We start from the raw sequence: 72089 nt of genomic DNA, 5'->3' as shown, positions 1-72089 counted from the left end.
TCCTCTGACTCTAACAATCGTCGCAAGCAGACCAACAAAAAGGTCTGCAACTATTGCAAGCGTTCTGGCCACACCATTGAGACTTGTTACCGTCACAACAAATCTACTGCTGTTGTTGCTAATACTGAGCCTACTCCACCAATGACTTCCACCTCAACTGAGTCCCAGTTTTCCTTGATCCACTATCAACCTCTCCCCCCACTGAACTACAGGAGATCATAGCTAAGGCTGTTTGTATGACTGGTAATGCATCTCTTTCCACTACCCTATCTGTTCTACCTGGTAAGTCTCAAACTTGGCTTTTTGATTCTGCCTGCTGCAATCATATGACACCTCACTCGTCCTTATTCTCTAAACTTGATCCTGCACCACATCCTCTAAATATTCATATAGCTAATGGTTCCACCATACATGGGAATAGTCTAGGTTTTGTTTCAACCTCTAACCTTTCTATTCCTGGAGTCTTCCATGTACCTGACCTATCCTATAATTTGTGCTCTGTGGGACAATTAGCTGAACTAGGTTATCGCCTTATTTTTTACTATTCTGGGTGTATTGTGCAAGATCCGAGGACGGGACTGGAGCTTGGGACCGGTCCTAGAGTTAGGCGTATGTTTCCCGTGAACAATCTTCATCTTCCACCCTGTTGCTCTTGTTTCTGTTGCTGCTGCAGCTGCTGTAGTTTCTTCCTTACCTTCTCTTGCACTTTGGCATTCTCATCTTGGTCATGCACCATCTTCTCGGGTACAACAGTTAGCGTCTAGGGGTCTGTTGGGTTCTGTGTCCAAAGACAACTTTGATTGTACTTCATGTCAATTAGGAAAACAGCCAGCTTTGCCTTTTAATAACAGTGAATTCATTTCTAATAGTATTTTTGAGTTAATTCATTCTGATGTTTCGGGACCTTCTCCTGTTGCTAGTATTGGTGGATCTCGATATTTTGTTGTTTTTATTGATGATTATTCTCGTTATAGTTGGATCTTTCCTATGAAATCTCGTTCTGAAATTTTACCAATATACAGCAATTTTGCAAAAATGGTTGAAACACAATTCTCCAAACATATCAAAACTTTTCGATCTGATAATGCTCTTGAATATACTCAATATGCGTTTCAAGCTCTGTTACATTCCTATGGCACTGTACATCATCTAACTTGTCCAGGTACCTCTCAGCAAAATGGTCGAGCCGAAAGAAAACTTCGTCATATTCTTGACACTGTTCGTGCTCTTCTTCTTTCTGCCAAAGTTCCTGCCCCATTTTGGGGTGAAGCTACTCTTCATGCTGTTCATGCAATTAATCGCATTCCAAGTGCTGTCATCCATAATCAGACTCCGTATAAGCGTCTCTTTGGGTCACCTCCTGACTATCATCACCTTCGCTCATTTGGATCTGCTTGTTTCGTTCTTCTTCAACCTCATGAGCACAACAAACTTGAGCCTCGATCTAAACTTTGTTGTTTCCTTGGTTATGGAGAAACTCAAAAAGGGTATAGGTGTTATGATCCTGTCTCTCATCATCTTCGTGTTTCACGTAATATTGTCTTTTGGGAACACCGATTGTTTGTTGAACTCTCTCACTTTCGTTCTTCCTTGACTAACTCCTCTGTTTTAGAAATCTTTCCAGATGAGTCTCTTGTTCCTTCTACAAATACTTTTGATCCTCCTTTGGACTTCTCTCCAGATATTTTTTATGTTTCTCCTAGACAGGTTGAAGATGAACAGGTTGATGACGAGCTACCCCACCTTGAGCCTGGGTCCCCTGCTCCTGCTCTGCCTGAAGATCCTCCACAAGACATTCCACCTCGCCACTCAACCCGGGTAAGATCCATTCCTCCACATTTACTTGACTATTATTGTTACACTGCCCTTGCTACACTTCACGAGCCTCAAACCTATCGTGAGGCCTCTACTGACCCTTTATGGCAGATTGCAATGAAAGAGGAACTTGATGCATTAACCAAAAACCATACTTGGGATCTGGTTACTCTCCCTCCTAGACAGTCTGTGGTTGGTTGTAAGTGGATCTATAAGATTAAGACTCGCTCTGATGGATCCGTTGAGCGCTACAAGGCTCGTCTTGTTGAAAAAAGTTTTACACAGAAGTATGGGATTGATTATGAAGAGACTTTTGCTCCAGTTGCTCGTATCTCATCTGTTCATGCTCTCTTAGCTGTTGCTGCTGCTAATAAATGGGATCTTTTTCAAATGGATGTTAAAAATGATTTCTTTAATGGGGATCTGAGTGAAGAAGTCTATATGCAACCTCCTCCTGGTCTCTCTGTTGAATCAAACAAGGTTTGTCATCTTCGACGTGCACTTTATGGTCTTAAACAAGCCCCATGAGCTTGGTTTGCCAAGTTCAGCTCCACTATCTTTTGCTTAGGTTACACTACCAGTCCGTATGATTTTACATTATTTCTTTGTCATACTGATAAAGGCACTATTTTGCTTCTTCTATATGTGGATGATATGATCATAACTGGTGATGACCTTAGTGGCATTCAAGAACTCAAGGATTTTCTCAGTCAGCAGTTTGAGATGAAAGATCTTGGACATCTCAGCTATTTCTTGGGTCTTGAAATTACTCACTCCATAGATGGTCTTTATATTACTCAAGCCAAGTATGCTTCTGACCTGTTGTCTCGAGCTGGACTCACTGACAGCAAGACTGTTGACACTCCAGTTGAACTTAAAGCGCATCTGACACCCTCAGGGAGGAAACCATTGTCTAATCCTTCTCTTTACAGACGATTGGTTGGCAGCCTAGTTTATCTCACAGTTACTCATCCAGACATCTCCTATGCTGTTTATCAGGTGAGCCAGTATTTGTCTGCTTCACGATCAACTCACTATGCTGCTGTTCTGCGCATTCTTCGATACCTGAAGGGTACCCTTTTTCATGGCCTTTTCTACTCAGCTCAGTCTCCTCTTATACTCCATGCATTCTCTGATGCTGATTGGGCAGGAGATCCTACTAATCGCAGGTCCACTACAGGTTATTGCTTTCTCCTTGGTTCTTCTTTGATTTCTTGGCGAAGTAAGAAACAAACCTTTGTGGCCCGCTTTAGTACTGAAGCAGAATATCGTGCCCTTGCTGATACCACATCTAAGATCCTTTGGCTACAATGGCTTCTTAAGGATTTGAGTGTGTCCACCTCCTCTACTACTCCCCTTTATTGTGACAACCAGAGTGCCATTCATATTGCTCACAATGATGTCTTTCATGAACGGACTAAACACATCGATATTGATAGTCATTTTATACGTTATCATCTTGTCCATGGTGCTCTTAAGCTTTTCTCCGTCTCCTCCAAAGATCAACTTGCAGATATCTTCACCAAGTCACTTCCTAAGAGACGCACTCATGATTTGGTTGACAACTTCAAGTTGGTCTCACATCCACCTTGAGTTTGAGGGGGGCTGTTAACGTATATTATGTTATGGGCTTTAGGCCCAGTTAGGTTACTTGTTTAGCATACTTGTACTTGTACTACACTTTACTTGTACTGCACACATATACCTCCTATATAAAGACATTGATGTATGAAAGTTCAAAAACGTGTATAAACACCCTTGAACGTTTAGACCCCCAAATTACAACTTAACCAATTCAAGCAATATGTCAAACAACAAGTGTGCGGAAACTTAACATAAGCTATAATATGGAATTAGTTAAAAACTATCTAAGCCAAAACAAAACACAATCCACAGCAGATAATAAAAAGGCTAAGATAGAGAGGAAGGAAGATGCAAACACAAAGACAACACGCAATGTGTTATCGAAGAGGAAACTGAAGCCCTCGGCGTAAAACCTCTCCGCTGCCCTCCAAGCAGTAAACAATCCACTAGAAAATACAGTTGGGATACATGGACAGCAATAGACCCTCCAAGCCTAATCTACCCAGTGCACCTAAGCCCTCCAAGCTTCTTGCTCCAACGAGGTTGCGCCGAACCTTTTTCTTTTCTAGCTTCCCGGATTCCGCTACTAGACCGTAGCATCAACCAATGAAGATTGGTTCCTCCTAACTGCTTCCCAGAAATCCAAACAGCTGTCTCACAGTGATGATGATGGTGAGAACCAGGTTTGGTATAATGCCTCTTAAGGATTTGACAATGGAGAGGAAGAGAGTTGAGGAATTTGAAGAGACTCTAATGTATAGATTGTGGGTGAATCAATCTTGTTTTTCTTTAGGGTTTCTCTCTCAAAATTCTCTCTGGAAGCTCTCTCACAATCGTGGCTAAAAGGGGTATTTATACTGGAGTGGGAGAGGAATGTGAAACGTCAGGTTTTACAAAATAGGGGTGGCTTAAGGCTTGACCTCGCGGCTTGACTAAGTCGCGAGATCCAGTCGCGAGATAACCGTATGGCCAGTTGTCCTGTTTTGTCCTGTAGTGCTCCAGCTTGCATGACTGTTCACCTTCCAGCATGCTTGGCACGTGTGCTGCGTCTGGCGGCTTGCAGCCGCGAGTCACCCGCGAGGCCCAGCCGCGAGTCTCTGTTTTCTTGCACACTCTTGAGCAATCTTCACTCTATCTCATTCACTACCCTTACATCAAACCCACCTAAACAGGGTTACTAAATGCTGAATTACAAGCAAATTTGGCACGGAATAAAGCCAATTAGATGGTTGAATAAATTCAACCTTACAATCTCCCCCTTTGGCTATTCCGTGACAAAACCCTAAAACAGACTCTAGACTTAACATGTGAGTTGGGAACAGTTGAACAAAACTCACTCACACCTAACTCTAGAAATTATGAAGCACTTGAATCATATGAACATAATACTCCTGAAACACAACAATACACCATGATCATTGTAAGCAGAACATCATAAAATGCATATGAAACAGGCAATATGTGATCAAGCAAAGATGGAGTTAAGAAACAAACCATGGCTTGATCAACCAAGTGAACACCACAAGGTAGTGATCACAGTGCTCATTCACACTTGGAATAAACACAAGGACATACAAGTTAACAAGCACAAGGTAAGACACTTGTATGTTCAACACTCAACCAATGCATAGTACATAAGGTATATGCATCTAGGAACAATCCTATAAGGGCACAAGAGTGACAGTACATAAATCAAAATGCAAGACATTTAGATTAAAGTACTGATTTCAACATAGCATAAAGGCTGCATTAAGCAAGGTACATACCATAAAGCCTACAAACCTATGCATAAAACATTAACCCTAAAAGCTTACAAATGCATATGGGTACAAAGACAAAACATCCTGAATAACAGTTTACAAAAACACAATATATCAACTTAAAGTGAAAACTTAAACTGAAGAAGAATGTAAAGACACTCCCCCTTAGGTAATATCCTCCCCCTCTGATCATGCCTATCACTCCCCCTTTTTGTCATGGAATAGGCTATTCATCCTCTTCCAGCTTTCTCTGAATTTGATCCAATTAAGTTTGAAGAGAGGTAAACTTCATATCCCATCGAGTGCTATGATGGTGTAGAGAAGCTGTGAGTCCAGACATCTTTGTATTCAACTCGTGGACAGAGGATACAATGCGATCAAGTTTCTCATCTAGGGAGAGAGTGCTGAAATGAGAGCCACTGTGAGATGCAGAAGTTTCTGGTTTGGCTCTCTTCCGACTATGTCCAATGCTTGCATTGAATGTACACATGTTGATTGGACTTGGTTTTGAGATAGGAGATTCATCTGCCGTTGGATAAATTCCCTTGAACTTCAAGATCCGTGAAATGAGACTGCAGAAAGGAATGCATATCCGAGACTCAGTTCGAAGAACCGTTTTGCGCAGAACATGAAAGATATGAGCACAGATGTCTATTTCCACATCAGAGATTAGATCATGAAGAAACAAAGCACGTCCGAGGTTCATATACCCAGTGCTTGATAAAGGGTACAAATTGTGAAACATCACAATTGTAAGCACTCTCAGTTTTGGAGAAAGAGAGGAAACACTGATGGATTTTCCATTGGGTGAGAACTCCAAGTCTTGACCAAGACTTTCTTTGAGAAGCTCCTCATCAGGACAGAGATCATCATAAACCGGTGACTGTCGGAAAATTGGTTTGTTGATGTGAAGGATTTCTGCCAGATATGCAGGAGAGACAGAAAAGCTCTTTTTCCGAACCCAGCACTTAAGTTCATCTTCTTCCACAATTGCGTTAGCGTAAAATTCTTTTACCAAATCTTCATACGCATCATCCAGATCAGAGAGAAGGTAATTTCAATCCTTGTGAGCAAACCATTTCGGAATGTCAGTGTCATGAAGTGAGGACTGATCCAAAGTTCTTTCTAGTAATGGTGTGGCATGTAGAAAGTGATTCTCATAAGACTGATAGGCTACATATGATCTAAACTTGTTGGGATTGAATCTCTTTGATGAAGAGCGAGTCCCTTTTGTTTGAGGTGGGTAATCATCAACATCAATTATGGGTTCCTTCCCTTTGGAACTACCTCCTTTCACAGCAGCTTTCTTGAATGGTGACATGACTAGTCTATATTATGAACAAGGGAAATGGTAGAACACAATCCAACAAACTTTATTAGCAGTGGGTTAGTGGAAATTTAGGGATAATGAAGAAACCCTAATAGCTGGATGAAAATGACCAGAAAATAGCAATGAGGGACACAAATGGCCCAAACTGAACTACACAGTAAAGGAGGTCAAAATAAAACCACACAATCAGCTGAAAAAGGACCCACATTCAACAACACATCAACAGGATACCACACAGGATCATTTTGAAACAACACATCAACAGCAGATCAGACAAGATGATAAACCAAAAAATAGCAAACCCTAACTAAGCATATGATGAAGAACAAAACCAACAATTTAAAAATAGCTCAAAACAGAAACAAGAACTTTCATAAGCTAAGCATGGACAAAGAGTAATAGCAGAGTTAAAAACCCATCTCAAAATCACAATCAAATGCGAATAATCCATAGGGAAAACCATAACAACAAGTAGAATAGAGTTCAAGACAGAAAAAACATACCTGTTACTCGATGATTTTAAGCTGAAAAGAGGCAAAAATGGAGATCGAAAATGGAGGCACGGTGTGAATGGGTAAGAGCAGATGAGAAAGACAATGAACAGTCACAAAAAGATTGAGGGAAAAAAAAAAAGTTTAAAAACTGCCCCTGTATTTCCAAAACACGCGATTTTCACGACTGAAACGAGTCGCCAAAAAGTCGCCAGATCAAGCCGCCAAAACACTCAAGGACAAAAATTTGAAAAAAATTTTCTAAGTGTTTTTCACGACTGGAAGGTCTACCCGTGAGTGAGTCGCGAGCTGAGTCGCGAAAATCTCTGAGTAAACCTCGCGACTGGACCTTCCACTCGCGAACAAGTCGCCAAAAATGACCCGCGAAGATGCGACTGAGGCACGCGACTTGACATACCCGCAACTAAACCGCCAAAACAGGGCAAAACTGGATTTTTGAAATTTTCAGATTTTTCAAACAAAATACTTTCCAAAAACACCTAAAACACTCAAAAATCTTTTTGTGCTTGAATTAACAAAGATTGAGCATGTGAAAACACATTTCATCAAGTACAATCACACAAATGAATATGGCATTTATTGAACATAAACTTGTGTGTTGTATGTGGATATCAACAATGAGATAGTCCTTAGTCTAATGTGAAGTTTCAATGATCAATTCAACCAAGACATACACAATTAGCACTAGATCATGTGACCCATCTCAATTATAGAAATATATATACATAACCTCCCACAAAACTTGATAACATAACTTGGAGCTTTACATTTGACTCCACTTTTAATCATAACATTTGATCTTTTTGATCTTTTGAGGCAATCACCTCTCATTGTGAGAGTAATATTTTACATTTCACTTTAATGAACAAGCCTTTGGCCTTTTGAATAAACATTTTCTTTAATATAAAGTCGCTTACCCTTTTTCCTAGCCAAATACTAGAATGTGCGACAGGCTTTTGCAGCTCAATATCTCTTTTCATTTGGAGATTTACATTTGGTGAGCTCTTTTTAGCAAAACAAAAATAAAGAATGGGAAGATATATAGACACAAGTCTATGCATGTCTCAAGATCAACAAAATCATTCACTAATCATTCATGACAAGTTTGAAGATCTATTTACAACAATCACATAGATTTAAAGATTTCTCCCACAGAGATATGAGTGCAAAGAAACAAGCAATGCTCGAAAATACACAAAGCCATTAGCACAAAGGTACAAGGAAAAATAAGTTTTGAGACAAAAACTCAACAATGTCAATCAAGCTTTTTGATTTTCTAATTTTTATGTGATTTTTGGATTTTTGACATAAAAGAAGAAAATGATTGAACAAACATAGAAAGAAGCAACGGTATTCACAAATGGACAAACAAACAATAAACATGTTGCACAGAGAGCTAACAAAGAAGTGTGTGCCCCAACACAAACAAACTTATCATATTGTAAATATGTGAAGCACACAACACACAAGAGAGTCAAGAAATTGTACCAACACCAATGGTCTTACGGAGTGATTCAAACCGTGGACCATCAAGAGGCTTGGTGAAGATGTCCGCCTTTTGATTGTCAGTGTGTATGAACTCAAGACACACAACTCTTTCCTCTACCAAATCCCGAATGAAATGGTAACGTATCTCTATGTGTTTAGATTTTGAATGTTGGACAGGATTCTTGGAAAGATTGATGGCACTGGTGTTGTCACAGAAGACACACATCGTTTCTTGAGGAATTCCATAGTCATGAAGTAATTTCTTCATCCAAAGAAGCTGAGTGCAGCAACTTCCAGCAGCGATGTATTCTGCTTCAGCAGTAGATAGAGACACGGAATTCTGCTTCTTGCTCATCCACGAGACAAGATTGTTACCAAGGTAGAAACAGCCACCTAAAGTACTTTTCCGATCGTCTACACTGCCAATCCAGTCAGCATCTGAATACCCAGCAAGACAAGCATTTGAGTCTTTTGAATACCACAGACCATAGTTTGAAGTACCATTCACATATCGAATGATTCGCTTAGCAGCAGTCAGGTGAGATTCCTTCGGATTAGCTTGGTACCTGGCACAAACGCCAACACTAAAAGCAATGTCTGGTCTACTGGCTGTAAGATAGAGCAAACTCCCTATGATGCTCCTATACAATGTAGGACTTACTTCGACTCCAGACGAATCAACATTCAGTTTAATGGATGAGTTCATGGGAGCGGAGGCATGTTTTTTGGAGTCTAGTCCAAACTTCTTGACAATGTTTCTGGCATACTTCTCTTGAGATACAAAGATACCCTCCTTCTGTTGTTTGACTTGAAGACCCAAGAAAAATGTGGGTTCCCCCACCATACTCATCTCAAACTCCTTCTTTATCTCCTCAGAAAATTCAGTAGCACGATCTTCGATGGTTGCCCCAAACACTATGTCATCAACATAGACTTGTGCCATAAGGAGATAATCTTCATCATTTTTGACAAACAGAGTTCGGTCGGCATACCCTCTTTTGAAACCTCTATCTAGAAGATAATGTGTAAGACGATCGTACCAGGCTCTAGGCGCTTGTTTTAAGCCATAAAGGGCTTTCTTCAATCTTAATACATGATCTGGAAAATGAGGATCCTCAAATCCTTTTGGTTGCTCAACAAATACTTCTTCATTTAGATATCCATTCAGAAATGCGCACTTTACATCCATTTGATAGAGTTTGAAATTCAAAGTGCATGCAATGGACATGAGGATTCGAATGGATTCGAGTCTTGCCACAGGAGCGAAAGATTCATCAAAATCTACTCCTTCTACTTGAGTGTATCCTTGAGCTACTAACCGAGATTTGTTTCGAATTTTCTCTCCATCTTCATCAGTTTTGTTTTTAAAAATCCATTTTGTGCCTATAACATGAACGTTCTCAGGCCTTGGAGCAAGTTCCCACACATCATTCCTCACAAACTGATTCAGCTCTTCATGCATTGACTCAACCCAATTCTCATCTTGAAGAGCCTCTTCAACCCTTTTTGGTTCAAACTGTGCAAGATAGCAGTGATATGTTACATGATTGGCTAGCAGAATGTTTCCTTTCCTGAGGCGAAGACCGTCATCAAGAGATCCTATGATGTTGCTTTCCGGATGGTTCTTGATAACTCTTGAAGATGGCCTTTTTGATGTGGAAACTTCATCACTTCGAGAGATAGGAGGATGAACTTCCGGAGGAGTAAGAGGACTTGATGTTCTAGACATCGATCTCGTTTCCATTCTTGGGTTGATGGGAGTCGATTCTACTTCTGGTATAGGTTCTTCACCTTCTATATCCAAAGCTTCTACCTCAACATCGGGCTCTTTGGTGCTCGGCCCTTCGACATCATCAATCATCTCCACCTTAGATAAGGCATCATCAATCTTGACATTTATGGACTCCATCACAGTCTTTGTTCTCTTGTTAAACACTCTATACGCTCGACTCATAGTAGAGTACCCAAGAAAAATACCCTCATCACTTCTCGCATCAAACTTCCCAAGATTCTCCCGATCATTTAGGATATAGCATTTACTTCCAAACACCCGGAAATACTTCACTCTAGGCTTCTTCCCATTCCATATCTCATAGGCGGTCTTCTTTGTACCAACTCGGAAAAAAATCCTATTGCCAATGTGACACGAGGTGTTGACAGCTTCTCCCCAAAATTTTTGAGGTATTTGCTTGTTAAGCAACATGACTCTTGCCATCTCCTGAATCACACGATTTTTTCTCTCTACCACTCCATTTTGTTGTGGAGTTTTGGGAGCTGAAAATTCTCTTTTGATTCCATTCTTCTCACAGAAGGACTCGAATCTTGCATTCTCAAATTCCCTTCCATGATCACTTCTAATTTTGGCAATAGGGACCCCTTTTTCGTTTTGTAGTTTCTTGCACAAAATCTCCAACCTCTCACATGCTTCTGATTTTTCTCTAAGGAATTCAACCCAAGTGTATCTTGAGTAGTCATCCACAATGACCATAATGTATCTCTTCCCCCCTAGGCTTTCAGTTCTCGTAGGCCCCATTAGATCAACATGAAGTAACTCCAAGCACCGAGAAGTGGCAATCACATTCACCTTGTGATGACTTGCCTTAGTTTGCTTCCCCATTTGACACGCACCACAAACGGTCTTCTTCACTTTTCCAAACTTAGGAAGTCCCTCGACTGCTTCAAGTTTGGAGACTTTTGCTACTTGTTTGAAGTTGGCATGCCCAAATCTGTGATGCCACAGCTCCAACATATCCACACGAGCACTTCTACATGATATGGGTGCCGTGGGAACTATTCCATAACAGTTATCTGTAGTCCAATTTCCCTCCAAAACCCGAATCCCCTCTTCATTGATGATCAAGCATCCCTTCTTAGAGAATTGTACCAAGAAATCATCATCACAAATTTGAGTGATGCTCAGCAGATTCGCCTTCAGCCCTTTTATGTACAGCACATCTTTCAACAGCGGCAAACCAGGTATCTCAATGGTTCCTTTGCCTAGGACTTGAGCATGACTTCCATCACCAAAGGTCACATTCACCAACCTTTTCTTTGAGTGTCTTAAACAGTGACTTATCCCCTGTCATATGGCGAGAACACCCACTGTCAAGATACCACAAACATGTATTAAACACCTTCAATGAGGTATGCACAAATAGGTTCACATGTGACAAACATTCTTGAACTTCAAACACAAACTCATCATCAATTTTCATGCTTCTTTCAGATTGACTTTTCATTTTCAGATTCTCAATCATCTTACACAACATTCTATTCTTTCTTTTATATTTCTTAATCAATGATTTAGATTCAGATATGCTACTGTGTAAGACATGATTCTGATTTTCAAGATATTCCAGCATGTGAACAAATACTTAGCATGTTTCTTAGTTTTTAACAACTCTACGAGATCATTAGTAAAACACCTTTCAGACATATGCATAGAGTCATTTTCACAAATACTTAAGCCACAATTCAGCATGGTATTTTCCATAACAACTACCACAACACAGGGGTCTAGGATCACACTTAGGTAATAAAACCACAACAAGTGCACCCGCTCTGATACCAATTGAAAGTTCAAAAACGTGTATAAACACCCTTGAACGTTTAGACCCCCAAATTACAACTTAACCAATTCAAGCAATATGTCAAACAACAAGTGTGCGGAAACTTAACATAAACTATAATATGGAATTGGTTAAAAACTATCTAAGCCAAAACAAAACACAATCCACAGCAGATAATAAAAAGGCTAAGATAGAGAGGAAGGAAGATGCAAACACAAAGATAACACGCGATGTGTTATCGAAGAGGAAACCGAAGCCCTCGACGTAAAACCTCTCCGCCGCCCTCCAAGCAGTAAACAATCCACTAGAAAATACAGTTGGGATACATGGACAGCAATAGACCCTCCAAGCCTAATCTACCCAGTGCACCTAAGCCCTCCAAGCTTCTTGCTCCAACGAGGTTGCGTCGAACCTTTTTCTTTTCTAGCTTCCCGGATTCCGCTACTAGACCGTAGCATCAACCAATGAAGATTGGTTCCTTCCTAACTGCTTCCCAAAAATCCAAACAGCTGTCTCACAGTGATGATGATGGTGAGAACCAGGTTTGGTATAATGCCTCTCAAGAATTTGACAATGGAGAGGAAGAGAGTTGAGGAATTTGAAGAGACTCTAATGTATAGATTGTGGGTGAATCAATCTTGTTTTTCTTTAGGGTTTCTCTCTCAAAATTCTCTCTGGAAACTCTCTCACAATTGTGGGTAAAAGGGGTATTTATACTGGAGTGGGAGATGAATGTGAAACGTCAGGTTTTACAAAACAGGGGTGGCTCGCGGCTTGACCTCGCGGCTTGACTAAGTCGTGAGATCCAATCGCGAGATAACCATATGGCCAGTTGTCCTGTTTTGTCCTGTAGTGCTCCAGCTTGCATGACTGTTCACCTTCCAGCATGCTTGGCACGTGTGCTGCGTCTGGGGGCTTGCAACCGCGAGTCACCTGCGAGGCCCAGCCGCGAGTCTCTGTTTTCTTACACACTCTTGAGCAATCTTCACTCTATCTCACTCACTACCCTTACATCAAACCCACCTAAATACAGGGTTACTAAATGCTGAATTACAAGCAAATTTGGCACAGAATAAAGTCAATTAGATGGTTGAATAAATTCAACCTTACAATGTATATTCTTTTATTTACGAAATACAATACAATCATTTTGTATTTCTAACATAAGCCTTCTAAGATAGTTCCATGCAATTCATTTTTCACAAGTGTCACTTATACAAGAAGAAAAAATTTATCCAAGTTAGAATTGATATCATGGAATTTTCTTATCCTCCATCGGCTAGAGCTTTCAAGCAAGAATTAATGGGATATATGCATGAAATCTTGAACTTCCACGTGCAAACGGGTTCAAAACTTTATGTTAATATGTACCCTTTTTTTGCATACAAGGGTTCAAAGGAAATTTCTCTTGATTATGTTCCTTTTGAGCCAAATAAAGGGTTTGAAGATCCAACTACCAATCTCTTCTATGACAACATGTTATTTGCACAGATTGATTCGGTTTATTTTGCATGTTGGGTTATAATGGGATCTCTATTTGTGTCTCGGAGAATGGTTGGCCATCAAAGGGAAACGTTGATGAAGTTGGTGCTACACTTGATAATGCAGCTCAGTATAATGGCAATTTGATTAGCATGGTAGCTCAAAACAAAGTGACACCATTGAGGCCGAATTCGGATTTGGATGTGTATATTTTTGCGTTTTTTAATGAAAATATGAAGCCTAGACCCACATCTGAGAGAAATTTTGGCCTATTTCAACCTAATGGTATGCCAGTGTATTCCATTCGAGTCGTTTAAGGAATTGATAGTTCCTCTGCCATTGAAAGATATAATCAAATTGGGCTTATGTTAATCTTGTGCCTAGTGTACGTTTTTAGATCCCTGTAAAACTAAATTGTTTAACCTAATTAATTAACCAAGTGAATACTTAAGTTCATTCTTCAGATCTAGGTTAAAACAATAACAATCATATCATGTAAAGTGCAGAAAATAAAGAACACAAAGATATGATGACCCAGGAAACCAAACTAGTAAAAACCTAGGGAGGATTTAACCTAATTATCCTCAAGGTAAAAAGCAAATCCACTACAAAAGAATTGAAGTTTGTACAATAGAACTTAAACCACTAATATTCTATTGCTACCTCGAGTAGAAAACTTACTACCACGATCACTACAAGAAATTTGGGTTTAAGCGACGTTTGTAAAACGTCACTAAAAACCCAAAAAATGTTGCTATAGACACAAATGGTTTACAGTGACTTTTTTTTTTTTGCGACGTTTTGTAATAGAGCGGTCACTATAGGTCTATTGCAACATTTCGAAAGATGTCACTATATGTTACTCTTTAGTGGCGTTCAAAAACTTTTAGTGACGTTTTAAATAATATAACATTTTCGTACTTGATGTAGGAAAATACATTTAGCGACATTTATAAAACGCCGCAAATAATTACACCAATAGTGATGTTTCAAAAACTTCGCAAAAGCATTTGTCCTTTTGCTTTTTAGTGACGTTTTTAAAACGTTACAAAACCTACTCATTATTTTTCTTTTAAAATGTTAAAAATGCTATATAAACCTACTAAAAATTCAACAATAACTAACATATGCTTGCAATAAGCTTGTAATAGATCAAATAGACCTATCAACATTATTCCACAATATCAAATGTCCAATGTTAATGAGTCATGGTGCATGAAAATTTAGTAACAATATATATATATATATATATATATATATACATATAAAGAGCATTTAGTTGAGACTATTTACACATTAGTGGGTAGTGAGCTTTTAAAAAAAATTAATTTCAAGCTAACTAAACCACAAAACTAATAACAAAAAAATTTAAAATCTATACACTGTAGAAAAATTGTAGGAAAAAAAAAAAGACAAGATTTACAAACTTGTACATAAACTTACAATGATTCAGCCTTTGATGCTCAGATCTTTTTGCTCAAAAATCCAAATTTGAATAAGAGTTTTCTATACCAAACTCCAACCAAAACAAGCAAACAACAAAAATTAGCACAAAAGTTCCATGACTTATTAAAGAAAAATTAAATCAAAGCAAATTCATAAACCAAAATACAAAGACTCCATGACCCATTTAAGAAAACCAAATCAAAGCAAACCCATAAGCCAAAACACAAAGACTTACACTTTAAAGAAACTTGAACACCAAAAAAGAGGGAAAAGAGAATGGTGGTGGCAGTGGGTAGTGGCTAGAGAGGGAAGAGCTCATACATCAATGGGTCGGCAGTGGCAAGGGCGGCGACAGCAGTGGCTGACAGTGGCTAACTGTGAAGAAGTGATAAGGGTGGGGGGGGGAATATGTAAGTGGGAAGGGAAATATGTTTGAGAAAAAAAAAAAGAATGATAAGAAAGAAAAATGAATGACAAAACGTTTAAGGAAAGGAGACCAAAAAAAGGACAAAACAGTGGGAACTTTCCCACTCAGTGAAATTTTGAATGGAAAACATATAGCGACGTTTTCAAAACATCACTATATGTTTATCCAAAACGTCGCTATATGTTTCCCAAAACAAAAAGAAAAAACGGTGGGAACTTTCCCACTCAGCGAAATTTTGAATGGGAAAGGACTAAAATTTTGGGGAAACATATAGCGACATTTTTAAAACGCGCTATATGTTTATCCAAAACGTCGCTATTTGTTTCCCCAAAATTTTTTGGACTATATGTTGGATGTTCTTTAAAAACTATAGCAACGTTTTTAGAAAATGTCGCTATAAACAAAAAATACGCCACTAAAACTGTACTTTTTGTGGCGTTTTAAGAAACGCTGCTATTGTTTTGGATTACAACAACGTTTTTAGAAAAACATCGCGAAAGGATCACTCTTTAGCGGCGTTTTTTAAAAACATCACAATATACTACTTATAGTGGCGAATTTAAAAACGTCGCTAAAAAAAAGCCACCTAAATCCAGATTTTTTGCAGTGACCCCATGATAGCTCCGAGTCCACAAACTACTTCTTTCTTTGGCCTTTGCAAAACACAAACACCCACGTTTGTGACTTTGAGATCCCACTCAAAGATTTAGCAACACAAACTCTCCTGTTTGTGACTCCAAGACCACCTTTGAAGGTTTAGATCATCAGCACCTTTGATGACTAGAGAAGACAACTTCTACAATACCGGATCTTGAAATTCTTCAAGTAATAATACCAATAGAAAATATAAGAGAGCTTTTTAGGTACAAAACACTAAATACAAAAGAGGCACACTCTTCTCTCTCTTAAAAGCCTTATAAAAACGTACTTAGAGTTTCCTTTATATACTGGGAGAAGTAGATCTGAAACCCTAATTCTTAATGGGCTTAAATTGCTGTTTAGGTCGACTTAAAATTCTACAGATACAATTTCTTGATCAGTCGAGCCTGTTCTTCAATCGATCGAGCCAGACAAATTATGAAATCTTCTTCCTGCAGCTTGTATGTTCTTGAATCTTGACTTGAATCACCTTGAACATTGTCTAATAATACCTATAGACTCTAAGATCTATATCTAGACAAGTTTGTGTTCATGATTTGCCAATTATTCTAAACATTTAGAACCTAACACCTAGCATTAATTGCGCTGCTCTAGAGTCGATTGAATTGATAAAGAACGTAGAAGGCGGAAGTACATGTATATTTAGAATCTACGGTTGATTATTTTGTTATTGAAGAATTACTGTATTCTTTGTTTTTACTTCTTTGGCACATTTTTAATATGCTACATTAGTTTGTTATTGAAGAATTAATGTATTCTTTATTTTTACAATTCTGGCACATTGTTAATATGCTATATTGTTAATAATTTCAGACCCTAGCCTCGGCATTCACTCCTAAACAGTTTTGATTTCTCTTCCAAGGCTGATCTTACTTTCGTGATCAACTTGGACTAATAAAGATGCATACATGTCACTGCACTATATAGGGATAGATGCTATGACATATTATTATATTAAACAATGAAGATGTCATATGAAACCATGCAGCTTTGTTTATTTAATAAAAAATTTACCTATTGCAGATATTGTTTGTGTCCATGCTTTGTATTTGAAAGTTCAATAAGTGTATGAAACACCTTGAATATTTAGACCCCCAATTTACAAATTACCAATTCAAGCTTAATATTAAATAATTAATGTGCGGAAAATGAACATAAGCTTAATACAGAATTGATAAACAATCTAAACCAAATAAAATCACATTCACAGCAGAAATTAAATGGAAAAGATTAAGGAAAGAGAGATGCAAACACAAGGACAACACTCGGTGTGTTATCGAAGAGGAAACCGAAGCCCTCAGTGTAAAACCTCTTCGCTGCCCTCCAAGCAGTAAACAATCCACTAAATAATGTAGTTGGGATACATGAACAGCAGAAGACCCTCCAAGCCTAATCTACTCAATGTACCTAAGCCCTCCAAGCTCCTACTCCAACGAGGTTACGCCGAACCTATTTCTTCTTTAACTTGCCGGATTCCGCTACTTGACCATAGCATCTACCAATATGAAATTGGTCCCTTCTTAACTGCTTCCCAAACACCAAAAGACCTCCTCACAGATATGGGTATGGTGAGAAAAGGTTTTGGTAATGTACCTCTCAAGGATTTGACAATGGAGAGGAAGAGAGTAGAGGAATTTGAAGAGTCTCTATATGAAGATTGTAGATGAATCAATCTTGTTTTTCTCTAGGGTTTCTCTCTCAAAATTCTCTCTGGAAGCTCACTGAATATCATGAGTATAAGGGTATATATATAGTAGGGTGAGAAGGAATGTGAAAAGTCAGTTTTTCCCAAACAGGGTGTTCTGGTGACTTAACCTAGCGATTGAGTTGAGTCGCAAGTTCAAGTCGCAAGTTCAAGCCGCGAGCTAACGGCCTGGCCAACCTGGGACTTTTGTCCTATAGTGCAACAGCTAGCGCGACTCTTCAGCTTCTAGCATGCTTGGCACGTGTGCAACTTTCTGGCGGCTTGCAAGCCGTGAGCCACCTGCGAGATCCAGACGCGAGTCCCTGCTTCTTTGCACAACCTTGAGCATTTCTTCATACTCTCTCACACACTACCCTTACATGATTCCCACCTAAATACAGGGTTACTAATTGCTAAAATACAAGCAAATTTGGCATGGAATAAAGCCAACAAGATGGTTGATAAAATTCAACCTTATAGTATTCCCACCATTCTAGGCAGAAAAATAAAGCTATTTGAAAGATATATGAGGGAGGAATCATAGAAAGATTAATTGTTGTGGCAGAAGAATTTATGATTAGGATAATCTCAATATGTTCAAAGGAGAGCTAAAAGGCTATCACTTACTAGGCTCCAAGAATCCATTTAGATTGATCAGTTGGTTTGTTGCATTAATATTCTGATTCATGTGGTAATGGAAGTTGTGATCACTTGAATTTACTTGATTCTCTAGGCAGATATTCTCTGGTGTAATGTAATATTACTTGCATCTTGTTTTGCATCAACAATACAACACTGATTTTATCATGTGTTTTGAAGTTATAAGCTACTGCTTTAAATCTTATCTAGCATGCCCCCTGACACAATTATTTGGATAATGTCCTTTCATTACATACATAGAAATCAGCATAATTGATCAACCCAAATAGGTCCAACCCTGGTCTCAACTGAAGTTTGATTAATCTACCTTCATCACGCATAAAATCTTCAGCTTGCTTTTGTGATAATTAATCATTCATGTGTAAGAAGATGTTGTAATGTTGTACACCGAGAAAGACGGAAAACTTTTAGCGAAGGATCAAAATTATACCTGAAAGTTCAAATAGTATATAAACACCCTTGAACGTTTAGACCCCCAATTTACAAATTACCAATTCAAGCTTTATATCAAACAATTAATGTGCGGAACATGAACAAAAGCTTAACACAGAATTGGTAAACAATCTATGACAATTAAAATCACATCCACAGCAGAAAACAAAAGGCAAAGATAAAGGGAAGAGAGATGCAAACACAAGGACAACACACAATGTGTAATCGAAGAGGAAACCGAAGCCCTCGGCGTAAAACCTCTCCGCCGCCCTCCAAGCGGTAAACAATCCACTAGAAAATGTAGTTGGAATACATGAACAATAATAGACCCTCCAAGCCTAATCTACCCAGTGTACCTAAGCCCTCCAAGCTTCTTGCTCCAATGAGGTTACGTCGAACCTATTTTTTTCTAACTTCCTAGATTCCGCTACTTGACCATAGCATCAACCAATGTAAATTGGTTACTTCCTAACTGCTTCCCAGAACACCAAACAGCCCTCTCACAGTAATGGATATGGTGAGAAAAGGTTTTGGTAAAATGCCTCTTAAGGGTTTAACAATGGAGAGGAAGAGAGTTGAGGAATTTGAAGAGACTCTTATGTAAAGATTGTAGATGAATCAATCTTGTTTTACTCTAGAGTTTCTCTCTCAAAATTCTCTTTGGAAGCTTTCTTTCTTTTGTGGGTATAAGGGGTATTTATACTAGGGTGAGAATGGAATGTGAAGAGTCAGGTTTTTCAAAACAGGGGTGGCTCGCCACTTGGCCTCGCGGCTTAACTGAGTCGCGAGATCCCACCGCGCGATAACAGAACGGCCAGTTGTCCTATTTTGTCCTGTAGTGATCCAGCTAGCATGACGCTTCAACTTCTGGCATGCTTGGCACGTGTGTTGCTTCTAGCGGCTTGCAGCCGCAAGTCACCCGCAAGATCCAGCCACGAGACTTTGTTTTCTTGCACACTCTTGAGCATTCAACACTATCTTACTCACTACCCTTACAACAAACCCACCTAAATACAACGTTACTAATTGCTGAAATACAAGTAAATTTGGCACGAAATAAAGCCAACAAGATGGTTGAATAAATTCAACCTTACAATCTCCCCCTTTGACTATTTCGTGACAAAACCCTAAAACAGACTCTAAAGTTAACATGTGAGTTGGAAACAGTTGAGCAAAACTCACTCACACCTAATTCTAGAAACTGTGAGGCACTTGAATCATATGAACATGAAACTCCTAAAACACAACAATACACCATGCTCATTGTATGCAGAAAACATGAAATGCATATGAAACAAGCATAAAGTGATCAAGCAAAGATGAAGTTAAGAAACAAACCATGGCTTGATCAAACAAGTAATCACTACAAGGTAGTGATCACTATAAGGTTGAATTTAATCAACCATGTGTTGGCTTTATTCCATGACAAATTTGCTTGTAATATAGCACTTAGAAACCTTGTATTTAGGTGGGAATCATGTAAGGGTAGTGTGTGAGAGAGTATGAAGAAATGCTCAAGACAGTGCAGTGAAGCAGAGACTCGCGGCTAGGACTCGCGGGTGGCTCGCGGCTTGCAAGCCGCCAAAAGTTGCTCACGTGCAGAGCATGCAAGGGAGCTAAACAGTCACGCCACCTGGAACACTACACGACAAAGATCCAAACTGGCCATTAAGTTAGCTCGCGACTTGAACTCGCAACTCAGTCAAGTCGCGAGGTCAAGTCGCCAGCCAACCCTGTTTTTGGAAAAACTGACTCTTCGTATTCCATTCTCACACCAGTATAAATACCCCTCATTCCCACAAGATATGTGTGGCTATTCAGAAAGAAAAACCCTAAGAGAGGTTTATTCAAAACACCCACCCAATTAGAGAGAGCTACTCATTCTTAGAGAGAAACCTTTGTAGTCTCTTCTCATTCCCTCTCTCATTGTCATACCTATTGAGAGGAGATTTCTATCCAAACACTACCCACACCCATTTAGAGTGTTGAGTATTTTTGGAGTTTTGGGAAGCATTGGAAGATGCCAAGGATGGCGGATGCTATGGTTTAGTAGCGGAATCCGGGAAGCTAGAAAAGAAAAAGGTTCGGCGCAACCTCGTTGGAGCAAGAAGCTTGGAGGGCTTAGGTGCATTGGGTAGATTAGGCTTGGAGGGTCTATTGTTGTTCTTGTATCCCAACTGTATTTTCTAGTGGATTGATTACCGCTTGGAGGGCGGCGGAGAGGTTTTACGCCGAGGGCTTCGGTTTCCTCTTCGATAACACATCGCGTGTTGTCTTTGTGTTTGTATCTTCCTTCCTCTCTATCTTTGCCTTTTATTTATCTACTGTGGATTTTAATCTGTTATGGCTTAGATAGTATTTAATCAATTTCGTATGATAGCATATGTTAAGTTTCCGCACACTAGTTGTTTGACATATTGCTTGAATTGATTAAGTTGTAATTTTGGGGTCTAAACGTTCAAAGGTGTTTTGTGTTTTTGAACTTTCAATTGGTATCAGAGCGGGTACACTTGTTGTGGTTTAAATACCTAAGTGTGATCCTTGACCCCTTGTGTTTATTTGCCATGGATTGTGCTTTGTATGCCTCTTTGCATGATTTGGTTGGTGATGAATGTAACATGCCACATGTTTGTGAAAATGCCTCTATGAGTGTTAATCCTCATAAGTGTGATGACATGTTATTTGAATCCATGGGTGTTGTTGACAAACTCTTGAAGAAAAATGCTAAGAAGTTTCAAAAGAATTTGAGCAAGTTATTTTGTGAAAATGATGATTTGATTGCTAAGCTCAATGAATCCAACAAATTGGTTGAGAAATATAAAAAACTTGCTGAAATTTCTCTTGAAAAGCTGAAAGAGTTTGAATGTTTGAATATGGACTTGGATGCTAAACTTGTTTTGTCTAACAAACTTGTTGATGATCTTAAATGTGAAAATGAATCTCTTAAGATGCATGCCAAGTGTTTGATTGCTGAACCCATTGATAAAATGGATGATAATATTTGTTGCAATCATGTTGTGGTACCCGATTTTGTGCCTAGTGTGTGTTCTACCTTAAAGGACAAATCGGTGTACATTCCTCCACATAAAAGAAATCAAAAGGTGGAGAGAAAGGCTGTTAAGTCAAAACCTTCGTTTAGGTCTCAACCTAAGGCTTTGGATGGATCTAAGTTTGTTCCAACTTGCCACCATTGTGGTGTGATTGGTCATATAAGACCTCATTGCTCTAAGTTTCAAGCTCTTAAGAGAATCAAAAGAAAAGAGAAACTTGAGCTTTTTGGAAGTTGTGCTAAAAAGAGTAAACTGGATTTGAGTGAAAATAGCATGTTGTTAAAGAAAATGTTTAATGCTCTTAACTCCTTGACTATGTGCATCTCCGGTTCTCATTATTCCAACCCTCGTCTCACTTCCCTTGAGACACTCATTCCAAACAATCATTTCGTTTGGATGAGGAAGGGTTCCTATGGTTGAGCTTTTGCTCTTTTGGTCCTTGATCTAATTCTTTCGATCTTTGTAGGACCCTTCATGCATTAAATGTCATATCTTCATGCATTTTGTGCATCTTGCATCTATTTATATGCATTGTTTTGTTTTTTATCTTACTTTTATATTTCAGTTTTGTGTGAGTAAAAAATCCAAAACCACATAAAAACTGAAAAATTCAAAAAGTTTGATCGTATATGTTTGAGCACATATCACATGTGAGTTTGGCCTTGTACCTTTGTACAAATGGCTTTGTGCATTTACGAGTTTAGCTTGTTATTTTTGCACTCATATCTTTGTGGGAAAAATCTTGACATCTTTATGTGATTGTTGTAAATCGATCTTCAAACTTGTCATGAATGATTTGTCAATAGTCATGTTGATTTTGATACATGCGTAGACTCGTGCTTATATCTCTTCCCACTCTTTTATTTTTATTGTTTAAAGAGCTCAATAAATGTAAATCTCAAAATGAAAAGAGATAATGAGCTGCAAAAGCCGTCGCACATACTAGTATTCGACTAGGAAAAAGGGAAAGCGACTTAAATGAAATTGTATAATGCCCAAAAAGCCAAAGGCTTGTTCATCAAATTGAAATATCACAAATTTCAGGCATCGATCTCAAAATGAGATATTTTGATTCAAAATGATCAAATGTTATGAATTGTAAAGAAGCCAAATGAAAATCTTCATCTTATGTAATCATTTTCTTGTGGGAGGTCATATATGCTCATTTCTATAATTGAGATAGACTACTTGACTTAGCACTAGTTGTGTATGACTTGATTGAATTGATCATTGAAGCTTCACTCTAGACTAAGGACTATTCCACATTTGATACACACACACAACACACATGCCTAATGTTCAATGAATGTTTTATTCATTTGTTAGATTGTACTTGTCTAAATGTGATGTGTGTGTGCTCAATCTTATATGGATTAATCCAAAAATATTTTTGATCATTTTATATGTTTTTGGAAGTGATTTTTATCACTTTTTATGTTTATGTTTAGTGCTTACTGTGTTTTTCAATGTTTAAACATGTTCTGGTTTGAAAAACAAGTGTCAGATTTTTTGGCCACTCATTTTGGCTACTTGCGTGAGCTGCCAACAAGCTGCCAGTTTTGGCTACTCGGTTTGGCGGCTTGCAAGCCGCGAGTCTAAGCCGCGAGTTCATACAGAGAGGTTTCGCGGCTCACTCGCGACTTGGCTCGCGACTCGCCAGTCGCGAGTCGCCCAGAATCAGCTTTTTAAAGAGCTTTTTCGTGGGAAACTTGTTTTAAACCTCTCCCATCCTCTCTAAAACCCCTCTTTCAATATTTTTACATCAAAATCCAACCAATTTGAATGGTTTTTCAATCCATTAACTCTCTAAGGTAATTATAAACTCTTTTCATTGATTTTGATCCTTAGATTATGTTTTGGAGAGTTTTGTGCTCTTGGTTGGGATTTTCATCATAGGGGTTGGGAAAACTTATTTTTTTTGTCAATTTTCTTCATGGGATTGGTTTCTTTTGTTGATATGCATTGGATGTTGGCCCCTTGTGGCAGAAAGAACATGTATTAAGGGTGGATTTCATGATGTTCATACATTGTTTCACATTATTGTTCATAGTGTGCATGCTAGGTGTTTGATAAAATGCCTCTTAGACATTTTCTCGCTTGTTTGGACTCCGATGAGTACCAAACTTTGGGGTTTCTCATGTTTCCTCATTAGGAACATGTTTGGTTCATTAGTTGTGTATTTTGCACACTTTGCCCCACATATGCATTTTTCATGCATTGGACATGCATTGCACTTAGCCACCTCTTGCACACACTTTTATTACCCTTGTCATGCATTGGTCTTTACCTTATTTCTTCATCCTAGCATGTCATGCTTACCTTATGCTTTGTAGCATGTTACTTTATCTTAGGTTTGAACTTCATTTTCTCATTCATCTTGCATCCCTCATGCATCTTTAGCATTGTTCATACCTTCATCTCTTGCCCTCGTTTCTTCTTGACCCTTTGTCTATTCCTGACAAAAAGGGGGAGAGTATACTCTAGAGAATGTTTCGGAGTATTTTGTCATTTCTATATGACTCTTGTGCACATCCTTAGGGGGAGAAATTTTATTTCTCATGCACATTTGTAGGGGGAGAGATATTCCATAGGGGAGATGCATATACCAAGGGGGAGAAGACATTGTGTTAACTAGAAAACCTTGTTCTGTTTGTTTTCTTGTTGGCTTTATGGTGCTTTGTGTTATGCTTTGGTGTTCTCATTGCATCATGTTTGTGCTTTGGACATGCATATATCCCTATGTTATTATGCTTCATTGAATGCATGTTCAGATGATCATTTGCTTTGCTATATGATCATTGTAGTCATTTCTATACTTGTTATATTATACTTGTCTTTTATTACTTGCTTTACCTTGAGGGTCTAATGTGTTTTGTGCAAGTGTTTCAGGGTACAAGTATATATATGTTCCAAGTGCATCACAGCTTGTCATCACTTTGAAGGGGAGAAATTTTAAGCACTTTTAATTTATATTGTTTAAGCTTATATTCAGTATTTTGTGCTTTGTACCCATGTGCTTTTGTAAGCTTTTAGGGTTAATATTTTTATGCATAATTTGTAGGTTTTATGGTATGTACCTTGCTTAATGCAGTCTTTATGCTATGTTGAAATCAGTACTTTAATCTAAATGTTCTGCATTTTGGTTTATGTACTGTCACTCTTGTGCCCTTGTAGGATTGTTCCTAAATGCATATGCCTTGTGTGATATGCATTGGTTGAGTGTTGAGCATACAAGTGTCTTGCCTTGTGCTTGTTAACTTGTATGTCCTTGTGTTCATTCCAAGTGTGAATGAGCACTGTGATCACTACCTTGTGGTGTTCACTTGGTTGATCAAGCCATGGTTTGTTTCATAACTCCATCTTTGCTTGATCACATATTGCCTGTTTCATATGCATTATATAATTTTCTGCTTACAATAATCATGGTGTATTGTTGTGTTTCAGGAGTATTATGTTCATATGATTCAAGTGCTTCACAGTTTCTAGATTTAGGTGTGAGTGAGTTTTGCCATTGTTCCCAAACTCACGTTTAAGTCTAGAGTCTGTTTTAGGGTGTTTTGTCATGGAATAGCCAAAGGGGGAGATTGTAAGGTTGAATTTAATCAACCATGTGTTGGCTTTATTCCATGACAAATTTGCTTGTAATATAGCACTTAGAAACCTTGTATTTAGGTGGGAATCATGTAAGGGTAGTGTGTGAGAGAGTGTGAAGAAATGCTCAAGACAGTGCAGTGAAGCAGAGACTCGCGGCTTGGCCTCGCGGGTGGCTCGCGGCTTGCAAGCCGCCAAAAGTTGCTCACGTGCAGAGCATGCAGGGGAGCTGAACAGTCACGCCACCTGGAGCACTACACGACAAAAATCCAGACTGGCCATTAAGTTAGCTCGCGACTTGAACTCGCGACTCAGTCAAGTCGCGAGGTCAAGTCGCCAGCCAGCCCTGTTTTTGGAAAAACTGACTCTTCGTATTCCATTCTCACACCAGTATAAATACCCCTCATTCCCACAAGATATGTGTGGCTATTCAGAAAGAAAAACCCTAAGAGAGGTTTATTCAAAACACCCACCCAATTAGAGAGAGCTACTCATTCTTAGAGAGAAACCTTTGTAGTCTCTTCTCATTCCCTCTCTCATTGTCATACCTATTGAGAGGAGATTTCTATCCAAACACTACCCACACCCATTTAGAGTGTTGAGTATTTTTGGAGTTTTGGGAAGCATTGGAAGATGCCAAGGATGGCGGATGCTATGGTTTAGTAGCGGAATCCGGGAAGCTAGAAAAGAAAAAGGTTCGGCGCAACCTCGTTGGAGCAAGAAGCTTGGAGGGCTTAGGTGCACTGGGTAGATTAGGCTTGGAGGGTCTATTGTTGTCCTTGTATCCCAACTGTATTTTCTAGTGGATTGATTACCGCTTGGAGGGCGGCGGAGAGGTTTTACGCCGAGGGCTTCGGTTTCCTCTTCGATAACACATCGCGTGTTGTCTTTGTGTTTGTATCTTCCTTCCTCTCTATCTTTGCCTTTTATTTATCTGCTGTGGATTTTAATCTGTTATGGCTTAGATAGTATTTAATCAATTTCATATAATAGCATATGTTAAGTTTCCGCACACTAGTTGTTTGACATATTGCTTAAATTGATTAAGTTGTAATTTGGGGGTCTAAACGTTCAAAGGTGTTTTTACACGTTTTTGAACTTTCAATATGCTCATTCACACTTGGAATGAACACTTGAACATACTAGCTAACAAGAACAATGCAAGTTACTTGTATACCCAACACTCAACCAATGCATAATACACTAAGTATATGCATCTAGGAACAATCCTACAAGGGCACAAGAGTGACAGTATTTAACAAGAAAATGCATGACATTTAGATAGAAGTACTGATTTAACAAAAACATAGAGACTGCATAAAACATGGTACAAACCATAAAGCCTACAAGAAACCCTAAAAGCTTACAAAAGCAGCATGTGTACAAATAAATTATAATCAGAATAACAACTTAAAGTAAAGTATTGAAACTGCTTGCAGAAACACTCCCCCTTAGGTAATTTCCTCCCCCACTGATCAAGCTATCACTCCCCCTTTCATTACATTCCCCTCCCTTATAACATCATCTCCCCCTTTTTGTCATGGAATAGCTACACATTCTCTTCTAGCTTCCTCTGAATCTGATCCAATTGAGTTTGGAGTGAGGTAAACTTCATATCCCATTGAGTGCTGTGATGGTGTAGAGTACATGTGAGTCCGGACATCTTGGTATTCAACTTGTGTACAGAGAATACAATGTGATCAAGTTTTTCGTCAAGGGAGAGGGTGCTGAAATGCAAACCACTGTGAGATATGGAAGTTTCCAGTTTGGCTCTCTTCCGACTATGACCAATGCTTGCGTTGAATGTACGCATATTGATTGGACTCGGTTTTGGGCAAGGAGATTCATCTGTCGTTGGATAAATTCCTTTGAGCTTCAAGATCCTTGAAATGAGACAGCAGAAAGGGCATTTCGGAAATAATTCTCATGAGACTGAAAGACAGCATAGGATCTAAACTTGTTGGGATCGAACCCTCTTGATGAAGAATGAGTCCCTTTTGTTTGAGGTGAGTAGTCATCGACATCAATGACAGGTTTCTTTCCTTTGGAACTACCTCCTTTCACAGTTTCTTTCTTGAATGGAGACATTTCCAGTCTGTATCATGTAATAGAGGAAAAGAAAGAACACAATCCAACAGACATTTTTAGCAGTGGGTTAGATTCAAATTAGGGATAATGAAAAAAAACCCTAAGAGCTAGATGGAAATGACCAGAAAATAACAATGAGGGACAATAATGACCCACAAGTTGCTATAATATAGAGTGGATCAGATTAAAAACCACACAAAAATGAAAACATCAGACACACAAATAACCAAACACGGGTAAGAGATATATTAATACCAAATAGAACACAAAAACCATGATGAAAAGGCAATAAGATATATTAATACCAAATAGAACACAAAAACCATGATGAAAAGGAAAAAAAAAAAAAAAAAACCAAAGAGTAGAGGACAAAACCCATACCTTTCCTTGAAGATTGAGAGAATGGTAACAAATTGGTGAAAGAATTTCAAGATTACCACAGTGATGTTGAAATAGTGAAAGTAAGACTAGAAAGTGAACAGTCACAGAATGCGAGATAAGCAAATAAGGACCCCTTTTTGAGAATAGTGTTGAAAACGAGCTCATTTTGCAAAACACGCGATTTTCGCAACTGAGGTAAGTCGCCAGAGAGTCGCTAAGAGTACCCACCAAAACACTTCAAATCAAAATTTTGAAAAATTTGCCAAGTGTTTTTCGCGACTGGAAGTCTCACTCGCGAGGGAGTCGCAAGATGAGCCGTGAAAATCTCTGTGTACCCTTCGCGACTGGACCTTCCACTCGCAAACAAGTTGCCAAAAATGACCCACGATCTCACGACTGTGGCATGCGACTTGACTTACCCGCAACTGAGTCACCAAAACAGAGCAATACTATTTTTTGAAATTTTCAGTTTTTGAAGAACAAAATACTTTCCAAAAACACCTAAAACACTCAAAAATCTTTTTGTGCTTGAATCAACAAAGATTGAGCATGTGAAAACACATTTTATCAAGTACAATCACACAAATGAATATGGCATTCATTGAACATAAACTGTGTGTTGTGTGTGAGTATCAACAATGAGATAGTCCTTTGTCTAGTGTGAAACTTCAATGATCAATTCAACCAAGGCATACACAATTAGCACTAGATCATGTGACCCATCTCAATTACAGAAGTATGCATATATGACCTCCCACAAGACTTAATTACATAATTTGGAGCTTTACATTTGACTCTACTTTCAATCATAACATTTGATCTTTTTGGTCCTTTTAAGACAATCACCTCTCATTGTGAGAGTGATATTTGATATTTCACCTTGATGAGATAGCCTATGGCTTTTTGAATAATCATTCACATAAATTTTTGGTCGCTTTCCCTTTTTCCTAGTCAAATACTAGTATGTGCGACAGGTTTTTGCAGCTCAATATCTCTTTTCATTTGGAGATTTACATTTGGTGAGCTCTTTTTAGCAAAAACAAAAATAAAGAGTGGGAAGTTATATAGGCACAAGTCTATGCATGTCTCAAGATCAACATAACCATTCACTAATCATTCATGACAAATTTGAAGATCTATTTACAACAGTCACATAGATTTCAAGATTTCTTCCAGAGTGATAAAAGTGCAAAGGAACAAGCTATGCTCGTAAATGCACAAAGCCATTAGCACAAAGGTACAAGGCAAAACAAGTTTTGAGACAAAACTCAACAATGTCAATCAAACTTTTTGATTTTCTACTTTTTATGTGGTTTTTGGATTTTTTGACACATAAGAAAGAAAGGATTATCAAAAACAATAATGTAAAAACAAAAAAAGCAAACAAAGCAGTTAACATCCATCAGAATCATGCTATACAAAAAGCCAACAAAGTATTGTGTGCCCCAACAAAAAAAATAACACATTGTAAATATGTGAAGCACACATCACACAAGAGATTCAAGGAATTGTACCAAGACCAATGGTCTTACGGAGGGATTCAAACCGTGGACCATCGAGAGGCTTGGTGAAGATGTCCTCCTTTTGATTGTCGGTGTGTATGAATTCAAGACACACAACTCTTTCCTCTACCAAATCTCGAATGAAATGGTAACGTATCTCTATGTGTTTAGATTTTGAATGCAGGACAGGATTCTTAGAAAGATTGATGGCATTGGTGTTGTCACAGAAGACACACATCGTCTTTTGAGGAATTCCATAGTCATGAAGTAATTTCTTCATCCAAAGAAACTGAGTGCAACAACTTCCATCGGCTATGTACTCTGCTTCAGCAGTAGAGAGAGACACGAAATTTTGTTTCTTGCTTATCCACGAGACAAGATTGTTACCAAGGTAGAAGCAGCCTCCTGAAGTACTCTTCCGATCGTCCACACTACCAGCCTAGTCAGCATCTGAATACCCGGCAAGACAAGCATTTGAGTCTTTTGAATACCACAGACCATAGTCTAAAGTTCCACTGATATATCAAATAATTTGCTTAACCGCAGTCAGGTGTGATTTCTTTGGATTAGCTTGATATCTGGAACAAACACCAACGCTGAATGCAATGTCCGATCTACTAGCTATAAGATAGAGTAAAGTCCCAATGATACTTTTATATAAGGTAGGACTCACTTCCACTCCAGAAGAATCAACATTCAGTTTAGTAGACGAGCTGATGGGAGTGGAGGCATGTTTTTTGGAGTCTAGTCCAAACTTCTTGACAATGTTTCTAGCATACTTTTCTTGTGAAACGAATATACCTTCCTTCTGTTGTTTGACTTGAAGGCCCAAGAAAAATGTGAGTTCCCCTACCATACTCATCTCAAATTCTTTTTTCATCTCCTCAGAGAATTCCATAGCTCAATCTTCAATGGTAGCCCCGAACACTATGTCATCAACATATACTTGTGCCACAAGGAGATAATCTTCATCATTTTTGACAAACAAAGTCCGGTCGGCATATCCCCTTTTGAAGCCTCTATCTAAGAGGTAATGTGTAAGCCGATCATACCAAGTTCTAGGTGCTTATTTTAAGCCATAAAGGGCTTTCTTCAATCTCAACACATGATCAGGAAAGTAAGGATCCTCAAATCCTTTTAGTTGCTCAACAAACACCTCTTTATTCAGGTATCCATTTAGAAATGCACATTTTACATCCATTTGATAGAGTTTGAAGTTCATAGTGCATGCAATGGACATGAGAATTTGAAGACTCAATTCTTGCCATAGGAGCGAAGGATTCATCAAAGTCTACTCCTTCTACTTGAGTGTATCCTTGAGCTACTAACTGAGATTTATTCCATATTATCTCTCCATCTTCATCGGTTTTGTTTGTGAATATCCATTTCGTGCCTATGACATGAACATTTTCAGGCCTTGGAGCAAGTTCCCACACATCATTCCTCACAAACTAATTCAGCTCTTCATACATTGACTCAACCTAATTCTCATCTTGAAAAGCCTCTTCTACCCTTTTTGGCTCAAATTGAGTAAGGTAGCAATGATATGTTACATGATTGGCCAAAAGGATGTTTCCTTTTCTGAGGCGAAGACCTTCATCTAGAGACCCTATGATGTTGCTTTCCGGATAGTTCTTAATCACTCTTGATGATGGCTTCTTTGATGTGGAGACTTCATCACTCCGTGAGATGGGAAGATGGACTTCCGGAAGAGTGAGAGGACTTGATGTTCTAGATATCGATCTTGTTTCCATTCTTGGGTTCATGGGAGTTAATTCTTCTTCTGGTGTAGATTCTTCAACTTCTATATCAAGAGCTTCGACCTCAACATCGAGTTCTTTGGTGCTCGGCCCTTCTCCATCATCAATCATCTCTACCTTAATTAAGGCATCATCAATCTTGACATTGATGGACTCCATCATTGTTTTAGTTCTCTTGTTAAAAACTCTATACGCCCGACTCGTAGTAGAGTACCCAAGGAAAATACCTTCATCACTTTTTGCAACAAATTTCCCAAGATTCTCCCAATCATTTAGGATATAACACTTGCTTCCAAACACTTAGAAATACTTTACTCTAGGCTTCTTTCCATTCCAAATCTCATAGGCGGTCTTCTTTGTTCCTACTCGGAAAAATATTCTATTGCCAATGTGACACGAGGTGTTTACAGCTTCTCCCCAAAACTTTTGAGGTATTTGCTTGTTAAGTAACATGACTCTTGCCATTTTCTGAATCACCCGATTCTTTCTCTCTACCACTCCATTTTGTTGAGGAGTTTTGGGGGTTAAAAATTCCTTTTTGATTCCATTCTTTTCACTGAAAGACTCAAATCTTACATTCTCAAATTCCCTCCCATGATCACTTCTTATCTTGGCAATAGGGACCCTTCTCTCGTTTTGTAGTTTCTTGCATAGAATTTCCAACCTTTCACATGCTTCTAATTTTTCTCTAAGAAATTCAACCCAAGTGTATCTTGAGTAATCATCCACAATTACCATAATGTACCTCTTTCCTCCCAGACTTTCAGTTCTGGTAGGCCCCATTAGATCAACATGAAGTAACTCTAAACACCGAGAAGTAGCAATCACATTCACCTTGTGATGACTTGCCTTTGTTTGCTTTCCCATTTGACATGCACCACAAATAGTCTTCTTCACCTTTCCAAACTTAGGAAGTCCCTAAACTGCTTCAAGTTTGGACACATTAGCTACTTGTTTGAAATTCGCATGCCCAAATCTGTGATGCCAAAGTTCCAACATGTCAACACGAGCACTTCTACACGAAATGGGTGCCGTAGGAACTACTCCATAACAGTTGTCTATAGTCCGATTTCCCTCCAAGACTTGAATCCCTTCTTCATTGATGATTAAGCATCCCTTCTTAGAGAATGGGACCAGGAAATCTTCATCACATATTTGAGTGATGCTCAGAAGATTTGCCTTCAGCCCTTTGATGTATAAAACATCTTTCAACAGAGGTAATACAGGTATCTCGATAGTCCCTTTACCGAGAACTTGAGCATGACTTCCATCTCTAAAAGTCACATAGTCACCAACATTTTCTTTGAGTGTCTTAAACAATGACTTATCCCCTGTCATATGACGAGAACAATCACTGTCAAGATACCACAAGCATGAATTAAATACCTTCAATGAGGTATGCACAAATAAGCCACATGAGACAAACATTCTTGACTTTCAAACAAAATCTTATCTTCAGTTTTCATGCTTTTGTTAGATTGACCTTTCATTTTCAAACTCTCAATCATCTCACACAACATTCTATTTTTTCTTTTGTATTTCTTAATCAACGATTTAGATTCAGATATGCTATTGTGTAAGATGTGATTCTTATTTTTAAAATATTTCAGCATGTGAACAAATATCCTAGCATGTTTCTTTGTTTTTAACAACTCTACAAGTTCATTGTTAAGACACCCTTCAAACATACTCATAGAGTCATTTTCACAAACACTTAAACTACAATTCAGCATGGCATTTTCCATAACAGCATCCATAACAAAGGGGTCTAGGATTGCACTTAGGTAATTAAACCACAACAAGTGCACCCACTCTGATACCAAATGAAAGTTCAAATAGTGTATAAACACCCTTGAACGTTTAGATTCCCAATTTACAAATTACCAATTCAAGCTTTATATCAAACAATTAATGTGCGGAACATGAACAAAAGCTTAATACAGAATTGGTAAACAATCTATGCCAATTAAAATCACATCCACAGCAGAAAATAAAAGGCAAAGATAAAGGGAAGAGAGATACAAACACAAGGACAACACACGATGTGTTATCGAAGAGGAAACTAAAACCCTCGGCGTAAAACCTCTCCGCCGCCCTCCAAACGGTAAATAATCCACTAGAAAATGTAGTTGGGATATATGAACAGCAATAGACCCTCCAAGCCTAATCTACCCAGTGTACCTAAGCCCTCCAAGCTTCTTGCTCCAATGAGGTTGTGTCGAACCTATTTCTTTTCTAACTTCCTGGATTCTGCTACTTGACCATAGCATCAACCAATGTAAATTAGTTCCTTCCTAACTGCTTCCTAGAACACCAAACAGCCCTCTCACAATAATGGATATGGTGAGAAAAGGTTTTGGTAAAATGTCTCTCAAGGGTTTAACAATGGAGAGGAAGAGAGTTGAGGAATTTGAAGAGACTCTTATGTAAAGATTGTAGATGAATCAATCTTGTTTTACTCTAGGGTTTCTCTCCCAAAATTCTCTCTGGAAGCTCTCTTTCTTTTGTGGGTATAAGGGGTATTTATACTGGGGTGAGAATGGAATGTGAAGAGTCAGGTTTTTCAAAACAAGGGTGGCTCGCGGCTTAACTGAGTCGCGAGATCCAACCGCGCGATAACAGAACGGTCAGTTGTCCTATTTTGTCCTATAGTGCTCCAGCTAGCATGACGCTTCAATTTCTGGCATGCTTGGCACGTGTGCTGCTTCTGGCGGCCTGCAGCCGCAAGTCACCCACGAGATCCAACAGCGAGTCACCCGCGAGATCCAACCGCGAGACTTTGTTTTCTTGCACACTCTTGAGCATTCAATACTCTATCTCACTCACTACCCTTACAACAAACCCACCTAAATACAGGGTTACTAATTGCTGAAATACAAGCAAATTTGGCACAGAATAAAGCTAACAAAATGGTTGAATAAATTCAACCTTACAATACCTTTTTTAAGGACATTCTTCTCAGGTTTCCTTTCCTCATCCTTAATCATCACATGAGCATACACTTCCCAGTTCCCCATGAAATGGTCTGTGAAGGAAGGAAATATAGTTATTCTCAGCTTATTCTGCAATATTGTGCTTAATTCTTAGCTATCAGAATCTGTTGGAATAATTTGGCAATGGCTGTTAGTATACTTGGCCAGTCTCTACAAATAGCTGCCTGTACTCTGACAAAAGCATTCAACTCTTCAATTGCTCATTGTTGGAGTAGGTTTAATACTTCTGTTTTACTCAACTATTAGTGACTATGTTCTCTGTGGGATTTTTTTTTTTTTTTTTTTTTTAATGCTCAAATACATTTCAACATGCAGGTAAACACTCAAATTTAATGTGTTTGAAGCACTTCAATATATAATCTAATTCATATTCTCAACAAGTGCAGCATTTTTCAATTATGCACTCCATTGGATAGAATTATTCTTGGTTTTCTTGCCCTAAAATATTGTTTGAAACATGCCTGACTAATGGTTGTTATTTGTTAATTTCTATCTGGTCTTCATGTACTTATTTTTGAAGCAAGCTATAGACTTAAACCTTGCAGCAGAATCAGCCAAAGAGGTTGATTAAAAATGCCCATTAACATCCCAAGCTCTAGAGATGTACATCCTTTTTCGATTGTATAGAAATTCTGGAGTCTCAAAATTCTAGCATCAAATATTGTTCGATCAGTTTCTGATCTTTTGATAATAATTTTATCATTGGCAATTTCTTTCAGCTTTCATTTCATATTGAGCAAGTCTAATAATATATCCTGAACTGTGTTGTACTCATTGTCTAATTTTTAGGCTGTTGCTAAGACTGTGATGGAGTTGGCTTATGTGGTAGGATGAGAGACAATTTAGAACTTGTAGCCACATGTTATTGGTAAAAATATATTGCTGTAGCCTAAACTAGTTAGTCAGAATAAGCTCAATTTAATTTGCTTTTATCCTAAACTACTATTCTGAGATGCCAAATCATATGCATTTAGTACATAATTTGCGTGACTTGTATTGATTCATGGCCAACAAAAGAATAAATGAACTATGAGGCAAACATACAAAGTATGGAGAGGAAGGCAGACACATGTTTGTATAAAATAAGTAGTCACATATGAATGCAACTTTAAGTTTATTCTTCAGTACTCCAGACATAAGAACTAAAGACATCATTTTTTTTTTTTTTTAAGATTATGAAACTCGTTTGAGGCTTGTAGGGCAAGTTCATGTTTTGTCGGAGATATCTTGTTCTCTTACATCAATATATCTCCTTTATAGAAGTTCCTACTAACTTAGGAACAAATCTTGGATCATATTGTAGGAGAGAGGGAAGTACACTGATAGTGTTTCTGCTGAGCTCTTACTCACCTGATTCAGTATATAACTTACACCCCTACCCCTTCTGGCCTTCTTGATCTTCTATCATTTTCCAAGCCCTGCCACCAATGGTTGAGACTGTCACACCAGTCAAAATAGTACTCAACTATGTTTTCAATTTAACAGTGTTGTGTGTGAATTTTTATGTGGGATTGGTGTGGCAATCATGGATGCTTTAATATTTTCAATGACCAAGATTGTCAGAATTCTAAGGCGGCTTATCTAGAGAATCTGAATTCCGCATAATGAGGCCTATCTCCTTAAATTTCAGTCTTTCAGTCTCTCAATCTTCTTATTCTTTCCTAATATTCAGATGGAACTGATAGAACTTTTTTTTGGCTTGATTTTATCATCATTAGAATTCTTATGTAACTTCAGCTTTAACATTACAAAGCCATTTTGCAGGAATTGAGCTACCAGTTGCATATCCAAGCTTGTGGCAATCTGGATGGTTGTGACAAACGTTTATAATTTAAGCAATTGATATTTTAGTTAAACTCTGAAGCTATTACTAAATTTTATATAGGCTGGTGTTAACATCTTCTTAAAGGAGATGATGAAAACTAAACTATTGTGTGGCAAGAACAAGAGGGTGAAGCTTGAATTTACTGATGTGACATGTTACGTTGGATCATCATAAGCTGATGAACCAATATTTTTGTCCAGATATACAGAGCTTTGCAAAGATAGCCCTGAAACTATGTGCTTCTCCTATGTTTTCTGTCATTATCACTCTGGCATGGATGAGCTGTAGTTCAATCATCATAAGCTAATTAATAAGTTTTTTTTATTTTGGATATAATTAACATGACTTATCTTAAGAAAAAAATTTCCTATTCTGCCACTAACTAGTCCATGATCTATACTGTTTTTCTTGGGGTACACAATCTGCAAATTTTTTAATCAAGTATTTTGGAGAACCAAAAGACATGGGGGAGAAGCAGATTTAAGTAGCTTTTGATCCAATTAAGGCTTTGACATTTGAGCTCAGACGTGGGTGGGCATTATAAGAGCTTCTAGATAAAGCCAACTGTGGCTATAAGCACATTTTGCCAACATTAGCTGCTATTGCACAAGGGAAGATTGCTACTATCTGCTAGTGCTAGCTTTCAATTGTAAATTTCTATAGGACTACAACTGAGTTGGTCTAATCACACTGTCTCCTTATGAAAAGCAGAAAATCTCAACTCCAAATTTTGAATCCAGACAACAATAAAATTATACAAAAAATAATTTAAACATGAAAGAAAGAAGAAACTAACATGTGCAAACAAAAATTACAACCGCCACCATACATACAAACACAAAATGCCAGGCAAAAAAAAAATTACAACCATGTAAGACACTTGAGTGTCCCAAAAAAAAGAATATATCCTACCAATGATTGATTTTTTTTTTTTTTTTAAATTTTCCCAAACATCAATGATTGAATCAAACTAGAAATATTGCAAAGCCAACACTGCCCTCAAAAACAGTAAACAATTTTTTTTACACAAATGTGGACAACCCGTTTTATCACCATCCAGAATCAGAATGACAATCAGAGGCCAACCTTCTCATACCTTTATCTTTTGGATGATGGACGTACTGAAAAAGTGACAAAACTTACGTATAGTTTCTTAGATAGAGTATATTGAAATTTTCAATTATATTTAAACACGTCTATATTGATCAATACACAGTGTAGATCAATATAGATGTGTTTGAATATAGACATGTATTAGTCAATATAGACGTGTTTGAATATAATTGAAAATTTTAAATCCCTCTAGAGTCTAGACCACCTGAGTAGCACCCGTTGATAGCTTGGGGTGCAATGTTTCATCCGAATAATTGCCATGCTTAGTAGCATCATACTTCTCTCCATCACCCCACAATGCATATGCTTCCTCACCATGAACAGCATCATCCCCTATAAGTAATAAATCATCGGGCATACGCAAAGGGATCACCAATTTTATCACAAGGCAGATGATAGTTGTGACAACAAGGTTCCATCCAATGATGAATAAGCCACCTACAATCTGTTTGCCGACTTGTATTCCTCCGTTTCCTCCATAGACTCCTCCCCTAGAGTTTGTGACAGGCAGAAAGAGGTTGCATAGTTCAGGCTCAGCAAAGACACCAGTAAGAATTCCACCAAGTAATCCAGCCACAGCATGGGTGTGGAACACACCTAGTGTGTCATCAACCTTTTGGAGTAATTTTGACTTCTTGTGTACTATCATCATAGTGAACCATGGAACACTTCCTGACAAAATTCCCATCACTATAGCTGCCCATCCTTGAACAAGACCTAAGATTAATTGAAGATAATTCAATTAAGTATAATTGCATGATGTACCCCCTCATTGATAATTGAGTAATCATAAGTAAATTAATATGGTTAATTTGAACATCATGTATTTGAAGGACCTATATATTTGACATTTTATGCATAAGGTGCGATTAATTGCTTTTGCTAAAACTATGCAACGCATGTAAGATAATAATAAAAGCATCCTCATTTTTTGTTGACTTTTTCCCCTAATAATGTAGCTTTACATAGATGAATTAAATGAAAACCATGTAATGTGGTGTTAGTTGATTCACTTGACTAATAAAGTTTATTGTTGTCAATTGAATATTCCTGCTTACATTGACTGAAGTGAGGTTTAACGTAAGGGATAAACAATCTCCATAATAATAATAATTATTAGAGAGAACTTAATTAAGCCAACTGATATCACGCCAATATTCCATAAGCTGGCAAGAATTCTAGATTCCATTTCCCAAAATTATTTTAGACTTGTATTTTACTCAAAAGAATCATGAAATATAATAACAATAAGGCTTAATCAATCCTATTTCATTTTGAATAGAAATAGTTTTTGAGTATAACGTGTACAAAGGGATTATGTAATAGAAATAGTTTTTAAAGTCTACATGTACAAGAGGATTATGTAAAACATAAGCATGAATAATTGTAATTTAGAAATGGACAAAGTTCAGTTACAAAATTGGTTGTAGTCTAAAACTACAACTTTACCCAATAAAATAAATATTACTATATGATCTGTGGGAGGGACGAATCTCTGACCCCAAAAAGAAATTGTCCTCTTTGGAAATGGCATTGAGCCTTTAATGTTTAAGGTTTTGCTCAATCCCACATCGGAGAGAGACCCCTCTCACTTATGCCTTATAAGCCTTTGGCCTAAGGATGAATGTATCACTACTACACATGTGTAGTAGTGGTACACTCATCCTTAGGCCAAAGGCTTATAAAGCATGAGTGGGAGGCATCTCTCCCCAATGTGGAATTGAGTAAACCCTTGAGGTGGACAATTCCTTCTTGGGGTCAGAGATTCGTCCCTCCTACATGATCTATAAGCTTATACCAATAAAATGATATTGAATAAAGTTGTAACGTAAGGCTACAATCAATTTTGTAGTTAAACTTTATCCTTTAAAAATATAACAAAAAATATGCAAAATTATATTTTATTAGTCCATGATATGGCATGAAGTGGACTTTAGCCATGCTGGTTCTGAAAGGTAGTACTTTTCTTTAGGACTTTAATAGTTTTCTGTTCAAAATTGATGGATAGGTTTTGCATTCGCAGTGAACATGTATATACATATTAATTTTTTGTTTTTCATGATTTTTCTTGCATCAAGCAAAGATACAATTAAAAATGAAAGAAAAGAAAGATAATTTACTCAAGTTAAGGCTCAAAATTCTGATAAAAAAAAAATAAAAAAGGTAAGGCTCAAAATGAACTGACATGCAGCTTGCATGTGCTAAGAAGGCACACTAGCTGAAGGAAAATCATATGAAGGAGAAATTGATACGTTAGGTGTGTGTATATATATATAATTAATAACTGTAAATAAATATAAAAAAGCATGAAGAATCGTGCATAAGAACGAATTATAAACTTTGATAATAATTCAAGTCTAGTAAACTACGCAAGGCTTCCATGTTCAAAAGTACAAATTAAATAAGTCTTCAACTTTTCAAGGATTTGCACGTGAAATTATGGACCAAAGCAAAAAAAAAAAAAAAAAAAATTCATCTGAGACAGGTACCAATTAATTGACTGGCCCTTACAAAGCTAGATAGACAGATAATAAAGAAAAAAAAAATGACTTCAAACCAGTTTTGATCTATCATCTTCCAATCAATTATGTGATGATTGAAGATATCATTCTCGAATGTTTTTAGTTAAATAATTTTTTTAATGAATTATGTGATGTGTTTAAATAATACATATGAATAATCTTATAAATCATCGTCACATAAATAATTAGAAACTAATTAAGATAGTTGATAATATCACCTGCACCGGGTGTGATGCAAACAAGGCCAGTGATCATGCCCTGGACGGCTCCAATGACTGAGGGTTTATTGAAGAAAATGACGTCTAGCGATGTCCACATCAGGAGGCTAGTAGCAGCACAAATGTTGGTGTTTAGAACAGCCATGGAAGAATCTATATTGGCTGCATATGGATCTCCACCATTGAATCCTGCCCATCCCATCCACAGTAACCCTGCTCCTGCCAATGTCAACACTACATTGTTTGGAGGAAATCTCTCTCTGTCTCTTTTCAATCTTGGTCCCACCTGCATCATCATTGAAAAGATCAGTCTAATAAGGTAGTAAGGGTATAACTAATTAATTTTACACTAAAATTTACAACTGTTGAGAGTGGTAATTTATAATTGATATGTGATAAAAATAACGTATATAATAGTTCACCCACATGAAAGTAATACGTTATAAATCACAATCAAGTACTTCAATAAATTGTGAGAAAAGTTGTGAGTGTATAACGTTGTTGTCATTCAATAAAAATTGTCACCCACTCACCATGCATCTTGATTCCTTCACGCCTTCAAATTCTTAATATTTATTTAAGTGTATATATGTCTTATTATATATTACAAGTCAAACACATGACAATCATGGGGGATGGATATTCAAAACCAAATGGAATCTAAAATAGCAACTTTCATCAATTAATATAATAAAAGATTCATTGAACATAATTAATCATATACTAACAATGTTCCATATTGTACTAAGTCAAGGGTGAACTAAAACGTTTTATCGCAAAGCAACCGGAATTATTAATATTGAACAAGTAAACAGCAAAAAGATTGTAATACTCCCGCAACACTTGCTTTTCAACCAAGAAAATTGAAAACTCTCTCTCTCTCTCTCTCTCTCTCTCAGCATATTGAAGTTTCTAAAAAATTGCAAAAAAATCTACTCTTGTAAGAATTGAAGTAGTCAAGCTCATACCCAAAAAACAAGTCTAGCTTATGAAGTAGTAATTAATCTACCAAAGAAAGTATAGCACATCAATGTTCATAACAATTTTATAATTATAAATTCATCTTTCTTGCTCTAAAAAAAAAAAAAAAAAAAATTAATTCATCTTTCGATTGATTTTTAAATTTAAGAAGTGGATGGACAAGAAAACCCTACAAGACAACAAAGGCCTTCTTAAGTAATAATTGATTCGTATACAAATAACATATTGGTATGCATTAATAATGTCTCAAATGAAGTGGCAAAACGTTGACCTTCTTTTTTTTCGCCTTAAGTGTATGAAAAATGAGTACAGAATAAGGCCCGTTTTGGTAGCTGTAATGACTAGTTTTAATTTTCAAAATAAGATAAAAACTGTGGTTGAATTTTTTTTTTTTTTTAAAAAGAGTTTCAACTTATGACATCCACTCCTGATAATAGCTTTTTTGTTATTTGACCGTGACACCAGTCAGTTTTTTGTGTAGGCGGAGATTGAATCTCAAATCTTTTATTCAATTATTAGAAATTTTACCAGTTAACTTAACTGAAATCCACTTTTATTATGTATTTTATTTGAGTACTCATAATGCAAACTAATATGTTTGATACTATGTTTTTAAAAAGAGTAAATAGTGAAAGAATTAGAGGCTCCAATTAACTCAATTAGTAAACTTCTTTATCTTTAAATAAGAATTTAAGCTTGAATTTAGTTTATACCAAAAATTAATTAATATCTTGATATAATAATAAGTAACATTTATTAATTAATATCTTGATATATATATATATAGAGAGAGAGAGAGAGAGAGAGAGAGAGAGAGAGAGAGAGAGAGAGAGAGAGAGAGAGAGAGCTGACCCAGTAAGCAGCTGTGAATCCACCAATCCCAGAAGAAAGATGAATGACATAACCACCAGAATAGTCCATGACACCCCAATGGAACAAGAACCCACCACCCCACAAACTGAATGCTCCAACAGTGTAAGAGAAAGTAAGCCAAAGTGGCACAAACATCATCCATGCCTTAATATTCATCCTCCCCAACAAAGATCCAGCTAAAAGTATCAAAGTGATTGCAGCAAACACACACTGAAACCACACCATCGTTGCCATGGGGTAGTATGGATGAGCCATAGCCGTCTCTACCCCACCAGTACTATTATACTGCGTAGTTTCAGGTAGTGCAGCCCATTTCAAAAGGAACTTTTGGCCTAAAGCTGGTCCAGCTTTGCCCCAGAAGGGAAGGAGCTTATCACCAAAGGACATCTTGTATGCCCATGTAACCCAACAAATTACCACAGCTGCAAAAGCATATAAAGCCATGAAAGCTGAGTTTACAGCCCATTTTTTCTTGACAACACTACCATAGAGTATGACAAGCCCTGGCACACTTTGTAGACCAACCAGAGTGGCTGATATCATTTGCCATGCGTTGTCTCCTTTGTTCAACCATTCTGGCACTGCTAGAGATGTGCCGGATTGGTAAGCTATTGGTATTGGTGGAGTACCCATGTCTAGCTGTGGCTCTCTAGCTACAATTAAAACAAGCAAAGCCAACCAAACTCTGTCTCTGTGTGTGTGTTAAGGAGTTGCAAAGAAAAACTGTAAAGAGAGAGGAGTTATAAAGAAAGAAGACTAGCGTGAGCTTTTAAAAGTCAAGGTTATGGTATAGAGTACTACTATAGATTTTGACATTTACCCTTTCAACAATGGACTTAGCACTGGTACTTCGATGGTGACACATTGCAATGAGGCTTGGATCAAACTTTGCCTTTGATTAATTAACTAATTATATATTAAAATAAATGCTAATAATAAGTTTAATAATAATATAATTTTTTTTGTAATTCAATTAATACTTTTTAGTGTTTCTAATTATTATGTCCAAGTTCAAATCTCCTGTCTTAGATTATTGTAATTATTGAATTATTAAAAAAAATAACTTTGTGATTTATATATTCTTCCCTCTCCTAACAATTGAATTATTGAAAAAAATTATGTCAATGGATACGATGAATCTGGAAAATTGTAATAAATTAATGTTGTGATAACATTACTCAAATGTTAAAATTATACTTATCGTTATTTATTTAAAAAGTTCTATAAAAAAATTATTTATTTAAAAGTACTTTTTAGAACTATTTAAAAGTTAATGATGTTAAGTAAAATCTAAACAACTCGTTTAATAATCAACAATTGGGGGCATTGGATCTGAACCCATGATGATCCCTTTTTGCGTACTTTTATGATTGTAATTTGCAAATGGTTCATTTTAATAGTTATTAACATATTATTGTAGATCATGAAATAAAGGAAGGAACATATTATATATGGAGTAGAAGATTGAAATTAAAGACGGTTTTTGTCGTATTGGCTAGCTTGACTCATTTAAACACTAAACTAAAGGGACAACTGTAAGTAAGAAAGAGACACCAATATCTCGTGAGTTCATATTTGGAGTTGAATCTCAACTCATATGCAAAGAACTGAATATTCTCTCTTTCGAATCCTTCAACTATTCACGGTGGACACAACGTGTAGGCCATGACTTGCATTTACTTTTTTTCTAATTAATATAAAGTGTACTCGCATTCAATTTTTCTCCTTGGATTCTTTCCAAGGTTTTCTTAATTGAATGATCAAGTTGTTTGGAATGCTATGAATTTTGCAGAAAAGTTACAAATTAGTCATCACATCTTTCATGATTATTGTAACAATAAAGGTGGAATCAATAGATCCCATACATTAATACTTGGCATTATCACATATTATCACATCAATTTGTAACCCAAAAAAAAAAAAAAAACTATAATTAATGCATCTAGCCTTACTCAAGCATCCATTAACACATTCTGCAAGGGTCATGTTAAAAAATGCTCTTAATGTAATTTTTAATCTACATATATATAATAATAGGTGAAGCTAAGAGAAAATCAAATTAAAATCTCAAATTTGAGTTCTAATTTTGCGCCGTATGTATTAAATTATTTATTCTTAAATAGTTTTATTTCTTAATTTTAGAATAAAATATGGGACCACATCATAAATATTCATCCAAGTGAGTTATTAAGTACAAAAACTAAAGAGTTTAAAATAAACGAATTGGAAATAAAAAAAATAAAAAAAAAATAAAAAGGTACTTCACAATAATTTGAAAAAAATGGACAATTTATATTTTATACCTAATAATATCCTTACAAAAATTTTTAAAGAGTTAACAAAATATAAAAATAACTATCAATAATATTTAAATTATATATTGGAATTATATTATGCATCTTATTGTATATCTTTAAATATATCTATGTATATGCATGGGGTTACAAGCTAATAAATCATTATAGAAAAGTTATGACACTACTTTTATAGGAAATATAAAAAAGATGCCAACAATATTCATTATTTTATCATTCTTCTAATAAAATGTTTTTAAAAATAGTTCTTATACCAATGTCCTAAAGGCGTTAATTAACATTTCCCTATATATATATACTAGTCGTAAACCCGTGCTATTGATAACTTCCCTAATATGAAAAAAAAAATATATATCAATATCATGGTATAATTTATATACCAAACCAATAAAATCTATCACTTACAAAGTAATAAAATCTAACACATGTACTGAGATATTGTGATAGCCAAGAGCTTGAGATTTGATAATAGTTACAATGTAAGAGGAAAAAAAAATACTAATACCAATAATGATAAGTCCAAATCCAATATAATTTGATTTTTTTTTTTTCTATCACTAATAATTTGTTATACCTAAAATTTATGCTAAAGATGACATTAATAATTATTCTCAATACCTAAAAATCATATGTAATAGGAACAATATATATATATATATATATATATATAAAATAAAGAAATTGTTAACAAACTTGGAGTAGTAGTAATTAAATTTGTAGTTGTTTATCTAAAAATAAGAGTAGGACTTGCAAAATAAGTATTTTTAAGTTATTAATATATAAGGGAAATAATGTAGACAATCCAATATGAGTCAACCTATTTTATAATTTTTTTTAAAAATCTAAACAATTGAAGAGACGTGAAGGTGGGAAAGTAGTTGGTAAAAAAAAGTTTTAAATTCCTTTTGCATTTCAATTTGTGAACCTAATTTCACTTTCCTCTCTTTTTTCCTTCTCCATGGTTTTTAAATTCTCTCATCTCTATTTTTTTTTTTTTTTTTTTTACTCCTATTTGGAATTGTTCTTATACACACTTTTTTTTAAAAAAAATTTCCAGTGCCTTATCTTTTATTTTCCCAGTCCTACATGGCCACATCAATACAGCTTCTCCCTTCTCTCTTCCTCACTCTCTCTTCTTAGTTTCACTCACAAAAACAATAAAAATGTCATGTTTTTTTACCCAAAATAAATAAATAAATCTTGCACTCCTTTTTTCTTTTTCTTTTTCTTTTTTTTGTCAAAAGATTTCGCAGAAGTATTCATCTTATCGTTATTTCAGACCCAAACAGCTCAATAAACTGTAAAAAGGAAGGATTAAGATTTTTGAAATTAGACCAAGGTCAAATCAAAGTTGAACCATGATGACATCATAATTAATTGAAAATATAAATAAATATATTAAATTAGTACAAATAGAAAAATTAATTAAAATAGTCCAATTAAATATAAAGAGATATATTTCTTTATATAATATTGGTCAAAATCCATATAATTTTTAAGATATTTGAACAAATATTTCAATATCAAACCCAAATCTGTACCTAATAATAATAATAATAACAATAACAACTACATTTTTTTAGAATATTATAATTATAACGTGAACCTAAAAATAACGAAAAAGAAAAGAAAAAGAAGAAGAACACGTTAACAAAAAAAAGAATAAGAGAGAGAACATGATAGATGATACATACATATCATTATCACGTGGGGGAGGGATTGAAAATTGAAATGAAATATAGTCTGACACTTTCAACTCCCACCATTCAATTTTCCACAAGTTAGTCATGTAGAGGTAAGGACGAAACGAAAAAGGGTAAGAAGAAGAAAGCACAAGTCAAATTTGAATAAACAAAGAATTCAATCCTTACAGCAGGTAGCCTTCTTCTTCTTCTTCTTCTTCTTTGTTTTCTTCTTCCTCAACTTTGAAATAAAACCATCAACGTTTGACAGATTTCATGGTGGTTGAAGCTTCAACAATGGTGATAAGGTGTTATGAGCCTGTAAAATACCTTTTTTATATAAAATAAAAATCGTCCCCTTTTTTTTTCGTAGAACAGATCCTTTGTCATCCTTCTCTTATAAAACTACTCTTTTCTAAAATGATCTAAGTATGAACATAGTGGGCATTTCAAGGGCAAAAATAATCTTTCAGGTCTTTTAAAAAAAAAAAAAATCAATGTATTTATTGTTTTGGGTTTAAGATGGGTGCAATTTGGCAATTTCTTTTAGTGGAGTTTTTCCCATACTTCAGAAAATAGAATCAATTAATTTTTTTTAAGTGATTTTCACTTATTCCTTTGAGTTTATAATACAAATACTGTTGTACTACGTTAATCTGTACCCAATTTTTATATTTGAGGAAAGGGTATCTGACCTTTAAACTTGTTTTGGCTTCGTTGGCTGGTGTTACAAAAAAGAGAAGTCTGCTACAAATGGTAAATTTCGGAGAGGAGAGAGTGAGGAAAAAAGAGCATACAATGAGAAAGATATAAAAAAGAAGTGAAGTTTTATTTATAATGGCGTAAATGCACTTTTTAGTCCCTATATTTTGGGGTTATTTTTATTTTGGTTCCTACATTTTTATTTTACTACTTTTAGTCTCTAAACCAATTAACGCATGTTATTTTAGTCCTTTTCGTCACTCAACTAACAAAAAAAGTTGACGTGGCAAACGGAATGCACTGTTGACACAGTAAATGCTGACATGTCGAATAAAATAATATTAAAAAATTTATTTATTATTTAATAAATGCCAAGTCAGCATAAAATAATAATAAAAAAATATTTTTTTTTCATTTTTTTCTAAATTCTTTTAAAATAAAATAAGATAATTAAATTAAAAAAATTTATTTCTTTCATTATTTTTTTCTAAAGAACATGTTCATGTTCCTTGGGTTCATCCCCAGAAATTTTCCTGAGAAACAAACATACAAAAAAACCCAAAAAATTCAGCTCAAAAAAGAAATTCAATCCTCATTTTCAACCCCAGCAAAATCATCAAATCCTTAAGCCATAAGCCTAGAAAGTTCAAAACTAGAAAATCATCAAATCCCAAAAGCCACAACCCACACTTCTTTAATCACCAAACTCACATTGAAACCCAGAACCCGACCAGGACAACTTCGTCACTGCAGAACCTAAAACCTAGCAACCCATAACCTAGCAACCACTTCAACAACTTCATCCTCTCGCACACCATCTCCGCCACCACAGGTTTCACCTCCACCCAGATTCTCCACCGTCATGAGCGTGCTATAAACCGCAACCATCTCATCGAGATCGGAAGCCATCTCATCGGGATCAAGAAGGTGGGTGCTGGGTTCGACTGGGTTTGTTAGGATCTAGCCTTTCTCTTCGACTTTGATCGGTGACCATTGGTGGGTTTGATTGGGTTTGATCGGATTTGGGTTTAGAGAAAGAGATGGCTTCTCCACCTCTCTCACGCAAAGTAAAGCCGATACGATTGGTGAAAACCCCTCAGTCCTCGCCGTGTTCGAGGATCGCCGTCGCGAGCTTCACACCACTCGGTCCCCTCGGTTTCTCAGCCTCAGGAACCAACGTAGTCTCTGGTCCGATTTCGATTACGACTCCGTTGTCATTATCGGTCTTCTCGATACCAAAATCTGGCTAGAGCAGCGTAGCTTTTTCAATAGGAATCTCAGAGCTTGTTGGTGGGTGCTAGGTTCGACTGGGTTCGTTGGTTGGGATTGCAGGATTTGTTGTTGTTGGTCTGATCGGTGATCGTTTCTAGACATTTGGGGTTTGGGGTTTGCTGGAGATTTGGTTTTAGTGTTTGCTGGGAATTTTGCATTTTGAAATTTCTTTTTGTTTTTTAAGTTATTAACTTGTGGTATTCGAAATTTCTTTGATTATGGTTTGGTTTGGGAGTGGATGAGTTGGGTGCTTTGTTGGGTTTCTATTCTTTGGATGGTTTGGTTTGGGTATGGTTTCATGTGGGTTTTCCTGTGTTTGCTCTTGTTGATGCTCTTTGATTTGGGGATGTTCATGTTTTTTTTTTCTTGTTGGTTTGATGTTCATGCTCTTTGACTCTGGGTTTGCTCTTTGATTCTGGGTTTGATGTCGTTACTGGGTTTATTTCTTGATTTAAGAAGAACATTGAAGAACAAGTTCTTATGTTCTTAGATTTGTAATTTTTTGTTTTTAATTTTTATATTTAATTAAAATTAATTTAGATGCTAATGTGGCATTTTTTAATGTCAAAATAGATTTTTTTTAATTATTATTTTAATGTGCCGTTAGCCACGTTAGTTATTTCCGTCGGTTAGCTGACGAAAAAGGACTAAAATAAAACGCGTTAATTGGTTTAGGGACTAAAAGTGGTAAAATAAAAATGTAGAAACCAAAATATAAATAACCCCAAAATGTAGGGACAAAAAGTGCATTTACGCCATTTATAATTACTGCTCCAAGAAGAGACAGAACGTTGTGTCTCTTTGTAGCAATAGGCAATTTTTGTTTTTATTTTTATTTTTATTTTTATGGTGAACGTTTCAATTTTATAACTACCAACTAGTACAATGCAACTAAACAACAACTATAGTCGAAAATAATACTGAAACAGTTTGTTTAAGTATCAAACGAAAAGGTATTTTTTTGTGTTTTTAATTGTAAACATGGCATAAATTTAGGTAGTCACGTGTCACAATGAGGGACGGTCAACAAAAAGTCAATCATTTCAACTATTATATATATATATATATATATATATATATATATATACACATATCATGTGCTCAGTTATAGATATTCATCTGTCACATGGGGGTCAATGCATTAGTTTAAACTTTAATGCATGTATTGGCAGTTCTAGAAAATTCGTTTTATACGAGTCATTATCATATAAAATATCATTAGTACAATTTAGCAAAAAAATATATATCATTAGTACAAATTAACCAATAACTTTTTTGTGATATATAAAAAATAATATTGATCATTCACGAACCGTGATCTGTTATCTCTTTCCGCATGTATATATATATAATGTAAAATAAATAAAAGAATCACTTTCGTTAATTTTATTTATTTCTTATTTTATGAAATAAATTAATTGACATTTTCTTTGATGGAGGTTCTAAGTGTCCATAAGGGTGTGTGCATTCAACCTAATAACCTGACAGATATGACCCAATCCAACCCAATCCATTGTTTCAAGTTAGTTTTCATGAATTAATAGGTTAATTGTAATTTTAAATAATTTTTTTATTTACTATTTTTAAATTTCAATTAAGTTTTACGTTGATAAAATTTTCAATCCAAGTAACATGACCTAACATTCCTAACCTATGCTATTAATAGTTTAAACATGTAAGGACATGAATAGATCCACGACCCAGGAATAACCCAAACTATAACCCAATAAGCTCACTACAATAGATTTGTTAGAGAATGAGTAGGATATTGATCACTTAACAAGTTGACGTTAATCACAATGAGAAAAGATACCAATGAGATGACTTAGACCACAAATTATGAAGACAAAAGGATCCTCGGTCAGACCCGAGGAATGTCTGTTTTATATATATACATAGTTCTTTTGTCTTTGAACAAATATTTCAGTTCTTCGTTACAAAGCACTTTTCTCCTCCTCATTCTCTCTTTTTCTCAAATCCCCTTTTATAAGGAGCTTCATTTTTCTTTTATATTTACACATAGATTATCTTAGTCCTACACCTAGAGGGCTGAGATCGCATTCCCATGAATTCTGTCTCATTGGGAATGTACTAGTAAGCTTCTGCATTGCAATTTGAGTTATGCCACCACTGTTCATGGTTATTTACTCATTAATATAGCCAAAGGAGTCGTTGTCTTGCATTTAATGTGAAGGGGATAGCTTCTACACCCTTCTCCTTTCATCCCCCTCGTAACCCATGCCAATTTTACTTTCTTTCCTTTGTGATATTTTAACTTCATGTGCTTCTCATGGTTATTGCTTGTTCCCAAGGTTAGTTGGTGCTCATCTCATGGTTAACCAATGCTCGTCCTTGAGGTCTGAGATGCATTCTCGATAATAACCTTGGCAGTCCATTTAAACGGGATTAAAGATCCTTGTCCACACAAAACATATATGTATTTTAAATTTATTAGTTTGATTTATTTTTGAATTTTTGAATTTGTTTAAATTTTTTAGTTTGATTTATCATGGTATTTTGAGACTTAGCTTTGAAGAAATAGCCAAAACTAAGATTGGCAAAAGCTAAAGTTGTATTATGGGCATTAAGATTGGCCAGAGAGATTGGAATTTGAACCTATATGTGTTGAGAGCGTCTTTAAAGTTTTTATTGATGCTCTTGTATCCCCTTGTCAAGATATCCCCTAGAGAATAAAGTGCATCTATTATGATATATCTACTTTGCTATCACAATTCCTAAAATGTTCTGTTTCTTGTGTTCTTAGAGTGGCGAATGACGAAGCTCATGTTTTGGCCAAATGGTCTTTAAAGAACACTGTATTTGACTCTTTTGATTTGGCATGTGATGTGACCCCTCCTGTTTTGTATCTGTAGTCAAGGAGGAATTTACGTTTACCGGCCCTCTTTGTAATTTTTTATTTCGTTAATAAAATCTTTCCATTCCATAAAAAAGATAAGCATTTAAATGGGGAACCTCAAAAGGTTGTCTTTCAAGCTTCTATTAAGGGAATTAACTAAACCCCTTTTTATTACTAAATACTCCTATCATAAAATGCCAATTAAGCTTTTGGCTTACTAGGAGCAATTTGGAGTATATTATCTTTGTATTTTTTTCACCTCTACATCATTAATGTGATGGGGGACCAAAGACCCTTATCGCTGCTACTAAGAGCACTTTTTGGTGAGAATCCTTTGGGCTTGTCGGCTTGACCTCCCACATTTGTCTCACGCTTGTTTCCGCAAAAAGAGAAGGATTGGTTAGTCTTTATATTCATTAACACATGCAACTAAGATAAGTTTTTCTCCTCATTGATTAGTTATTACTAAATGTTTTTACTAAATAACTTTATATGATATTGCTAAATACATTTATTTGGCTTGGATTTTTGCTAAATTGATATTTACTTGGGCGTTGATGAATATAATCATTTAATGTCAATAAATATATTTGTTTGGCCCAAAGATTTCTTTACCTCTATTTATTATTATTATTTTCTTCTTAAAAAAAAGCCTAATTACTTTCATCAAAGAATACCTATTTTTCTCATTATTTTGCAATTTCACTTACTCATTACATTATTTTATTATCTAAGAGAAAATACAACAGTAGAGGCCAACAAATGAACCATCAACACGAGTAGCGGACTCGACTACCCTAAAGAATTTGATTCTAACTGTTAGCTTATCAAAATGCAACATGTGTCATGGGAACAAAAGGACCCCAACATGATGTCATTACAAAAACAAGTAACTAAGGCAGTTTCATTGCAGAATTCGACTAAGGAAAACTCTAGAGACAACCATTTTCATACTCAAATCCATAACATGCTTAGGTGTTAACTTGTAATTGGTTCACCCAAATCTATTTTTTCACAAATACCAAAGGTAGTCTCACATGCAAGTGATGATATTCAACCATAAGTTGACATCTAAGTATGTTGTGAATTTGAGTGTAAAAATAGTCATATCTCCTTAAACAATAATAACATCTTTAAAATATCATTTATATTTAAATATTCCTCCGGAACTCACCACTCTGATACAATTTTGAAAGAGATGGTAAGGAGTAGATCGATGTTGCTGAAACCTGAGTTTTGATCTTGAACTTGTGTAGTATGCATCAATCAAGTTCTTTCTCGGATCATCGCGTCAAGTTACTCCATATATAATCTTTGCTTTGTTTGGTCCAGTGCTGACTACAAAATGAATCTTTGACCCTCATGTATGAACTTAACATGAGTTCTTTCATTCTTGTTATGATCACTTTCATGTTTATTTCCTCACTCTCATGGTTGAGCATTCGCTTAACAGTGGAGTAGTTAGAGCAATCCATGGATTTCTATCCTCTCTCTCTCTCTCTCTCTCTCTCTCTCTCTATGTGTGTGTGTGTGTGTGAGAGAGTAAGAGAGAGTACCTGGGCGAATATAGGAAGGGTGAATTTTGACTCAATAAAAATAATAATAAATAACTAAAAAGTTGCTAATCAAAAGCACTAAACAGTGAGTTTGGCTCAACAAAAACCATGCTCAATAAAGCACTACTCAACATTTTAGAATTCTATATTAAGTATTAACCTACAATTCTACAGCAATCATCAATAAGCAAATCTTCATGGAAAAATAAAAAATGTAATAATTTTCAAATAAATTAACTATTATTTTTTTAAATGCAATTAAACAATTATAATTTACAAGGACCATGATACAAGGGTTAGCTCATGCCAATAGCCTGCATACCAAGGACCGGACTTTGTTGTACAAAGAAATGGTGTAGCTAAGCACTAGGGGAAGAGAAAGTTGAGAGTGAGACAGGTAAAGGAGAAGAAATCACTTTCTGGGAAGCTATCGTTACAGGAATTCCACAAGATGGTGCTCCAAAGACTGGATTTTGACATGCCGTAAAGGTGATGAAAAGGGTAAACTAACTCTGCCAAAAATGACTACATCTCTTAGCTTTTGGCCTGCACAAGCATATATATGGAATCTCAAGCAAAATGGCGGAGATGTGTCACCCAGATTCAAAATTTATGTCCAAAGAATACTCTGTTACTTGAAATAATCTTGCTTGAGAATTGGGATGAAACACAGGGATGATCCTTCATACCGAACCAAAGAGATGAGATGTGACGATAGAAAGTGCTAGTATTGCATGCATATTTTGTTACTTGAAATAGTCTTGCCGCAAGATTGTGATGAAACTGGGGGGTGATCCATCTTCTTCCTTCTGCTTCCAGAGTTCTCCATTGCCTTGGATGAACCATGAAACTTTTGGAGATATTGGTGCATACAAATCTGCATGTTTAAAACTATCAGACAAATACAGATCTTGGGGAAAATTTTCTTCAAAAGAATTTTCACAAAATTTTCACGAAGGAATGTTGTGGAGATTTCTTATTAAGACGTGTTGCATATGATCCCAACCCAATATATTTGGTGTATGAAACATGCTGCCACGTTAGTCTGTAAGATGTTTTATTTGTTTGGTTTTGCTCTTTTGGAAAGACACATACAAGCGCACAGAAATTGAAGTATGATGATATTAAATAAAGGAAAATTCTTAAGTACTCTCAAAGTATAGTAAAATTGTGCTCCCCTCTCTTATATACATACATGGTGGACCCCACCATAAATGTAAGAAGAGGGATTACCATTCTCCATGTTCCAATAATACCTAAGAATTACTCTTAAATAAAAAAATTGAGACATAAATAGAGTTTCTTTTGATCTTAATGTAAAAATATAGTTAAAATAAGCCTGTAATCTTGTGACACTGCGAAAACCACGTCCTTTACATAGTAAAAGGTGCTGAAAATCATTCCCTCTTTCAATGGCCCCTAGATTTCTTTCCACTGAGAAATATATTTGTTACATGATAGTCCTTAGCCAAAATCCTAATAATACCTAATTAATCAAATTTGCTAAATATTGTCACAATATTTCTTACCAAAATAGAAAATAGTTGTCACAGGATTTTTTTAGTTTTGGCTCTCCTTTGTATACTCCTTGTGTACTAGGGTTCACCCCTTTAAAGTGTTTTTTTTTTTTTTTTTTTTTTTTTTTTTTTTTTTTTTTTTTTTTAATTTTATTACTTAAGAAAATATAAAACAATTATGGGCAGAAAATAATAGATGGAAGTGAATGCAACCATCATGGTTCTCTCTTGAGGGAGAGAGAGAGAGAGAGAGAAACTTTCTCAAAGTAGACAGTCTTTATGAAACGAAGGAAGAAAGTGATTTATCAACCAACATCCAAATCCTTTATCACGTGTTCAAATCTTTTCCTTGTGCCTATGACGCTTTAAGGGCTTGTTTAATGGTACAACCTTTTCAACTTCACGGTATAAACACAGATTGTCAAATTCCTAAGAGGTGGCAACTTCTTTACTCCAAGAGTCTCTAGTCAGCCTAATATTTAAACACACATGTTATTACAGGGTCCAGAGGCTTCAAATCTCATATATCTATTGTTGATTTGTTTCCAAAACTCCTTCAGAATTTTTACCCTCTCACAATCATCTAATTACTATTGTTCTTAGATAATAACCAAATACCTTTTAGACAAGTGAAACTTCTAAACATCATACAAAGTTTACTAACTGAAATGCATATACACATACCTGAAGCGGTAGGAGGATCTGGCTCTCTTGTACTATGCAATACAGCTGTCCCAGATAACACAGTTATGAACCCACAAAGCTCTGATGCTATGCTGCTTACACTTTGACCAGAATAGTCCTACAAATATACAAAATATATATTGAATTTTAAATTTTAGAAAATTGTAGATATATTGTATTCTGTGTGTGTGTGTGTGTGTGTGTGTGTGTGTGTGTGTGTGAAAATCTGCATGAGATACCTTAAACATTATTGCACTGGCAAGTATTGTAAAAGATGTGAACATGGCGTAATAAATAGGAGAAACAACTGTAGTGTTGAAAGTATCCAATGCCTGCAACAACACTAAAAAATCAGTAACCAGATAAAAAACAACATGACTTTAAAACAAATATAGGCAAATTGATTGCAGAGTCTCAACACACACAGATACAAAAACACATCAAAAATGAAAAATCAAAAGAAGAACAAACTGAAAAAAAATACCAGAAATTTAACTAATCTTCACGGGCATGTCTGCACTCTAATTCTGGCAATGGAATCTAAACCAGCAATTTCCTCTGCATATTAATATAACCATCCTTGTAGCTAGGTTTTATCCTTGCAGTTCCCTATTATGATATAGTGAAATGAACTCCTACCAAAGCCTTTAAGCAGCAAAGTCAACAGATATCTTCTCAACAGTGTTTCACTAAGTACGTAAGAATTGATAATTTTGTCTAATGAAAACCAATTACAGGTGTAAATGAGTCCTCTTTTGCATAAAACAACATGAACTATTATAATGAGAAAATGAATGAATTACATGGTAGAACTAAAATTTGATTTGCTAGGACCAGGGGTAATGACCTCTTTCTAATTATTATTATTATTTTTATTTTTAATTTTATATATAACTTTGCATTGTTGGACACCTAGGTTTGTGTTAGACTGCCTACACCAATCTCTTAGTTTATTCTAGATTCATTTCAATTGGAAAGGCAAACTCTATTTGAGGAGAGGGGGGAGAAGAGTGGAAGTGGGCAGAGCAAAAGAAAAAATAAAAAGAATGATGAGAAGTAAAGAACATAAAAATAAAGCTGAAAAGAATTGATTCCAGAAAGCTGAAGAAGAAAAGGGTAGAAACAAAGGGACCTAAGTAGCCATCTGCTAAGGAGCTAAGAACCCAACACCCCGAAAAAAGTCAAGAAAAAAATTCCCCCACATTAAAGCAACCCTTGTTAGCTAAAGGTTCATACTGCCAGCTCAGCCGAAATCACCAGGCAAGATTCTAACTTTATGTTCTAAGATCTCTAAAATATATCTCCAAGGCCCCCTAGTGCACGCACTAATGAAAAAAGAAATCCAATGTTCACATCTCCTATCAAATTGGTATAAATTTAGAGATACCCTCTTCAAGGCCATATCAAGAGGCTCAACATGGGAAGTTCTACCAATTATTAATTTATTGTTGGCTGCTCTTGTTAAACAAAACGTTGCACTTGCTATCCTTTAAAAAATGGACCTGAACCATATCTAATTGGAGTTATCTAGCATATTCAATGTTCAATATAATATAAGACACAAGAAATTAAGCAACAAAAACAAAGATACAAATTGTTTAAGTACATTGGTCATAACAATGTTGCATTGTGATATATAATTATGCAGAAATCATTTCTACTTTTTAAGATTAGCACATGATAAACTACTGACCATGTTTAGATAATTTAATTGAGTAATGATACAGGTGATTGCAACCGTTCCAAAAATCCATGTCTGAAGGTATTTGAGCTGGTTCGTGCCCTCTAACGTGAGTTTAATTGCAATGCCAATGGCTTTTACACTCATGACCTGCAAAATGCAAAAACTCAGTAACATATAGGAAATCATGAATGTCACTTAAGGTATGGAATGTCATAACTGATAGAGCATGTAGCAAAAACATAAAACAATAACAGTAATATGTTACAGTCCATTTGGGAGGGAAAAGAATTGAAATGAACGGAATAAAAACAATCCTAAGAGATCTTCCATCTATTCCCTTGTTTGGGTTGTTTAGTAAGAAAGAATAGAATGGCTAAGAGAGAATGCCCATTCCATTCCATTCTTGCCTAAGCATTCCTCCCAAAAATAGGAGTAACACTTGTTCCTTTAAAGAAATGGGAGTAAAATACAAATTTTATCCCTATTTTTAAAAAGACAAATAAAAAATGAAAGGCACGCTAGTATTTTTATTCCACCCCCCCCCCCCCCCAATTCCATTCTTTCTTTTATAAAGTCCCAAACACACCTGAAAAAATACACCATATTTCATTCCATTTCATTCCAATCCCATAAACCTACCCATTCCATTCCATTCTTTAATTATCTCCCAAACATAGTGTTACTGAGCAGTAAGCTATAGGGCCAGAATAACTCACAGTCAACGATCCGATTATGGAGCATATTCCTATATAAACCATTATGTTGGTTTGGCCATAGCGGGGGGAAAAATATAAGATCAGTACCAATGCTACAGCTACGGCGGAGGCTGTATACAAAAGAAATGCTGGACACAAGAAGACATCAAACCAATCAGGAGATAAGCTAGACATGGGACATTAGCACTCAATTTCAGCAAAATATGAGATAGGCATTCAATAATTAACAACCTAGCACCATACCTGGTTGGGTTGCTAATTCCCAGATTTCTTCTACAGAGGTAAGAGACTGCTCTTCAGGTGCATGGAGTACAATCACTGTGGATCCTACTATACATAGAAGACACCCCAAGATCCCCATTTTCTGCAGTTTCTCCTTCAACAAGAAATGCGCTAAAACAGCACTACTCCAATTCCATACATACACAGTTCAACTTCATTACAAACATAAAACATCTATAATAGATTAAAGATCCCAAAAAATTGGTAAACAAAAACACATCACTAGAAATCAAATTTACCTAACAATAATACTCAGTGCACCAAGTGGCGTCACCAGCACAGCAGGAGCATATATGTACGCTACAAAATTTGCTATCTCCCCAACAATCACTGTCAATTTTGCAAAAAATCTGGTATCAACAATCTGGCCATGGAGACCAACAGACTAAATAGAAAATCAAAAGTTGAACCAATTATGAGAAAACAAAGGGCCCAAAAAGACAAAAGCCACAAATGGTTCATTTAGGTGGAAGTATTTGAAGGGGACTTGGATTTTAGTTTTTAGCTAGTGGCTTTTTATTTTAGAAAGTTTTAGCTAGTGACTTGAATATAGTATAAAGGGAAATTTTTTTCTATTAATGAAATTTATGGATGAATTTAATTTTTTATTAACATGTAGATTTGAATAATTATGTGTAAGATGTAATTTGAAATCCATAACATCACAAGTGTATTTGTTGGAGCAAGAGAGCTCAAATCAATCATGTGCTGTTAAATTCATATCAAACTGTTAATATTAACAATTTCCCTTCAAATCCCTTAATTTTAAACCCTTGAATCCAAATGCAATCTTATTTAGTGTTTAGATACAGGGATTTCTGGGGGATAGGATTTGTATATGGGCTTTCAAATCCAAATCTCTCGCTTGGCCCAAAAATAAAAAATGGATTTGGATTTGGATTTAGGGCAAATCCAGCCTTGATTTAGAAGCTCCAAATCCTCTTATTTCAAATAAAAAAAGCTTGGAATTTTAAATCAGACAAGTGAGGATTTGATGACACTCACAACCTCTCTTTGCCTTTGATGATGCCTAGCCATCTCTTCACCTTGACACTTCTTAAAGGTTCACCCCCCCCCCCCCCCTCTCTCTCTCTCCCTCCCTCCCCTAAAACCCTAATAATTGAGGCAAGGTTGTTAAAATCAAGATCTTACATAGATCAATCAGAGGCCTTTCAGATCAGAAACAAAATTGAAAATCTTCATTTTTCATAAAAAAAAAATAAAGTTACAATTCCCCGATAATTATGATATGTGTTCGAGAATGATCAACATAGATGATATAAGTCTTCTATAATAGAAAATAAGAATGATAATCCGAATAAATTTAGAAAAATGATAAATTGCATTTTTAGTCCCTCAAATATGGGATCTATTCGATTTTGGTCCCTAAAAGATTCACTATCAATGCAAAAGATTACAACCACACTCAAACTATCACAAGCTTTACAAACATAAACTAACTCAAAGCCCCAATACATGTAAAGGCGCTCTCACACTAACACACTAGACAAAACTTAGTCTCTAACTCTTCCACTAGAGAAAACTTTATCTTCTAACTCTCTCTCACACACACACCATAGCTTTTTTAGAAGATGCTAAGTTTGTAGGAATTGTGAAATGAGATATGTTTTGGTCTATTCCGCTATCATTACCAGATAATCTTTTCCTTTTGACATGAAGGTTTTGGAATCGATTGAGATTTTTCTTGAAAGATAGTTTGTGCATGTGTATAAATTGTACACTTGGTGTTTGTCAAGTAACAGATTATTTTCTGAATTAGGTGTCCCAGTGACTGCATCTATGTTTGGTTCTCTGTAAAAATCTTTTGTGCTTGATAATTTTTCATCCTATTGTAGGAAATTCACATATATATTTATAAAGGCATTGAGATATTATAAATATTTTTCAATCCAAAATTTGTGTAGGCAATAAGTTCATCCTTAAATACAAAAATATAGTTGCTCTTTTTTTCATTGTTACATAGAAAAGTTGTTTCCTTTAATCTGTTTTTTCCCTGTGGAATTTCTTTTTTAGAGAATTTTAAATTCACATTTACTAGCCTTTGAAGCATCCAAACAAAGAATCTAAAATTATAAATTCCAAATACTTGTGACCACATAAATAAGCCTTCCATGTAGCATAATGGTTGGCGGCTTAGTGTGATGTGTTGCTGCCTTCAAGGTCACGTGTCCAAAGGATAGTAGAGAGAGAAGGAAAACAGAATAGTGAATGTGGTATTCTAAAACCCCTTTCTTTTTAGCAGACCCAAAATTTTGTGACTAAGTCTTGATTGTCGTTGCTGTGACTATATAAATCATCCCAGCTAGGGATTTTAAATCCATGGGTTTCAAAATAATGAATTTCAAATCTTTTTTATTTGAGATCCAAATCCACATTCCCAAACAGCAATATGAGGATTTAAAATCAGGGGATTTGAAGAACAATTTCTTGATATAAAATTTAACACCACCTGATAATTGAAGCTCCAGAGGTTTTGCTCAATTAACAACACCTGTGATATTAATGTTCTGGATTTGTAATGACATATTACACCTAATCATTTCAAATCTGCATATCAATAAAGCTCTAATCCATGTATAAATTTTATCAACATAAAAAAAAAAAAATAAATAAAAAAATCCGTACTCCATGCAATTGTAAGTCATTTTAAACTTTCCAAAAACGAAATAATTATATTCCAAAGTCCTCAATTCTCCACTATGAGCAAAAGAAAAAATGGCCTAATTGAGCAAACCCAAAAAATTAAAACCTAATTGAGCTAAATTCAATTACTGGGTAGTAGAAACTACAATGCAGAAGCAGAAACAAAAGAGAGTAGCTTACTTGTAATCATTCCTACCCACCATAGAGGCTCTAACAGATACCCATATCCTCCAACACCTAATCAAGCATAGACAAATTAAAAAATTAGATTGCATGTATATTATAAATATATATATAAAAAAATTTATAAAAAAAAAAAAAGAAAAAAAAAAATAGAGAGTGAAGATTGAAACTGACTAGCACGAGGGCCATTGGCACTGGCTCGACGAAGACCCTTTTTCTTGATGATGAAGCTGGATCCAATAAAGGCGCTTGACACCATAGCCAGAATGAACCCTGTCCAATTGCTGGAGTACATCTATATCTATCTATATATGTATATTAGAATTATATGTTCGGACACTAGTAATGACAAGAACAAGCGATGGGTGTCAATTTTGCAGGAGATTGTTAGGTGAAGTGAGCATGAGGAAATGGGGGCAACCCTAATGAAAGAGTAGATGTGGAGTAAAAGAAAAAAAAAAAAAAAAAAAAAGCCAAGTTGTAATATTTTTCAATTGGGTTGACAGTGGCCTCTCTGTTTTCCCTCTGTTTTGTTTTGGAATGCTATTTTGCTGTTTTGATGGGTTGGGTTCTTTTGGGATTGGGTTTTCTCTGTTTTGTTGTCTCTCTCTAAATTTTTGTATACATGGTAATAAAAGTGAAGGTAGAAAAGGTCGTTATTGGAAGGTGGGGGAAGGAACCTTAAATTTTTTGTCACCTGCCAGTCCTCTGTCTGTGTTGTCACTCGGGACTAACAGACGCCACGTTTGCCATAACCTTTGTTTCTTTTACCCCAAGACACGGTTGGTTTTCAATTTTATAGGGAGATGATCCCCTTCTCTCTATAATATTCCAAGGGATCAATGTAATTAGTTTAGTCACATCAATTTTTTTAACTATTAAAATTATTCAAAATAATCTAGTTTAGTATCTTGTTACTTTTAGTTCATAGAACATTAGCATCAATGTTTCTAGAAAAAAAACTTCTAGAAAACTTAGGGTATATTTGGTAACTATTTTTTTTCCTTATTTTTTGTTTTCAAAAACAATTTTCTATTTTTAAAACTAAAAAACTTGTTTGGCAACCCAAAATGAATAGAAAACAAAATCTATTCTCAAAACTCAATTTGTGAAGGAAACTGAAAACATGCAAAAATCTGTTTTCAGTTTCTAATTTTCAAAAGTCAATAAAAACACACATTTAATTTAATAAATTTAACTCATTTAATGAGTTAGCATTAGAGTTCAAATCTTAATAACAACATATTTTAATATTTTCTATTTTTTTCTTTAAAAAACTATCTTTTTAATTTCAACTAACCAAACATGTTTTTTATTTCAAAAATACAAGAAAATTGTTTTTTATTTATATTCTCAAAAACAAGTTTTTGAAAATAGAAAACAAAAATTGTTACCAAACATAACCTTAATTTTACGGTCTAAAAAGTTGTTATATCTATTTTAACACATCATTTAATAATACATATTATATCATATTTCCTATTTTAACATATAACCCAATCAAATAATATAAACAGCCCACCTCTCTCTCTCTCTCTCTCTCCAGCAAACCCACCACCGCCAGAAACCACCTACCACCAAAACTCACCCATCACCACTAACCACTGCCGCCACTAAAACATCAAAAACTAATCACACCAAAAACAAAACAAAAAACCCAAAACTCAACCACTACCACTAAAACCTAGATCAACCCAAAATCGCAACCCACTAACCCAAAATCGCAATCCACAAAACAACTAGTGATCCACTACCACCCAAAATCGAGAGAGAGAGAGAGAGAGAGAGAGAGAGAGAGAGTTAAGAGAGAAGAGAGAAGAGAGAAGAGAGAAGCAGAAAAGAGATAAAGGTAAATAAAATAAGGGTTTTTAAGTTTAACAACTAGCTACTACTTAGGCTACATTTGGTTAGTGTCAGGGACGTTTTTGCGACAAGGGTCGAAAATATGAGAACAGCCAAAATCTCCCCTTGGGTTCTATAGAAGTGTTTATTTGTGGAGAATCAAGCCCAAAATTCCAAATGTATGATGAACAAAAGGATAATGGTGCTTTGACAAGAGAGAATCAAAATGCTAATAACAAAAGTGTAGAAAAAGTGTAAAAACATAATAGGTCTGAAACTTCGACCTACAGTCACCTAGAAGAGGAAATTGAGAGAGTTCATGAGGAAGAGAGGGAAGGTTCCCCTGTACCCATATTTCCACCCCTAAGGTTCGGAATTGTGAGATATGTTTCTGGCTCAGTGGGTTTTTGCTCTCAAGTTTCAACTTTATGGGAAAAACGTAGTTCAACAGGTCTGAAACTTCGACCCACAGTCACCCAAAAGAGGAAATTAAGAGAGGTCATGAGGAAGAGAGGGAAGGTTCCCCTATACCCATATTTCCACCCCTAAGGCTCGGAATTGTGAGATTGTTGACTGGTTAAATAGGCTTTTGCTCTGAAGTTTCAGGTCTTAAGGTAGAACGTCCTCCCCTTTTTTATGAGCTGAAGAGAGAGTTTTATATAGAGTTAGGGGTGTTGTTCTTGACTGATTTTTGAGTAGTGGAAGAGGCTTTTATCCCCTATGATACTATTTTGGTGTTTTGGCTTGGGTTGCTTTTGTTTAGGGAAGAGTTTGGTATGCTTTTAGCATGATTTTGGAAATAAAGTGGGTTTTCTTTAATTGGTTGTCTTTGGTTAGAAATTTCAGACCATTGGGAGGCTCACCTAAGTGAGGGCTAGCAAATGGAGTTGGTCAATGGGAGCCAACTATGTTTAAAGGAAAAAAAGGGTTTGGGTAGAAACTTTGGGCCACAGTCACCTAAAGCATAAAAGCTGTTTTTGAGTGGAAATTTTGGATACAAGACTTCCTCCATGAGCCTGAGGTGCTAGCAGTGTCCCTTGCCCACTTGGTAGCACGCATGGGCTGAGCTTATGCAAAAGGTTCGAAAGGAACCGACCCATACCCTTAAAACCACACTTCCTTAATTTCCCCAATAAGTTGCATGGGCTTGGGCCATGCTTAAAAGAATAAAATAAAATATAATACATAAATTGAGCCCATAAAGAAGTTGGGCTTAGTTGAATCAGGTTTGTACGAAATGTGTCGCAAAAATGGGTATCAACATTAGCCCCCCGAGCACGCGTGGTGCTTGTGGCACGCATGTGAGTAGTTAATGTTTCCCATTACTTGTAGATGCTGCAGTTTTGGGAATTAGTTTACCCAAACGCTCTATTTTTGTCGAGATGTCATGGATCACGAAGCCAATCTTGCATAAAGACATTAGGTTGAAGAAGTCCGCTTTTAAAAATTTCGCAGGTCACGAACATAGACACTTGATGGTTATTTGTTCCACTAAAGAATATCAATCGGCCAATATATGTAGCATCTTATGCATAATATGATTCAAAGTACCTCAAGAAAAGCTATAAGGATTGGCTTTCATGTTCACCTGTAGCTTTAGAATCTTCTCCTTTGATGACTTTTGTGACCACCATGGTGATTTTAGCTAGCATCTCTTTATAGTGTCTTTCATGCTACTTAAGGTAACTTTAGCCCTTTATAGCACTTAAATGGCTTGCCTTTCATGAAGGCCATGTAGCTTTAGCCTTGTTTTCTTTAAAGACTTTGGCCTTCACGCTACTCTCACATATAACCCATATTGTTCTTTCCTGTCTTTTACATCTTAGCTTCCTTAGTTTTCCTGAAGCTTTCTCATGCCACTTATAGCTTCCTTTTTATTTTCCTTAAACCAACGCACCATTTGCTCTACATTTTCAATAGCCCTTTCTTTTATTGCTTTTGGCTTTTCAGTCCAGTTTGCTTCAAGCATGACTCCAAAATCTTTTACTTCTCTTAGTCTTTCAAGGTCGAACTCTCCAAATCAAGATTTGTAAAGCTTTTTTTTTTTTCCTTCTTTTTTTATTTTTTCAAAACCCTTTAAACTCCGTCAAATCTTGCGAATCCCACTTTCAATCCTCCACCCATATTTGTTGAAACCCAAGGGAGACGAGATGATGGTGGGGAAACGGAGAAGATCTCTGTTGATGGGGAGCAAGTGAGTTCCATTGGAAAATTTGTTGGCGCCAATGGTGGTGGTGAAGCGATGCCGTCAGCAAAGAGAAAAGAACCGTCATCACTAAGGAGCAAGGTTTTATTGTAGGAGAAAAATGCTGAATAAGCTGACTAGATGTTGATTCCGTTCTTTGCGCAAGCTCAATAAAATCATATGCGACCCACCCAAGTGAGCTAATTTTGTTTTTGCCGATCTCTTGGCTATATTTGGCAATGTGTTGAATAAATTGTTCAATTAAATTTGTAGAGTAGCTTGTCCTTGGAAAAATGATAGTCTTATTGCGTTGATTCATGAGGTTGAGCCATTGTTCTCATTGAAGTCGAAGCTCATGTTGAAGCTGATTCCCATTGATTTCGATAGTCATGGAAATTAGTTTGTAATGCGGCTATGATTGACTTCGTGTTGGAAGCAAATTGTCCCCATTGTTTGTTGTAAATTTGAATAAGCAAATTGGGTCCATATGAGGAGATGATGATGAAACGACATATTGAGGATGATTCAATTTTTTAGTAGCTTTATTGTTAACCAATTTGGTGAGATCGTGTCTACCAAGATTAATTTTGATGAAGTTGTAGCCATGAACGATACTACTGCCTATCTTGGGACAGCTTATTTGAGATAGAATGGAGCGAAGATATCACTTGGCGATGTAGTATAGGGGTGTGACATAGCTACTATATTGGTTGGCAGCCCCCTGAATCGTATTCTTGCAATGAACGCAAGTGAGAGTGATAGTCACCGAGTGATAGTCGCTTCTCGATTCAGCAAGCTTGAAATGAAAGTGTAAGAATGAAAATTGAATTTCTAGTGCAGGAGCGCATAGCGGTTGAGTAAGCCTTTAGCCCCCAGCAATGCCATTAAGAGTAAGCCATGTGTTGCATAGCTTGATTATTAGCATGAATTGGTGGAGCCGAAGTTGGTGATTCCATGTTGCAGCCACTATTCCTTCAATGTAATTATCGACAACCTCGACACTTTGCACAGATAGTAGCTCTGTTTGTTTGAAAATGAAGCCAAAATTTTTCTGGCAAGTTAAAATTTGTTGTGGCAAGTCAAAACTCACTGCCAACCCCTTTTCATTCCAATAGGGATTGTTGAGTGCGCCGCATTGCCATCTTGCATAGAATAAGTGTACTTTGAGAAATACGCCATTATTGAGCAAGAACTTTGGAACTCACTTGGTAAGTCACACATCTTCTTCATTTTTTTTATTGCATATAATAGTATATTGAGTGAGTTGTACTATGATTTCTTTTAGGATGACTTTGGCTTGGTCAATTGTGATGCCGTCGTTGGGACTTTCATTCTCGAGGCCAATCCCATTGCTAATGCATCACTTTCTGAGGTTAAAGTCGCTGCGAACAACAACATAGAGCTGCAATAGATGGTACCATGGCTACTGCTAATAACTTTGGGCTATTTTTAATCCGTTTCTCTCTTGCGGCTTTAAAGTAAAGAAGAGAGTGCTTGTAAGCCAATGCCCTGAAGATGGTGATGTTGGAAGGGACTACGACATTACTTCAACTTTTTCCTTTGCCTCCTTTCTTGCTTTCCCTTTTTTTTTTAACCTAATTGTATTGTATTGAGCCCCAAGCTTTAAAATTTCGAACTAGTTGAAGTGTGTAATATGGGCTGCTGCCTTGGAAACATTTTCTCTTGTATTTCACCCTCGTGGACAGCCCACTTATGTATAAAGCAGCTCCTATCTAGTTATATTAGTGCCACTTTGAGTTTGTACTGTCATGGTTAGTAGGCACAATTTGTATTTTGTACAAAGAAACACATATACGATGTCTCAACATGTAATTTGAATTTTGGAATGAAAAGAATGATTTGTACCTCAAAGATGTGAATAGTTTGTATTTTGTACCTTGAGAACAAGTTTCTACCTTTCTTCAATAGGCTATGAGCATATTTTTATTGCAAAAACAACTCTTGTATGGTTGTGACCATTTGAATATGTTGAGAAAAGCTTGCTTGGAGGGGTCGAGTGTACCTTGCGATGAAGTAGCATAATTTCGATAGATTATATGCACTTAGGCTCTTGAAGATTACTTGTGCTTGATTGGATAACTCATAAATATGGCTTTGCCTTTGCAAGGACAAGTTAGTAGACATGTTGCTTGGTTGTCATGCCTTTACGAAAAGGTTTTGGCTAAGCGCACGTCTCGCTGTCTGTACACCATTTTTCAGCGCTCTATTGATGGCAGATTTGGTTTCACAGATAGTACCTCATATATATTGAAGTTTGGCTCACCGCTTGGTAGTCGACTTATTCTCGACATATATTAGGTTGCTATTTCCTTAGTTTCAAGAAGCCCCCACATATGGGCTGTGTTTGCTCATGCTGCGGCTCATGGTGCACTTGTTTGTCACCGTTTCATAGAGGTTGATTGCGTTCTCACAGGCAGTGGCTTGAATAAAGCTTGTATTGCTATCAATTTTTGAAGATATCACATTCTTGGATATAATGCTTTATAGAATGCACAATTTTTTCATTCTCTTGAGGAGTTTTATCCTTGCACATAGCGAATTACCATTTGGCAATGGGGTAATAGTTCATTAACTTCCTTGCCGCTTTATAAGGTGTATGCATCAGCTTTCTCATCCTTTTGAGGGCTGGCTATGTCCCCGCATGTAGTGGATCACCGTGTTTGAATTTTTGAGATATTACGTTGGCTTCCATACCACTTTGTAAGGCTTGCCGTTAAGAAATTTTTGCTTTCCCTACCTTGTCGAGGGCATTGCATCCTCGCAAGTAGGGGTCTTGCCACATATAAATGATATGACATCTCGTCGGCTTCCTAATCATTTGGTAGGGATTTCCTTTGAGGACTCATTGGCTTCCCTACCTTGTTGAGGGCTAGTCGTGCCCTCACAAGTGGGGGTATCGCCATAATAAAACGTCTCATTGGCTTCCTAGCCATTTGATAGGGCTTACCATTGAGAGAGTATGTGTTTGGTTTTCCTTACCTTATTGAGAGTATTTTTTTACCCTCGCATGTAGAGACTTTGCCGTAAGAGTAATTTGTTGGTTTTCTTGCCGTTTCGTAAGGTTTCTCATTAGAAGAAAGTGTTGGCTTTCCTCACCTTATTGAAGGCATTGCACCTTTGCATGTAGGGATCTCACCATGCTTGGATAACATGATAGTTCGTTGGCTTCCTAGTATTTCATAGGGCTTGCCTTCGAAAATTGGTATAAGTGAGACGTATTGTTGTCGCTTATGAACGAGACATCAAAGCAACAAATGATATGCTTCTTAATGAGTTTGGCTACAACCATTCCCATCACTTTTCTTGAGTCAAATTGCTTCTGCCCACTTAGTGAACTATTGAGTGGCGGCAAAGACCCGAATGTACTCATTCAAGGGTGAATGGATAGGTCTGATGAGTTCAAGCCCCCAAGTATAAAAGGCTATGGAGCACTCATGTCTTGAAGGCTTATATGGTGTGTGCGTATAAACTTGGAGTGCACTTGGAAGTGTGGCAACTTTAGCAAATTTGGTTATGCCAAACCAATGGTATCCTATTGCCAAGAGTTGTTGGTAGGATTCATTCCTCCCTTAGTACTCACCATATTTCTCCAAGATGAATTCCAAAAATGGTGTTCCTCATTTGCTATATAGAAGGCAGAATATAATTCCTCTTTGTCGAAGATTTGTTTTGTCATAGACGGTGTCTCCATACTCAGCTAACTTGGCTTCTAATTTTGGGATAATGACAGGCTAAGCGTCAGAGATGTTGGTATAGGGTTGTTTCATTCCCAGCACAACAGTTTTTTTTTCACGCTTCAGTTAGCCTCTTTGTCGAAGATACATGGTACCGCAAACCGCGACTCCATACTTTGCTTGCTTGGCTTCTAACTTTTAGACAATGATGGGCTAAGCATTAGAGACGTCGGTATAGGGTTGTCGCATCCCTAGCACAACAATTTTTCTCGTTGGCCTCTATACCGCTTATGCCAAGCTTTCACATCAATACTAAGATTCCACTCGAAAATCTTTGGAATGGATTTCTAGCAACTAGCTTGTGATTTTTGAGTTGTTTGACATCAATGTTTAGAGCAAGCTCTAGTGAAGCATTCTTCAAAGGTGCGTGTGAACTTTCCTTATTAGTTGGCTTGGCCGCTGATTTCAACTGTAAGAATTGAGTGACAAGAACAATTTTCTTGATGATGGCAACGTTTGAACTTCCCTCTTCATGTATAATCTCAAATTCAAGAAGGGTTAAGGCGTTGTCATGGCTTAGAATGCATGCGCTTGTCATGACTTGAGATATATGAACATGCCATGGCTTGGCGTGCGCGAATCAACCATGATTTTGGATGCGTGAGCTTGTCATAGCTTAGTGTTCATGAGCGTGTCACGGCTTCGGTGAGAGGGAATTCAGTTAAGATTTTCTTTGTCATTAGGTGCTCCGAGAAGGTTTCTGTTTCACCCTCAAGACTTGGTGTACGAAATATCTAATGCCTTGCGGTGGGCCATTTAGATATGACCTTTAGCTATTTGGTGAAGACTTCATTTAGCAGTAACACCAAAAATATTCAGCTCCAAAGGGTCGCACATAGTGTCAACTATACTCATCCCAAAATGAGTCAATCACCCGCAACAGCCCCTATATGCTCGGCACTAACTTAGTAACAATACAACTCAACAATAAAGGACACGTGTTGAGAAGATGTTGAGGATGAGCTTTTAGCCGTTGTTGTTGGGGTTCTTGGTTTTGAAATTGATGTTTAGAGCTTTGTATTGTTGATTATTGGTCGGAGCTGTCATTCCCTTCGCAGTTGGACTTGTGGCTCACCATTTTTGCATTTTCAAGCTACAAAAAAAAATGTTCACAAATATTATATAAAGCAAGAGATGTAGGATAATTCATCGATAAGAAAGATGGCTTAAAAAAAATAATATAGATGAGTGGAAGAAAATTTTTCCTTGAATAAGAAAGTTGATTCTCCTTCCCTCCTTCACTTCTTGGATGGCTTCCGGAGGTTGGAACGATTTTGTCACACGATTTGGATCATCTCCAGTAGCTCAATGAGCTATGGATAGAACTTTTTCAAGCTCAACTTCACAGTGCTCTTCTTGCACAGTAAAGCATCATACGGTTTCCCTTGGAACGACAAGTTGGTGTAAGAAACACCATCTCTTTGCTGGTTCCACACCTTTGGAGGCACCATTTCTCTTGTGTCAGCTGCTTGACTCCCCAACGGAGTCGCCAAAATGTCGGGGACATTTTTACGACAAGGGTAGAAAATGCGAGAACGGCCCAAATCTCCCCTTGGGTTCTTTAGAAGTGTTTATTTGTGGAGAATCAAGCCCAAAATTCCAAATGTATGATGAACAAAAGGCTAATGGTGCTTTGACAAGAGAGAATCAAAATGCTAATAACAAAAGTATAGAAAAAGTGTAAAAACGTAATAGATTTGAAATTTCGACCCACAGTCACCCAGAAGAGGAAATTAAGAGAGGTTATGAGGAAGAGAAGGAAGGTTCCCCTGTACCCATATTTCCACCTCTAAGATTAGGAATTGTGAGATATGTTTCTGGCTCAGTGGGTTTTTGCTCTCAAGTCTTGCTTGTATTATAAAAATGAAAAAAAAAATAACAATAATAACACGACAATTACAAACTAACCTATATCCTAACAGTGCATAATTGATTTCCAAATTAGAAGAAAACCCTTGCTTTTCTGGTGTTATTTTTCCTTATAAAGTTTATTTGGAAACTTGAAGTATGTACACTATAATAGGTATAAGCATTACTAGTAAAACAAGAAGTTGGAATGACATAACTATTCCTATTCATTTGTTTGGTGATAACAATGTAATAAAAGACTGAATCTATTTTAAGATAGTGAAATGTCATTATATTTTTGTCAAATTTCCTAAAATACTATTTTTTAAAAGATACATTTTTTACAATATGGCTTAATATCTATCCTATATAAATTGAAAAAAATATATGATTAATTGATTAGTATTATTTTATAAATTAATCTTAATAAATATAAGTGGGTTCCAATTAGCTCAACTGGTAAAGTCTCTGATGGTTGTATAAGAGATCTGGGGTTCAATCCCCACCTACACCAAAAACTGATTAGTGTCTTGGTCTGATGATAATGAGCTATCATCAAAAGCGGACGCCATAGGTTGAAACTCTCTCAAAAAAATCTTAATAAATATAAAAAATTGATAACATCATCTCACAATAATATAGTTATTTTTATCGCAACATATAGATACCAATTTATAAATACAAACATTATAAAAACTAAATACAATTTATTATTTTCAAAATTTTAATACCATCTCCTCAAAAAAAATTTTACAAAATCGTAACAAATAACATGCTAGCACAGTGGGTTCTTTTGACTTTTTTCACATCATTGGGCTTTCAATGTAGAACCAACTATGATAATTAAAATAAATAAATAACATGGAGAATATGAAGCCACAAAAAAAGTAAAAAAAAATTGTGAATTGATTCATACGCACGTGCACGAGAGAGAGAGAGAGAGAGAGGTAGGTTGGAGATCTTTTAGGAATTTTTACTTTTGTATTTATTATGTAAGTTAAGGAATAGTTATTACAACCATTTTGGCAAGGAATAATTATTCTTTATTTTAAAATAACTATTCCTAAGTGTAAACACCTCATTTTGTACTCAATTAATAAATTTTGGTCTCCAGTTGCAATGATGAGCTTGACATACATCAACTAAGGGTAATTAAAGAGTTCACAATAATTTGGAAGTAATTACAACTCAAAAGTGCTCAAATTGCTTTGAAATCGATATTGAAAAATGATTTTTGCTCACTATTTTGACCATAACTTTTGATCCACAAATAATTTTGATTCAGGTTTGATTCATTGGAAAGTAGACATTCTGGGCTTCAATTTGAATACAAATTTTTCCTACTTTGGATTCATATTAAGTGAGTTATGGCCGTTTGAATTTGGGCCATCAAAGCTATCAGATTAGGGTTTTTAGGTGAACATGCGTAGGCATGAATCATTCATGTGTACGCATGCCCTGACCATGTGTACATAGGCCAATTTTTTGAGTTTTAAAACTTCATTTTTAACGGCTCAAAATATCATTCTTTGATGTGGGCCGGCCCCTAGAACCTTGGGAACGTCCAAAGACCATTAAAAAGCTCTGAAAACCCTAATTTTAAGTTATAAATATTCATCTTATGTCTCCAATCAAAACCTTAGCTAGAAAGAGTTATTTTTTGGCCTACATCTTCTCTAAAACACTGTTTTCACTTTTCAAAACCCTAGGGCAGCAGCTAGCACAATGTTTTACAAAGATTCAAAACCTTTTTCTAGCACAAAACAAAGGCAAAAACTTGTTCTTAATTGGATTTCTTAAAACCTTTTCAAAACCTTTTGTTCTTGAGTTGTGATTTCTAACTATTGTTGTGTTCTTTAATTATCTTTGTCCTCTCAATCTAATCTTTGTGTTGTAGGCACTGAGGAGTCAGTTCAAAAATCTCTAAACTCATAATCCTAAGCAATGTGAGTATTCTTTCCATAAATTCCTCCTTTGTTTAATAGGATTCACATAAGTTTCTTAACAGAGTTCTTGTATTTGTTATATTTGATTTGTTTGTTGATTTTAATTCTTTTTCTTTTAATATGTGTTAATATGATTTTAGGTTGTTTATAATCTGTTTTGGTTGTTCTTGTTTTATTATTTTAGTTTTATGTAAAGTTTGACATTATCATTTATTTAACATAGTTTACTGTACATATTGATTTGTTTCTTGATTATTTGTTTATATTGCTTTGTTTTGTTTTCTTTATGTTAGTTTAGTGTCTAGGATTCTTACATGTTTATTTGATATCTGTTTTAATATCTTTGTTTGATTAAATCTATAAAAAAATGTGTTAGGGGCAATTTTGCACGTAGCCACATGTCTTCCGTTGGAGGTGTGACTTCGCTAGACTCAGATTTGTTTTGGGGAGTTCAATCCAAAACTCGACATTGGGCCTCATAAACCAATGGCTTCTGGTGCATTTTCAAGCCTACAAAATAGATAAAGCCCAAAGTCTTAGAATCATGATAATGGTTGAAATAAATAAATAATATGTTTAGCATAATAGATTTGATTAAATGGTGAGTTGAACGTTATTATTATGTGTGCTAAGTGATGCCCATTAGAATGATT

The 72089-nt window shown here is 36.1% G+C and overlaps 2 protein-coding genes across 2 annotated transcripts; both read right to left on the bottom strand.

Moving 5' to 3' along the window:
* Window positions 1-37004: 37004 nt before the first annotated feature.
* LOC115965635 (ammonium transporter 3 member 1-like) lies at window positions 37005-42464 on the bottom strand. Its single transcript, XM_031084899.1, has 3 exons — window positions 41726-42464; window positions 39893-40178; window positions 37005-37869 (listed from the first exon to the last, which is right to left on the bottom strand). The coding sequence occupies exons 1-3, from the start codon at window positions 42377-42379 to the stop codon at window positions 37349-37351; spliced, it is 1461 nt and encodes a 486-aa protein (XP_030940759.1). The 5' UTR covers window positions 42380-42464; the 3' UTR covers window positions 37005-37348.
* Window positions 42465-52328: 9864 nt separating this feature from the next.
* On the bottom strand, window positions 52329-60535 carry LOC115964005 (probable magnesium transporter NIPA6). Its single transcript, XM_031083291.1, has 9 exons — window positions 60035-60535; window positions 59858-59914; window positions 57253-57343; window positions 56975-57135; window positions 56732-56859; window positions 56025-56162; window positions 54571-54663; window positions 54332-54449; window positions 52329-53007 (listed from the first exon to the last, which is right to left on the bottom strand). The coding sequence occupies exons 1-9, from the start codon at window positions 60153-60155 to the stop codon at window positions 52877-52879; spliced, it is 1038 nt and encodes a 345-aa protein (XP_030939151.1). The 5' UTR covers window positions 60156-60535; the 3' UTR covers window positions 52329-52876.
* Between the last annotated feature and the right edge of the window lie 11554 nt (window positions 60536-72089).

The sequence above is a fragment of the Quercus lobata genome, chromosome 10 (genome assembly GCF_001633185.2).
Source record: "Quercus lobata isolate SW786 chromosome 10, ValleyOak3.0 Primary Assembly, whole genome shotgun sequence".
Lineage (NCBI taxonomy): Eukaryota > Viridiplantae > Streptophyta > Magnoliopsida > Fagales > Fagaceae > Quercus > Quercus lobata.
Note: the sequence above shows the minus strand (reverse complement) of the source record. Positions and strands in the feature narration are given on the sequence as shown.

Excerpts from the sequence above, each read along its gene's own strand:
- LOC115965635 (XM_031084899.1), bottom strand. The coding sequence starts at position 42,379 with ATGGGTACTCCACCAATACCAATAGCTTACCAATCCGGCACATCTCTA. Across the intron at positions 40,179-41,725 it reads GATTCACAGCTGCTTACTGG|GTGGGACCAAGATTGAAAAG; the intron begins GTCAGCTCTCTC and ends ATGATGATGCAG. Across the intron at positions 37,870-39,892 it reads TTGCATCACACCCGGTGCAG|GTCTTGTTCAAGGATGGGCA; the intron begins GTGATATTATCA and ends AATTAATCTTAG.
- LOC115964005 (XM_031083291.1), bottom strand. The coding sequence starts at position 60,155 with ATGTACTCCAGCAATTGGACAGGGTTCATTCTGGCTATGGTGTCAAGC. Across the intron at positions 57,344-59,857 it reads GTGGGTAGGAATGATTACAA|TGATTGTTGGGGAGATAGCA; the intron begins GTAAGCTACTCT and ends CAAAATTGACAG. Across the intron at positions 54,664-56,024 it reads AATTAAATTATCTAAACATG|GCATTGGATACTTTCAACAC; the intron begins GTCAGTAGTTTA and ends GTGTTGTTGCAG.